The sequence below is a fragment of the Euprymna scolopes genome, chromosome 30 (genome assembly GCF_053919585.1).
Source record: "Euprymna scolopes isolate OS-2025 chromosome 30, ASM5391958v1, whole genome shotgun sequence".
Taxonomy (NCBI): domain Eukaryota; kingdom Metazoa; phylum Mollusca; class Cephalopoda; order Sepiida; family Sepiolidae; genus Euprymna; species Euprymna scolopes.
In genome coordinates, this window is record NC_136511.1 from 5,384,383 (window position 1) to 5,456,471 (window position 72,089).

Sequence of the window (72,089 nt, forward strand, 5' to 3'; positions counted from 1 at the left end):
GAGGGACAAATGGTCTATACCGCAATCCTGGCCGTGGCGAGAATGGTGATTTGGACGTCGAGACTGCAAGATGGCCGGGGGTTGCTGCCTTTTTCTGATCAAGATCTGATCGCTTTCTTTAAACACCAACTACGGGTAAAGATGAGATGCGACAGAAGAAGGCTGCATCGCGTGGCTTTTGAAAGAAGATGGATACAGCTAGCAAGTCTGTGTGTACGAAGAGGGGCCAAATTTGAATACGTGTTCCCCGCCTATGTTTGGAGTGCTCAGTTTTAGGGTTTCTGTTGGATCTCCGCCCCTTTCCAATTCTACTTCCTTCAGCCTCTTGGCCAGCCAAATAAATCCTATTTCCCTTATTAGAAAGCCTCCAAGACCCCCAACCTCCAAAAACAACAATTTTTTCTTTTGCCCCCTCCCCCTCCTCTTGAAATTCAACCCAGCTTGGAGGAAATCAAACCAAACACTAACACTCCCCCCCGCCCTCACCATCAAATTTTTCTTTTCTCCCCTATTTAGGACACAACCCCTACCCCCTCCATTTAGAGGCTACCCACGAAACCCTGGTTCCTTTACAAACCAGAATGAAACGAGTGGTATAGCATTTCAGATAGGGTTGGGAGGGCTTTACTAACCGGGGTCTCCTTTTTTTTTTCTTCTTTTTTTTCCCATGTCCCTCGACACAAATGAAATTTTATTAATATTGTTATCTATTTTGTATTTTTTTATATTTAAAAAAAAAATTTTTTTTTTAATTTTTAAATTGGGTTTTAGTAGGAAGACCCCTCCCTCCCACCACCACACATAAATACAAATTTAAAAGGGTAACCATGATTAAAGATGCTGGCTGAGAGAAAAATCATTTAAAATTTCCAATAGAGATGAGATGGATCAACCAACCTCACTATCCCCTCTTCTTTTTGAGTTGGCCTTGTGCCTAAGTTTTTTGTTCATTTTCCCTATTGTATTTTTTTTCCTGTGAATAAAAATTTAATATCTGAAAGTGTAGTATCTGTTCCGGCAGATACAGCAAGCGAAGACCATATGTGGGGGCAACCCCACATATAAGACCTTGGTCAATGTAGGGGCAACCCTTCATACCAATTGTCACTATCCAGCTCCCTTACTGCCCGGGGAGTTGGTCCCCATTTCCCCTTCACTCCTCACATTAAAAATCGGCCTTGTGTCTTATTTGCTCGGGGTGGGGGAGCAAATAAATACCATCTGTTCCGACAGATGCTGCATTTTCAGACCATTGCCCGACCATTGCCCTTGCGGCAATAGTTATCAGTTATTGGTCCATGTAGGGGCAACCCTATATACCATGACAGCAGTACCAGCTCCCCCTTTCCTCCCCTTGGGGGAGCTGGTCTCCCCTTTCCTTCCCCCTTCCAATCCACATTAAAAACGGCCTTGTGTCACATTTTGCTTACGTGGAGAAGCAAATAAATACCCACCTTCTTTGCAGCAGCCTTTGCAATGTCCTCTGTGTATTTTTAATGTAATTAAGTATTCACCATTTTTAAACTGAACGTAATTGTGGATGAATTTTTTTTTTTAAATAGATCTAGCACATCGTTAATTGTGCACAAAGGGAGAACCTAACTTTCAAACACACCAGAAACTAGATATAATTTTCAAATACAATTTATGTTTATTTTTTTTTCACTCCTTTATAATAAAAATATAAAACTATGTAAAACTTTTTATCAATTAATTTTTTTTATTCTTTCATCGCATATCTTTTCAAATAATTGCTTATTTAAGTTAATGTTATATATTTTGTTAAACTATTTAGATATTTTTAAAATATATTTTTATGCACAGAAACATGAAAAAACTATAAATGTGTCACATTTTTTATACAGTTTTAGCAGTTTAAAAAAGGGAAATGTCCCAACGGAAAATAGTTTAACAGTTTTATAATGTGAATATTTCACATATTTAAAAAAAAACATTAAATTCAAACAACATAAGTACGAATCCAGTAGATGATTTAAATACTTGTATATTTAAATAAAGTACATTTAAAAAGAAAAAACAACGTAATTATATTTGAAAAAAAAAAAATGGTTGAAAAAAAATATTAACAAAAAGTCGAAGTATTGTATCCGCTAAAAATAGTTATTTGTAAAGATAATCAATGAAAAAAATATTAATTGATAAAAAAAAAGTTTACGCACGAAAATTAAGCTCTCCTTTATGTACATCTACTGGGTGATTTTTCGTGATTATATATATATATATATATATATATATATATATATATATATATACATTCAGAAAGTGTGAGAGAATATATATACTGATTTTCCACAGCCGAACCAATGTCACAGCCCACAAGAGCCAAGAAACTCGAGTCTTTGACTTCCAGTTTGTTGGCTTTCTTGGCTCTTGTGGGCTGCGACATTGGTTCGGCTGTGGAAAATCATTATATATATATATATATATATATATATATATATATATATATATATATATAGGCATGGCCAAACTATTTGCCAAGAACTTTGCAACTAATTCCATCCTCTGCGACAAAGGCCATCATCCCCGTATTTCCACCTATAACAGACAACATGCTATGCAACATACAAATATCTGTGCGTGAGATCGCCAAGCTAATCAAGAACCTTGATTCCAGTAAAGCAACTGGCCCTGACGGCATTCCAATTATAGTGTTGAAAAAGCTTCAACCAGAATTTGCCCCCATACTTACAAAACTGTTTAAGCGTTGCCTTAAGGAAAAGTGCTTCTCATCACCCTGGAAAACCTCATCTGTATGCCCTGTATTTAAGAATTCAGGTGATAAGTCATCTCCCTCTCAGTACAGACCAATAAGTCTCCTGTGTGTCATAATTAAGTTGCTGGAATCCATATTAAATAAAGAAGTAGTCAACCACCTCAGTAGAAATAACCTTCTTAGTGACATGCAATATGGTTTCGGTTCTGCCAGATCTACAGCAGATGTGCTAACGGTTATATCTCATAGGACTAGTGAATCTCTCGACAAAGGCTTCCTTTCTAGGGCAATTGCTCTTGACATATCAAAGGTCTTCGATAAGATATGGCATAAGGGCCTGCTTCACAAGATTTCCAGCTACAGTATAACTGGAAATGTTTTCTCGATCATTAAGTCATTTCTCTCTGATAGGCTCATAAGAGTAGTGGTTGATGGGCAGAAATCAGAGGCCCACAGTATTAATGCTGGAGTCCTTCAGGGATCCATCCTGAGCCCAACTCTCTTCCTGATCTACATCAATGATCTCCCAAATCACCTACTTAAATCATTCATTGATATCTATGCTGATGACACGACCATCTATGGCAACACATCAAATGCTGTAAATGACAAAGTTCTCTCTGATTCTATCTCCTTTGATCTTGAGCGCGTGATAAAGTGGGAAAAGAGGTGGTTGATTACTTTTAATACATCTAAAACCAAGCTCCTATCTTTACATCATTAACGCTCTGATCCCCACCTGGCATTAATTGAAATGGATGGCTCTCGTCTAGGGGAGGCTCCATGTTTTGATAAGCTTCTGGAATTGACCTTTACTCCTGACCTGAAATGGAACACGTACATCAAGTCTGTTGCCAAGGTCGCTGGAAAAATGGTAGGATCCTTCTACCGCTCCAGGAGATATCTCACTGCTGATGCAATTCTCTATCTATATAACAGCCAAGTACGTCAAAGGATGGAGTACTGCTGCCATATCTGGGCAGGAGCTGCTAAAAACAGCCTACCCTGCCTTGACAGAGTACAAAATAGACTTCGTCGCTTGGTGGGGGATGCCCTTTTCTCTTCCCTGCAACCTTTCTCCCACAGAAGAGACGTTGCGAGCCTGTCTTTGTTTTATCGTTATTTCCATGGCAAGTGCTCGTCTGAGCTCCAATCTCTGGTCCCACCTCACCAATCTTTCACGAAAAACACCCGTCTAGCTGAATCCACTGTGAAAAATTTTCTCCTTTTTTTATCTGTGCCTAAATCAAAACGTAGATTCCATGAACAAAGCTTCTTTCTTAGAAGTGCATGCCTGTGGAACTCTCTTCCGCTTGCCTTTTTCCCACCTGACTACAACTTGGATGTGTTCAAATCCAACATAAACACATTTCCGATGAACCGCCCCCTTAAGTAAGACACTTTATCAAATCTCCAATACTAACGATTACTACGATATTATCCCATTGATTACTGCAAACGCAATAACCCTTATCCCTAAGTGGCTTCTGGGCCTTGATAAGTAGTGACTTCCATGTAAAAGAGCAAAAACAAATATATATATATATATATATATATATATATATATATATATATATATATATATATATATATATATATTAATTTCTACGTGACATATAAATACACGTAATGTTTTCACCCGAACTGCTTTAGTTTAAAAGATCAATCTGCACCAAATTATTCAGTATTTTTTATTTTATTTTTATTTTTCATAGGGGAAAGATATTTTTTGGATAAGCGCTAAGGACTGCATAACAAAGGGGAAGAAACTCTTGTATGACCACATGCTTCAAAGACATGAAAGCAAGAAAGTCAGTTTAAGAATCGAGAGTTACTTGCCCTTGCCACGTAGATTGTTTATTTATGGTGTTCAGATTGTCAGATTTCTCTCTACACGTTTTTGGTGTCCGGCCATTTTTACAGGTGAGATTAGTTTCTGGCCTGCACTGACCTATCAGCTACTAACACAACAACCATTTAATCGACGTGACCATTTGTTTTAAAAAAATGGAAAACTATACACAATTACGCACGAGTATTGTTAAAAGGCACCGGCTTGCTTTTTTTTTTCTGCTGGGTTGGCACTTTTTAAAAATAGACGAAATCCTCAACTAACCCGGAAAAAAAAAGAATTAAAATACAAAAAAATGTGGCAGACCTGAACGAGAATCCCTACCCCCTATAATTTTAACCGGCATTCTGCAGTTAGTATTTTTTTTTTTTTTTTTTACGACATAACGAAGCGTAGGGTACACCTGAAATGGGTTTTTTTAGCTATTAAATTGTTAAGTGGAAGCACAGAATAGTTACAAAACACCCTCCCCTTCCCTGGCTTTTGAAATAATAACATTATTTCAGCACGGTAGCAAAAGTGGACGAGTACGAGTACCCAGGAAAAAGGGGGGGGGTAATAATCCCTTTCCGTGTTTACAAAATGGGGGGATCGATTTACTATAACGTTGTAATTAAAAAGTGAGCACCCTTTCAAATGTCGAAATAACTTTTTTTTTTTTAGATAATCTGGTTTGAGTCCGAATCCACTGAAAAAAAAAAAAATGCAAAACAACGAACAGAAACAAAAGAGAGGGAGTGACAGTGACGCTCCTTTAGGTACACCCAGCATAGTATAAACACCCCCTCCCAATGTTAAGAACGGCTTTCGGAATAAACACTCCCAACCTCGAATACTATACTACAAGCTAAAGCATACTATAAAAATTATAAGGAGGCGGGGGTTCTCTTTCAGGTCCGCTAAAAATGTATATTGAAGCGAAGCGAAGCGGCGAAGCGAAAGCGCTTCTTGACTCACCAAATGACAACCAAATTTTAGCGACTATTTCTGTCGGATTTCCTAAACGGTTACAGAGCAAATTAATTCACCGAATTTATTAGTTGTCTGATTTTTGCGGATTTCTTTTTAATAACTGATTTTATTGTTTCTTACGAAATAAAACGTATCCTCCTGCAACTTTATCACTAACCCTAAGTCCAGGTAACATAATTTTTGATGCTTAGATTTGCACTTCTTTATAAAAAAAATAAATACAGAAAACTCTTTAGGTGTATGTACTCGTCAAGGAACGAAGATATCATATTCCAAAAATCACTTAATTTGATAAAGTATTTTTTTAATAAGAAAACCAAAATTTACGATTTTTAACGATTTTAATACGTAACTGAATTTGGTAATTTTAGTCTGGATAGTTCGATTGAGTTGTCCCCCCTTATTTATTTCATCGTGGCTGAAGAAAACACTTTGTCTTATTTAGACGCAAAAAATTGATTTTCTTAGTTAAAAAAAAAAAATAAAAAAAAAACTATTTTATCAATTTATGTAACTTTTGAAATATATCTTTGTTCCGTGACGAGTACGGACATCATAAAGATTTTTGGTCAATGTCTAGATTCTTTCCAAGTCCCAAATGGTTTTGTTTTTTAGGCTGTCTGAAATTTACTCTTTTGTAAATTTTTACTTATTTTTCACCTTAACAAGCAATTTTATAAAATGACGACTTTTACAGGTATTCAGGTATGCTGAAAACGAATACTAGATTAACATTTGTTGCAAACAAAGTTTTTCGTATATTAAGCAATGTAATTCCTTATGTTATCAATGGTGGCCATTTGAGTACGCGCAAGTGCACATATTTTTTATGCGTTTTCAGCATACCCGAAAACCTACAAAAGTTGTCATTTTATAAAAGTGATTAAGATGGAAAGTAAGTAAAACGTTGCCGGAATTACATTGTTTAATATCCGGAAAACTACTTGTTTGCAACAGATTTGAATGCGATATTCGTTTTCAGCATACCCGAAAACTTTTTAAAAGTTGTCCTTTTAAAGGTGATTATTAGGGGGGAAAGTAAGTAAAGGTTTACTAAATAAAGCTTTCATGCTGCCCAAAAAATTAAATTAAAAAAGTTATTACTAGGTTGCCAGAAAGTGGGTGTTCATTTTATGTTAAACTTATATAGAAAAGTGATTCTCACTTTTTGAAAAAGTAACTTCTTCATATCATTAAAACTATTTCTCTGCATCACTTTTAAATGTTATATTCGTTTTCAGTGTCCCCGAAAACCTTTAAAAGTCGTCATTTTAAAAGTGATTTTTGGAGTTGGAAAGAATCTTGACATTGACCAGATTTTTCTGTATTTTTGTTATAAAAGTGTTTCAAATAATAATTTAATTTTTAATAAACACTGGATTTGTGGTACTTATGCAAAATATAAACCGTACTATTTATTTTGATATTTTTTTAGAATAGGTCCACCTCCACAATTTTCTTTTAAGTGACAACTTTTATTGGTTTTCGACTATCCTGAATACGTAAATTGCATTGAAATTTTGCAGAAGTAAATAGTTATCGAGATATAAAAAGTTGTATTATGCATTGTATTCTTTGGCAGCCATCTTTTTTTACGCGCGTGCAGTGTCAGTCATAGATGAGTAGATCTGTTTATGGCGCGCGCACGCGCGTAAAAAACATGGCCGCCAAAGAATACAATGCATAACACAACTTTTTATATCTCGATAACTACTTATTTCTGCTAAATTCCAATGCGATTTTCGTATTCAGCATAGTCGAAAACTTTTAAAAGTAGTCATTTAAAAGAAATTTGTTGAGGTGGACCTAATCTGAAAATTTACCTTTATTTTTATTATTATTTATCTAATTGCTAGGTGAAAATACAGAATACTTACGAAACGCTTTTCACCCACCAAGTTATGGATGGCTTTCTAAATAATAACGCTAGTATCGCAGCACAGTTCATATTCTGCTTGAGTGCCAATTTTATTTATTTAATTAATATTTGCAAAAAAAATTTTCAAAATAAAAAGAAATTGGCAATTCGGAATATCAACTACTTGTTCTAAGGGGGGTAACTCTAATTTACTAAAGTAGTTGAAAAAAATAATTTTTTTCTTATAAAATTGCTAGAATGTTTTTTAAGAAAAATTACAATATCGTCATATTTTACTTTTTTGTTTGTTATTAATGTCTATAAAACTGTTATATTAAATGAAGTACTTGAAAAAATCATTTTCTTACAATTCTTAGGAAAATAGTTATCTACCTTACAACAATAAGTTGATATTCCAAATGGCCAACAAATTATTTGTAAAAATGTGAAATATATATATATACAATTTTTAGACTGCGAAACTCAGAAAGCAAATTAATATTTTAATATAATCCGCAAAGGTTAGAAAATAAATTACTTTTTTCAACTTTCAAACAAAAATGAAGACATTTTTAATCTATTTGTTTTCAAAAGTTGCAACAGTTATTTCACATAAATAACTATAATTTATAAACGATTCATCGAATTGAGCTTAAATTTTGGTACATGTCATTTGAAGGTTAGTACTTTATCAAAATCATATGGATTTGTTATTAGTGACGCCATCTATATGTCATGACCGAGACTTATTGAATAATCTGTTACCAGCAAAGATATGCATGCTCTGAGCATTCATTTTTTGGGCCAGTCTATATGATAATTGGACCCTTCTGTATGTTTGTCTATTTGTCAATTATAGGTTCCGAAACTACTTGACAGAATTGCATCAAATTTTGCATAAACTATCCTAACACTACTACTACTACTACTACTACTACTAACAATAGTGATAAACACTTATAGGTCCAAACTTATTTGACCAAATTTGGCATGAAGCATTTTTAGCATGAAAGGGGTATCAATGAAGGGACAACATTCAAATAAAACCTTATTATGAGTTCAGAAATATTGGACCAAATTTAGCATGAAGCACTCTTAGTATGAAAGGGCCAGCATTCAAATTAACACTTTTGCATTCAAAATTATTAATAGGGCTATGACAACAGCATATTATTTTCCTTGTTTTGATTCTCAGGTATATATCCATTGATATGTATTTTATGTAGAGTGATGTGATCCTCGGTTGATTAACTGTGTCGGATATATACTCGAGAGTCAAAACAATGAAAAGAATATTCTGTTGTCATAGCCCTAATTATTAGACAAAAACTATGCCAAGTGAGGCTCTAATATCCCCCATCGGGAGCTAAACTAAATTGAGACAATTTTACATTTGTACGTATATTATCACCATTCACTGCTTTTTTAAAAGTTGGGATCTCCTGATTGGCCTTCGGTAGTAGTATCTTTTCTGTCTAGAGATGGTTAAAATAATAATGTTGGGTCTGCAATCACACCGGACGTCTACAGAATGAAAATATATCACAAACTTTTGCTATGATCTCATGATAAAATCTTCATCACTCTCCAATAAAGGTTAAAGGTGGCTTTCTTCCCAAAACGCAAGACACCACCCAGGCATTTTAAGTTTCAGTGTCAAGTAACCAACAACTATGGAATACAGGGGGGGAGGGGCTCGGCTCTCCGAAATATTTACATACCCACATATATGCTAAAATGGAGTGTTTCTTTTTTTTTGTTTGCTTTATGTTATTTATTTATTTTTTTACAAAGGGGTAACTACATTTCAAAGCCCGGGGGGGCAGGGCACTAGAGGGTAAGGATTAACATGTGTACAACAGTCATTAGAACAATAGCGTAATTAATCGTTAGTAATGAAAATATGGCATACTTTGATTATTTAAGAGGACGGTTCAATAAGAACTTGTTTACATTGGACTTGAAAATGACAATATTGTAGTCAACTGGAAAGCAGACCAGTAGAACAGAGTTCCACAGGCAAGCATTTCTAGGAAAAAAAGCTTTGTTCATGGAATCCACATTTAGGTTTAGGCACTGATAGAGTAGGGAATTTATTGATAGTGGTTTTGGCTAGACAAGTGTTTTTTGTGAAAGATTGGCTAAGGAGGGGCCATAGATTTGAGCTCAGCCGAACATTTGCCATGAAAATAATTGTAGAATAGAGACAAGCTCGTAACGTTTCTTCTGTGGGAAAGAGGTTGCAAAGAGAACAGGCATCACTAACTAGATTACAAAGTCAGTTTTAAACTCTGTTAAGGCATGATAGGGTGCTCCAAGCAGCTCCTACGCAGATGTGGCAACAGTAGTCCATCCTAAGACATGATGATTGCAACGTCTCTTGTCAGACGAGTGCCACTCCCTCAGACATTTAAAATTCATGAGCCCAAATGTCTGAGGGAGTATCTATACAAAGATGATGTTACAGAGTCTTAGCTTTGTACGACAGCTAAGTCTCTCTCTCGGTTCAAAATGTTGAGATCCAGCAATAAGCAAGAGCAAGATAGCCAGCAACAAATTAAACTGCAGACCAGCTTAATGCGGGTACTGGTCTCCCACTTTATGGTTTTTTAAATCAGAGATTTGCTTCTCCTAGAAAGGTTGCCTTCACCACGGCTTACAGGAGCCCTCTCCACCCCAATACACATATACACACATACAAATATACACGGTGCTAGTTGGCCATTGACCCAGAAAAGAAGTTCATTCGCCCTTATGTCAGGTCATGTCATATGCTACTGGTACCATGTAACCCAGTACTACCTGCCTCATGGTCAGGTCACCAGCGACTAAACTGGTTCCCCCACCAGACTTGTTTGGTGATGAGGGCGGCTAGTCTCCCTGAAGGATCCTAAGACATACTTGACTCTTATACACGTAGAGGATTGCATATCTATTTCCTGCTTCCTTTGTTCCAGTTCGTTTGACTCATTGATCTAGTGGTCTTCATCAGTTCGCTGTTTTGATATTTCATTGTAATACAGCTTCCTATTCCAAGAATTGTATGTTTGTGGAACTCCCTTCCTGATGATTGTTTTCTTCCACCTATAACCTCGGTCTTTTCAAGACTAAGGCCAATAGGCATCTCCTGTCTTTGTGATAATCACCTTTCGTTCTTGATAGGTCTTTACATCAAATGGCTTCAGGCCTTGTTCGGAACAATTTCTATTAAAAAAATTTTTAAGTTAGGTGAGGAGGAGTCAAATGTCAGTGGAATAATAAGAAAATGGAAGAAACACTAATTGACTATAAATTTATTTTATTCAGGAGCACCATGCAATCCCCTACCTGTATATTTTATTCACATACAATTCAATATAGGTGCCATCATACGAGTTCAAGTCGACTAGAAATCGCATCAACTGATTGAAACTCTTGCAGAATCAAAGTCATAACTTCACGTATTCGCCCTTCAAGTTCTTCTAAATTTCTTGGTTTATTTGAGTAGACTTGCTCTTTCAGTAAACTCCAGAAAAAAAGGTTACAGGGCATTGTCAGGACTTCTGGCCGGCCATTTGCGCGAGCCGCAATAACCCAGGGGATTGGGCATTCAGCCATTCACGAACAACAAGCATGGAGGTACCTTACTATGCTGAAAGATGAAATTTGGCCAATTGAGACAAATTGAGATTTGATTTTTATGAAAGATAGAGCTTCTCTACACTTTGCTATTGTTGTCCATGAATGGCTGAATGTCATGTGAAAATTCATGTGAATGAATATGAAACCAGTTGATGTGATTCCTCGTCGACTTGAAAAGCTGGTGGCGAATGAAAGCGCATATATTGAATTTTTAATAAAAGTTCATTCTTCTCATATTCATTAATTGTATAAATTATATTTCCAAAATAAATTATACGCATTTTAAAATTGGGAGTTACTTTTCAATCACTCTGTAGATGACATAAGGTTCTGGGAACAGAAATATTTTTATTATATTAGGTTGACAAGATCGAAAATAAATTTTAGTTACTGAGAGATTCGCTTCATAATACACCATCGATATTATATCCTGGGCAACTAAGAGGACTTTACAGCCAAGATATAAAGAACTAGTAAAAACAACAACTTGTCAGTGCGACTTTAACATGTAATGGAAAATAAAAGTTACACTTGAAATATAACAAGAGTTGTCTTCGTATTACTGTATGAATTGAAGTTGGAAGTTAGAAGAGTCTTTATTTCAGCGTCCACAAAACGAGATGAATTAGCAACAAGAAGAAACGATAATGAAACTGTAAAGAGGTATGTCCCCTTGATTTGTGTGCTATGCAGACCATATGTTTATTCGTCTTTTGTTGTATAAATACACTTCACTCCCACACATTCATTGATATATCATACATACTTTTTCTGTTTCATTTTCGCACAGACTTGAAAAATCCTTGAATTTTGACTTTTGCATTGAAAAGGTCTTATTTATATTATTATCTTGAAAAATCCTTGACAATATGGAAAATGTCTTGCAAATTTTTTGAAAAGACCTTGAAAATTTGTACTCTTTATGTCCAGTAAAAATTTGTCAAAATATTAAAAATAAAATCGAAATAAATACTATTCAATTATTTTTTGAGTATTAATAAAAAAAATACCATAGATATATTTTTTTAATATTGAAAATAAAATTGGAATACATTGTTCTGAAATTGCATAATATTGTGGATACAAGAGTTAGGTCCCTTTATCACGAAACTACCTTGGATAGTTTTGTGATAAAGATTCAAATCTGTCTATTTTTGTTCTCATTCATAATTGAATTTGGAAGCAGGCACAAGGGGGTGGGGGAATAGTGACAGCCACCATAAATAAAATTACCCCTCCCCTCTCTAAAAAAAATACTTGCCTTGCATGGACAGGACTCTCCAATGGCGAATCCCCTCCAAAAACAAAATTGTGATAATTTATAATTAGGCCGACCGGACCTAAAAAAAAATGGACAAGATGGCAACCATCTTGGTTGGAAATTAAGTTGTAAAAAGACTTAATATTTGGGATGAAATAAAAAGCACTTAAAACTACTTAAAAACACGAAAAAATGATGCAGGTAGGTTGCAAAGTAACTTTTAATGGCTCTGGTTGGTTGGTTGTTTTGTTTTACGGCATATCAACCCTTTTCAGGTTATTTAATGCTGAATCTGGTGATTTTGAGGAACGATTTTTTAATATAGTATATTTGTTTTTTAAGTCATATTCTATTTAACCCATAGTTGGGACCCTAACAGGTACTACCACTCTGGGTCAGAGTAGACCTGGGAGCAATGGCAATTAAAGGGTGGCTCCACACTCCCATAGGCCTGCAAGCTGGGACCTCACCATCGGATATAGTTTAAGGTCATATCCAGGACCTAATGGCTATGGTAACATTTATTTGTTGTATATTTGATTTTTTTACCATTTTTTGAATCACTATGGATTGTAAAACAAACTCCAAATTTTGTTTTGAAAACTTGCATTTTGTCTGGAGAAAACCCTGAAAAGTCCTTGAAACTGGTCATTGAAAATCTGTACGAACCTTGATTTTACTTCAGTCAAAGTTCTCAGAAATCAAGGAGCCCCTTTCCTGGGGCTAACACTTGATCTCTGTATGAAATAGATGTTCAAATAGTCTAGTACAGTTCTCCTTTACCTTTTAAGCACTGAGTTAGTAAAGAAGTTGAGATCATTCTTCCCTTCTCCTCAATTGACTATTTAGTATATCTTTCTTGTGGTCTCTTGGTCTTACTGGATTCCAGGACAAGAATTAATTTAGTCTGGTGGAGTATCCTGCCTCGTCCTGTTACTTGACATAACACCATCTTTTAGGGGGCATAATATAGATACAGCCTCCCATTTTTAAATTAAAATATTTACAATTTGTATTAATTGTGATCCATAGTCATTGGACATAAATTAAGCAAGATTCTCTGAATTTCAGTTTTTTTTCTGAAGCTCCTTGAAATTTTAGACATTTTCTTGAATCGTAATCATGTTATTGATTTTTCTCAAAATTGAATAACCATTCTAGACATAAGGTTTAATTGTGTTAATCTTGAAGTTATATCTAACGTACTTACTCTCATCCTAACCCAACAGTTTACGGGTGATCTAGTGTTTAATTAAAAGTGCATAAGAACAGTTTCTTCTCAAAATACGTCGAAATAATCAGTGTTTATAATTAATGGCAATTCCATCTAAAACTACTGACCTTTTTAAAAAGTGACGAAGCGTTTTTTTGTTTTTTATGTTGCAGTAATTGAAAAAAAACAGCTTTTTAATTTGATGATTTATATTAAAAACAAGGGTTGTTTTTTTTAATAAAAGAAAATAATGCAATTATGAATGAAAAATGAATTTGCCAAGGCTATCTGGAACTCAGCTTCTTTTTTTATGGAAGCCATTTCAGACAAGGCATGAAGCCACTTGATGTAAAGAGCTAAAAAGAATAAAAGATGATTATCTCAAAGACAGAAGATGCCGATTGATCTTGATCTTAAAAAAAGATAAGGTAGAAGGAAAACAGTCCCTCCAATGCGTCTAATACCATCCAAGGATCGCTTCGTGTATAATGAACCCAATCACCTGGCCAGACACTCTTTAATTCAGAACAGCCTATTAACCGTAATATAAATCCGATTAATGTGGCAAAACAGGACATCTAATAAAGGATTCTTCAGGAAATGATGTCAGGGATGAGGGATTGGTGCCAACTTCCTTGGGCCTTAGTAAGTCTGGAGATGTGTCAAGTGTTTGGTAGTGAAAAAAATTAAAAGTCGAATTATATGAGTTAGAATCGACATGTTAGGAAGAATTTAAGTGTTTGAGTCAAACTTTTTAATAAATGGCATCATCGTGTTATGGAGAAGATTTAATTATGATTTGAGAGTCAGACATTTTGTAGAAATAGTGACGTCATGTTATGACAAAGTGATATTTACGATACAAGTCGGACTTTTAATTATTTTTTATTTTTTTTTAATTCAGCTTGTTGGAATGCGTACTGAGGATCGCATAAAGAAGGAAAAATGAAAAGACTTTTGTACCTGCCAACTAATGATAGGAGAATTAGATTTTAACAACCATTACAGTCAAAGTGTTACATCCAATTTAACAGCATATTAACCTGAAGAAGAACATTAACATTAGACAAAAATATTTCTATAAATCATTCTCGCTTACATCTGACTACAATTGACCAGATTTTCAGAGAAAGAGTAAACCAGTACGTTTTTCTCCTGATGCACTTGCTGGCCCTGTCGGTGGGGCATTAGAATACGCTGACTGTCCCCCCTGCAGAGGGTAAAAGTCATTCAATGGGGGTCCTGGATATGACCTTAAACTATATCCGATGGTTAGGCCCCAGCTTGCGGGCTTTGGGGAGTGTGGAGCCACCCTTTAATTGCTATTGCTCCCAGGTCCACTCTGACCCGGAGTGGTAGTACTTGTTAGGGTCCCAACTATGGGTTAAATAGAAATCGACTTGAAAACAACAAAAATATTCTATTAAAAAAATTTTTCTTCAAAATCACTGGATTCGGCATTAAATAACCTGAAAAGGGTTGATATGCCATAAAACAACTAACCAACCTACTTAACCCAAGAATTCTCATCTATCCTTTTAATTAACTTTTCCATTGTGCACGCATCTCTATACTATCAAGATTTAATCTTCTGACCTCACCAAATCTTACAATGAATGTGTAATGCACGTCTTATAATTCTCGTATCTTTTCTCTCCATGTCCTCAACCCTCACTCACGAGCTTTCACTTCCATATGTCATCATACGATGGGCAAACACATTGTATTAATCCATCCAACAATGCATAAAATGATAACTCTTTGTTTACATCTATTTTAAATGCATTTCTAAGTTTCTAAGAGGATATAATTAATTCCTGCAATGTCTTTCCCACAGAAGAGACATTGCGAGTCTGTATCTGCTCTATCGTTATTTACATACAATGTGCTCGTCTGAGCTCTAATCTATGGTTCTCTTGCCGTAAAACAAAAACAACCAACCAACCAACCTGATGCACTTGCATACAAAAAATTAATTTGTTGATATGATCTATTTTTGAAAAAGAAACATGTGCCGATTCTAGTTTTCAGCAAAGACGTTGGTCAGCCTACTTTGATAATTTCTCGCTTTTCTGCAATATTCCTCTTTGCAAATGAATTTACTTTAAAGAGACACACTCAACATTCAGTCCCAAATGATTTTGGCCTTAATAGAGCTGAACGGGAAAAGATAACAAAATATCAGGACCTAAAAAATGATCTAAAAACGATATGGTCTCTGAAAGAAATAAACATTATACCCGTTGTGATAGGAGCAACTGGTTTAATAAAAAAGAACCTTCATAAATACTTAGAAGCAATCCCGGGAAGACCAAGCTGTAACGAGATACAAATAGCAGCCATAAAGGGAACAGCATCTATTCTTAAAAGAGCCCTCGGATATAAATTTAAATCATAACAGAATCAAGTGTTAGCTCCAGGAGGGAGCCCTTTGATATCTTAAAACTTTACTGAAGTTAATTAAAAAAAATAAAAAAATCAGACCCCAGAAAACCAAACTAACTGTGATACTGAGGGACAACTATTACTTACCTCCGCTGCCTATCTCCTCAATATATATACTTTCGACTGGAAATCCTAAATGTCTGGTCTCTTTTTTTTTTTTTTTTCCCCAGTCACTCTTAGCTGGTCACAGGAACTGATTACATCCGTCTCTCTTCTCAGACCATTGCTAACCAATCGCTATTCATTCTTAAGTTTGTAATCGTATTTTTGTTGGTTTATCCTGAGTAAATTTGAAATAGCATTATCATTTGTCATGCTTAAGCTTTAAAATAAGATTTTTTAATGTCTGTCCGGCTGCTGGTCAATCTACCAGTCTGTCCCATCCAAGTTGGAAATAATGTTAGAAAGTAAGCTGATCAGCCCATTTCAGGAATAATGGATTCGCCCAGAGACTATAAGTAGAGTTATATGTCAAAGAGTGATTCCTGGCAGTTATGGCTCCAGAATCATGATGTGTACTTTTTTTAACATAATTTTGTTAATACACTTTTTGCTAATTATACCATCATGTTTATCTGGATTATTACCAACCTGCAAAGAGACAACAACAATAAATAAAATAGAGTTAAATGTCCTCTTTGCTCTTTATGTTAAGTGTTAGTGCAGAACCTGTAACGTGCATCCAGGAGATAAGCGCCCGCGTGTTTGCGTGTTGTGTGGGTACGTGGGAGAGACGGATGGGGGGAAAAAGACTTACCTCGAGACCAGCTCAGCGTTACCAACCAAAAATAGAAAAGAAAGACCAAGATGGCGACCGCCGTCTTTTGTAAAGTATGATGTCTCGCAAAGTCACACGAATTCTCGGAATATGCAAATTTAGCCGGCCTAGAACGACGATAAAAGCGGGTGAGGGGAAAGACGTGGGGGAGTGACGATTGAGTTGGCTGGGGAATCGTGTGGCTGTTGCTTCTTGTGCCGTGTTGAGGATATCTTACCGTGTTAAAGAGAGAGTCGGGCGCCATCTTGAATTTTTCCTTACACTTTTTACTTACAGAACCCACCATAGTATTTGGTACCTCCCTTCTAGTTGAACAAGGCCGATAGCCATTAGTCGCATACTCTCGTGTAATGAATGAATGCGTGAATGTAGGATTGACATGAAATTCTTAAAGATAAACTAAAATGACCGAAAAATGGACTGAAATGACTTAAATAAATAAAAAGTAAATGACTACTAATGACTTTAATGAACTTAAGGATGAATTGAATGACCTTAAGAATGACTTGAATGCTTAAAAAATAACTGGAATCCTTCAAAAACAACTTGAATGATCTGGAAAATGACTTGAATGACTTTGAGACTGACTGGTTATAAGGTGGGTGATCATTTTACATTAAATTAATACAGAAAAGTGATCCCCCACTTTATATCACAAAGTTACAAACATAAGTACAGCATGTAGTAAGAACAGATACTACACTTTGAAAAGCTAAGAACAGCATCTATTAACAACAGACCTTTGATCTTAACCAAAAAGGCCAAGCACAAAAGTGTTACAGACAGACCGACCGACCAACCAACGGTGTGACTTATAGAATCGCTTGCCCGCGACTAAAAATTAGTGGAATTTTCATTTCTTAACTTGTAGATTAAAAGGATATCCATTTTCGTTTTAGTTATTTTTTGTGAGTCATTTTCGATAATGTATTGGCTTTGTTTTGTGTTATCCTAATCCGAGCTACAGCGAGGTACACAATAAGTAAATTTTTATTTTTAAGTTAAAAATATTATGGAGTAAGCTGATCTACCTATTTTAAGAATAATGGACTTAACCAGAGAATATTAAATATAGTTACATATAAATATTGGGGTAGCGATTTGTGGTAGTTATGGCTCCAGAATCATGATGCGTACTTCTGTAACATACTTTTGCTAATACACTTTTTATTAATTATACCATTGTGTCTGGATTATTACCATCCTGCAAAGCCACAACAAATAGGATTTCTGTCAAACTTAAGTCTTAAATAGTATTTTATTGGTTATGTTTGCATTTGAAATAGTATTTTTATTCATCTATCGTATTTTAATTTGAAATAGAATTTTCATTGGTCTGTCATGTTTACGTTTGAAAATAGTATTTTTGCTGTGTTAATAAGAGTCACTTTTCTTGCTGTCTGTCAAGTCTTCAGTCTGTCCTATTCAAGTTTGAAATAGCATTTTCATAGATGTATCAAGCTTAACTTGGAAATAGCATTTTCGTCAGTCTGCCATTCTTAAATTTGAAATAGCATTTTCGTCAGTCTGCCATTCTTAACTTAGAAATAGAATTTTTGTCAGTCTGCCATTCTTAACTTAGAAATAGCATTTTCGTCAGTCTGCCATTCTTAACTTAGAAATAGAATTTTTGTTGGTCTGCCATTCTTAAATTTGAAATAGCATTTTCGTTGGTCTGCCATTCTTAAATTTGAAATAGTATTTTCGTCGGTTTGCCATTGCAACAGAGTGCGTACGCGTGTATGCAAATACTGAGCGGTGTGTGAAATGACATCACGGTAAGGAAAAAGAAAAACTATAAAAAGGAGAGAGAGGGCATGTTAGAGACGTGCATGACGTTAGAGAGAACAGGTGTCAGAAGCCAAACACGTTCAGAATCACATTTTATTTGGAAAAAGTACCTGGAAAAAATGTCGTTATAACAAAAAAATGTCGTTATAAAAAAAAAAATGTCGTTATAAAAAAAAATATTGTTATAACAAAAAATATTGTTATAACAAAAAAATGTTGTTATAACAAAAAAAATGTCGTTATAACAAAAAATGTCGTTATAAAAAAAAATATTGTTATAACAAAAAATATTGTTATAACAAAAAATATTGTTATAACAAAAAAATGTTGTTATAACAAAAAAATGTTGTTATAACAAAAAAATGTCGTTATAACAAAAAAATGTCGTTATAACAAAAAAATGTTGTTATAACAAAAAAATGTTGTTATAACAAAAAAATATTGTTATAACAAAAAATATTGTTATAACAAAAAAAGGAGTTGAGTTATTACTTGTCTTCTGATCCTTGCGACGTACTCTGCTATAACGTGTTGGGTCTACATGTGTAAACATGTACTATGTTACATCATGTTTAAGTTTGAAATAGTATTTTTGTTAGTTTATCCCAGTTAAATCTGAGATAGCATGCCTATTTATCTGTAATGCTTAAGTTTAAAAAATAAGATTTGTAATGCTTAAGTTTAAAAAAAATAAGATTTGCAATGCTTAAGTTTAAAAAAATAAGATTTGTAATGCTTAAGTTTAAAAGGATAAGATTTGTAATGCTTAAGTTTAAAAAAATAAGATTTGTAATGCTTAAGTTTAAAACAGTAAGATTTGTTAATAAGAGGCACTACCCATCTGCCGGTCAATCCACTGGCCTGTCCCATTCAAGTTTAAAATAGTTTTATGGGGTAAGCTTGCCAAACCATTTCAAGAATAAATGGACTTGCCCACAGACAATAAATTTTGTTACATCTAACACATCGCTGTAGCGATTCATAGCAGTTATAGCCTCAGAATCATGACGTATACTTTTGTAATATACTTTTGCTTATACACTTTTTGTTAATCAAAATACACTATTATTACCTGCCTGTAAAGCTACAACAAATGGTTTATCAAGCTTAAGTCAGAAATACTATTTTGTTTGTCTATCATGCTTAAATTCAAAATTTGCATTTTCGTTAGTCTTTTCTTTTTTTTTTTTAACATGGAGTTTACCTCTTATCAAGGCCCAATGGCCACTCAGGGATAAGGGTTATTGTGTGTACAGTAATCAAAGGGATAGTGTAGCAATAGTATTGGAGAATTGGTAAGGTGTCATTACTTAGTGGGGAGGGCGGTTCATCAGGAACTTGTTCATGTTGGACTTGAAGACATCCAGGTTGAAGTCGGGAGGGAAACAGGCAAGCGGAACAGAGTTCCACAGGCGTGCAGTTCTAAGAAAGAAGCTTTGTTCATGGTATCTACATTTTGATTTAGGCACAGATAGGGAGTGGGGAAAACTATTGACGGTGGTTTCAGCTAGTCGGGTGTTTTTTGAGAAAGATTGGCGAGGGGGGACCAGAGAATGGAGCTCAGACGAGCACCTGCCATGGAAATAACGATAGAACAATGACAGGCTCGCTACGTCTCTTCTGTGGGAAAGAGGTTGCAGGGTAGAGAAAAGGGCATCCCCCACCGAGCCACGGAGTCTATTTTGTACTCCGTCAAGGCAGGATAGGCTTTTTTTTGCAGCCCCCGCCCAGATGTGGCAGCAGTACTCCATCTATCATGTTTAAAAGTTTGAAAAATGAATTTTTCAATGTGTCAATAAAAGACAACGTCGGTCTGCCAGTCAACCCTCTGCTCTTTTCTGTTCAAGATTGGAATAGCAATTGCCACACCCAAAATAATATCTGTTCTTGTCATAAAATAAAACCTCTGACTTTTATCGTGTTATCTATCTCGTTACTTATTTTCATTCTGAAAGCTTCAAATAACTTCCTCTCTTATTTTATTGTTGTACAAATACAGAATGTAGTTGAACCTGTTTTTCCAATTAATATAAGTAAAACCAGTATTCAAATTCCTATAATGCCTGCCAATTGCACATCCATGCAAACATCAAAGCATATGCTGCACATTAAAGGTTTCAGAACACATATATATATATATATATATATATATATTAAAAAAAAATTTTAAAAAGGCAAAATGTGTGTTAGTGTGTATGCATTTTTTGTGTATGTCCGCCAAAGGCTTGGGCGAGAGGATGCTCGGGGAGGGCCACTGTTTCTTAGAATTTTTTATATGCTACCTAGATTATATCTCCGTTTAACAAAACGAGGTCGCGTGTATCTTTTATTTAGGTGACATTTACACACTATTTTCGCAATATTTTTTTATTTTCCACGTGTTTGTTTAGCTTTTCAGTATAAAAGCGAAACTAAATCTGAACCAAAGCGTCTACCTGGCATTCATGCCGGGAGAACCAGAAAAGCAATGAGCTTTGATCAATGTGGCCAAAACCCGTCATATCAGACAATTGCTATTCATTTGGACACTCCCCTTTTTGTAGGAAGCTGGTTTTCCCCAACATTTTGGCAAATTTAAGAGTGGGATTTCATTCTCCTATAGCGTAATGTTTGACCTCATTAAATTCACGCACCTGTCACTTAACTTTTTAATCATTAAATTAAAATGCTTTTCAGTTCCTGTCCCGTCATGGCTGAGTGGTAAGATTTCAGGGGTTTTTTCCCCCTTTCTTTTCCACTTTTGCATCAAGGCTTCAGGTTCGAGGCTACCTCCCTACCAAAACTCTTTTTTTCTTTTACATCAACAAACACCTGGGCAACGCCGGGCACCCACCCTAGTCTATTATATAAAGCCAAAATGTGTGTGTGTTTGTGTGTGCATTTTTTGTATGTTCGCCAAAGACTTTTTTGGAGTGGGGGGGGCGCTCGGAGGGTGTCACTGTTTCTTAGAACTTTTTATATACTCCCCAGATTATAATATGTCCGATTTACGAAAGGCGATTTTTGCACGCTAAAAATTCTCACTATTCTGCCTTCATGCTTGTTTGTTCGTGGTTTTCGTATAAAAAAGTGAAACTAACGACAGCGACGCCAGTTTTCCGGCTTTGTGCCGGGGACATCCAGAAATTAGATTTGATCACTGTGTGGAAAAAAACCCTCATATCAGACAATTGCTATTCACCTATACACCTGGGAGCTGGTAACAACTTCGTGGTGGAGAAAATCAATATCACGAGATTAATTTCATTTTACGTCGACTCCTGACCTAATTATCACTCGGTCAACAACTTTTGATTGACGTCGCTAAATTTAAACGCTTTTCACTTCCTTTGTCACCGTAGCGCAGTGGTTAAGACCTCAGGTTTTCTGCCTTTGCATCACGGGTTCGAACCTGCCTGCCTACTAACACTTTTTTTTTCCTTCTTTTACACCTCCAAACACACTGGGCAACGCCGGGCTAGTCCTATGATAAATCTAAGTTCAGTTTATTAAAAACTATTTTTTTTTTCTTAGATTTTCAACCAAACAGTTATTTAAATAAGTCAATCTCCTTTCCCGGGCAACGCCGGGATGTGGATCAGCTAGTTTATATAAATAAAACATAGATGTATGCATGTGTGTGTCTGTTTCTGTGTGTAAATATTTAACCAATAAATTCTTAAACTACTGATTACATAACACCGAAATTTTTTTTAGCATGAGATGATTCTTCGAATGTAATTTATTTTTGCTGTGTCAGTAATGTCTCAATCTCAATTTTTGTTGATGTTTTCCAAGCCAAAGTTTTCTTTTCTTCAAGTATTAGATGAAAAAACTTTATCATAAAATCTTCAGCCAATTGCACTTTCTAAAGCTGGTTGCCTGGGCAATGTTGGGACACCAATCAGCTAGTATAAACCGCCTTTTCGTTCGTCTTTAAAAAATGTAATATTTACTTTCACAAAAAAGAAAAAAAAATGTCCTTCTCTTATAAGGGAAACATGTCAAGACATGGTCTTCTTTTTTCCATTTTTATTAACTTGTGTCCTTCCAAAAGTAAGATCTATTTTTTTAGCTCAAAAATTAAAACGTTGATGAACTACAAAGACGGCAGTGATACTATTAAAATGAGCTTTTGTGCTCCAGAATTTATTTTTCTACATACTCACCACCATTCTCAGAGTTGTTCTTTTTTCCGATTTTCTTGGATATCTTTTCAATTCGCCAAGCGGTCTTTTTTATTTCGGCTGTCATGTTGTATATTATGGCGCCCAAAAATTGTTGTGCAGCCATATTCTTCTCAAGCACTTTCTATCCATACATCCGATCATCGTCAGGAGCTAATGTTGTTGTTGTCGTTTTCTTTTTCTTTATTGAAGCTTGGTGTGTTTATACAAATCCTAATAAACAAAAATTTCCCAATAAAATTGTTAATAAGCACATAAAACTCTGTTTAAACTCAATCCAAAATAAAAACATAAACCCTAACCCTAAAAAAAAAAAAAACGACACCATCAAAATATACTATAAAAACCAACTACACATTAATTACAAAACAGCCTGTAGTAGAGTTCATGACGCAAGCAGGTGAAAGCCTCCGGGAAGTCAGTGCGACAACCCTTCTGACGACCAAAGCCAAGACTAGGATAGAGACCTGGAACATCAGAACCTTATACGAGGCAGGCTATTGTGATAATTTGCAAAGGTTATCAAAAGAAGTGGTGAGTACTGGAAATCAGCGGAGACTTGTTGTCACTCAGACTCCAGGGAACAACACAGGCTGTTCTCAAAGAGAATTCTTTGATGACGGCATGTGTGAAAACCCTTATTGAGTAGTAGTAGTAGTAGTAGTAGTAGTAGTAGTAATAATAATAATAATAATGTTTAATACCTTTTAAACGACAAATTATAGTAACATATCCCTGTTTTTACTGTATTTTTGTTTTATTTTCTCACTGACAAGGAAATCAAACCAACCGCCGCTTCTGTAAGATTTTCTAGTCTTTCGAGTTGACATGTTTGGGGAAAAATATCCTGCCAAGAGAGTATTTTCCCACCGGTATTTTTTTTTTTTTTTTGGTGCCAAATTGTCGATTTATTAAAATTCTTTATTTTGACTCAATCTCTGGCAAATATAATATTAATTCCAGTCAGTGGTTAAATGCAAATCTACCTAAAATATCCCCCGCCCCACGGCCCAAGAAAGAAGAAAGGAAGGTGGAAAAAAAAAATAAATAAATAAATAAAAAATAAAATAAAAAGTATATCAGTATATCTTTAAGTATAAACGGGCCCCTTAGTACACTACTGCCACATTGGTTCCACTTCCGCCTGTAGCAGCACAGGCACCCCGACAAGCGTGTTCAATAAATGGAAGCCTTCAACGCGTTGGATACGTGTCAGTGGTTAAATGCAAATGTACCTAAAATATCCCCCCCCGGCCCAAGAAAGAAGAAAGAAAGGGAAAAAAATCGGTAACTATATCTAACGGTATTATGACGAACCCACAATACAAATACACTTGTAAGTATGGGAGGGGAATCTATCTTCAAATATCTCTAATTTCGAATTACAACTACGGACTTACACTAAGTAAATATTAATAAGTCCTTTGAACCTTTTTCCTTAATTTTTTATTTTTATTTTTCAAATTTCAATTTTATTTATTTATTTATTTTTATTTATTTATTTATTTATTTATTTATTTATTTCATTTCATTTTTTTATTTATTTTTTCTTTATTTTTTTTCTTTATTATTTTTTTCTTTATTTTTTTTGTTCATGTCCCATATGTACGCGTGATAGTGCACGATATCTCCTGTATACATGGGAGCATTACACTATCCCTGCAGCAGAACCACAGGTAAAACAACTCTGGGCCCGATGTTGCCACAAACACCAAAATATGAAAAATGTCAATTACAAATAACCCAAACTGTGGGACCCAGAAGAAAGATCTGAGTGTCATGATCGGCAGGTGCTCCTTCGGTAGCCAGCATGGGGGATCCGGTCGTCATCCTGCGAATGTTGGCCAACTTTCTAATTTCAGAAACTCAAATAATATGGACGCTGAACAGGTAAGTATAACCTCTTATTTCAGAGAACAAAAAGATACCGAACAAAGACAGCACAGCCATGATAACCATCAAAAGGAAAAAAAAAAACGAAGAAATGGACAACAAAAGAGAATAGACTCGTAATGGAATACTATTATAGAAGTCATCCTAAATATAGATATGGAGGTTATCGGAAACGAATGAAAGAACTATGGGACCTATCCAGTGACTTCCATACGACAGAACAAAGAATTGCGGACCAAGCAAGATTAATACTCAAGAAACGTTGGCTCTCTAAACTAGAACTAACAGAAATTCAGCGAAAAATGAATGATGAAACTGAACAAGAAGCATCCTCCAACGAAATCGCACATAGAGCAACCCCACAAGTTGAAGCCCCACAAGTAAAAACACCAAAGGCCGACGACCAACAAAGAACAAAGTCCACAAACGTGGAAACCGAGAACAATGAAACAGAACTAACAGAAAATGACGCAAATGAAGTAAATAAAATAATACAGCTGATGAACGAGGAAAAAACAAAGCTCCCATCGTTAAGGAACCAAGAGCAGAAGAAACTAAAAACAGAAACAGAGAAGGTTAACAAGCTTCTCCCACATATCCCGACAAATACAATCACAGACTTAAACAACCTAATTTATGCGGGCGCCAAAATGGTAAGTATGAATCTCAAATCAGAAAAAAAACCTGGGACAAGTGGACCAACAAAACCTGGATGGGAAATAAGACTAGAAACCCAAATACACAAACATAAAAAAGAAGCCAAAAAGATCAACAGGAAGAAAGCAATGTGGAGAAAACGGAACATTGTAACTGATATGGAGAGGCTAAACAAGAAACATAAAGAACTGGACCAAAAAATAAAAGCAAAAGAAGCGAGACTGAGATGATATCGATATAAATCTGAACAATGCAAACAAAACAGAACATTTGAAACTAATGAAAGCCAATTCTACCAAAATGTGAACGGAGGAAACACAAAAACAGAACAACCAAATCCGACAAAAACAAAACTCTACTGGAGTAAAATATGGGAAGAGCGACGAGATCACAATAGAAATGCCGAATGGCTGAAAGACATAAAAGAAGAGTTAGAACAAATAGAAGAAGGAACAGTGAATGAAATCAACAAGGAAACCCTAAAGAAAACCATAGGAAAAATGGCAAACTGAAGAGCACCAGGGCACGACGGGATACATGCATACTGGTTCAAAAAATTCACAACCTTACACAAAAGGCTAGCCCAAAACCTGAGAAGATGTATACAGGAAGCAAGCATACCAGACTGGATGACAAAAGGCAGAACTAAACTGCTACAGAAGGACACGGAGAAAGGAACCGTCCCTAGCAACTATAGGCCAATCACATGCTTACCAACTATGTGGAAGATATTGACAGCGCAACTGAGGGAACAAATCTACCACTTCCTGAATAACCGTGGACTCATCCCCGAGGAGCAGAAAGGATGCCAAAAAGGAAAAAGAGGAACACATGACCTGTTATATATAGATCAAAAGATCCTAAAGGAGGTAAAAAGGAGAAAGAATTTAGCCATGGCATGGATCGATTACAAAAAAGCATATGACACGATCCCCCAAGCATGGATAATAGAATGCCTAAAAATGTATAAAATACCAAGCGGGATCACCAATGTAATAGAAAATGCAATGAAAACATGGAGACTGGAATTGACAGCTGATGGAAAACACATAACAGAAATTAACATACAAAGAGGAATCTTTCAAGGAGACTATCACCATTACTGTTCATCATAGTCATGATGCCCCTGAACAGTATTCTGAGAAAGTGGCAAGCTGGATACAAGTTCTCCAATACGCAGGAAAAAATGAACCACCTGATGTACATGGACGATCTGAAACTATTTGCAAGGACCGAAAAGGAGCTAGAGACACTAATCAACACTACCAGAATCTTCAGCCAAGATATCCAAATGGAATTTTGAATGGAGAAGTGCGCACAACTAGTTATAAGAAAGGGAAAACCGGAAACGACAGAAGGCATGGAACTACCCAACCAAACAGAAATGAGGGCACTAGGGGAACAAGACAACTATAAATACTTGAGAATTCTGGAAGCGGAAACCATCAGAGCAACAAAAATGAAAGAGAAAATTGGAAAGGAATACCTCACGAGAACAAGAAAACTCCTGGAAACGAAATTATATAGCAGAAACCTAATAAAAGGTATAAATACATGGGCAGTATCGCTAGTAAGATACTCTGGACCGTTTATAGGATGGACAAAAGAAGAACTGAGACAACTCGACCAGAAAACCAGGAAACTCATGACCATGCATAATGCACTACACCCAAAGGACTATACTGACAGACTTTACGTGAAAAGAAAAGACGGCGGAAGAGGACTGATCTGTATAGAAGACTGTGTGAAGGATACGAAAAAAAAAACTAGAAAAATACATAATGCAAAACACCGAAAGGATAATTATGGCAGCGAGAGACACCGAAAAAACAACAAAACAGAAAACAGAGAGACGAATAACAAAACGAGAAATGGGAAGAGAAACAATTCCACGGAAGATTCATAACAATGACAAAAGATGAGAATAACAAAAACACCTGGACAGGGATGCAAAAAGGAAACTGAATCTCTAATAACTGCAGTACAAGATAACTCGATAAGAACCAACCATATCAAAGCAAGGATCGATAAAACACAAGAAAACAGCAAATGCAGACTATGTGGACAGGGAGACGAAGCAATAAACCATATAGTAAGGGAATGCAGCAAACTGGCCCAAAAGGGATACAAAAACAGGCATGACCAAGTGGGGAGGGTCGTGCACTGGGAATTATGCAAACAACTGCATTTTGAGCATACAGACAAATGATACAAGCATAAACCTGCAACCCATCCAGGCAAGAAGACCAGATGTAATAATTTACAAGAAAGAAAAATCCTGTCAAATCGTAGACTTTGCTGTCTCAGCTGACCACAGGGTGAGTATGAAAGAAAAGGAGAAACGAAGCAAATACACAGAGCTAGCCAGAGAGTTAAAAGGGATTTGAATGATGAAGAAAATCAAAATAGTACCGATAATAGTAGGAGCACTAGGAACAATTCCGAAAAACTTCGAAAAAAGAATGGCAGAAATTGGAATCAGAGGAATAACTGCAAAAATACAACGCCTAACGATAAAGAAAACGGCTGAAATATTAAGGAAACCCCTAGAATGTGGGAAATAACACAAGACAATATAACAAAGAAGCGTTACAGGGAATGAAGAATGCCGAAGCTGCATATCAACAAGTTCTACACCACCATAATGCATCCCCCCACCGTCTCATCACCATTCCCCCCCCCCAATAGAAAAGTGATACCAAAGGTCCGAGAAGGGTCAAGGAAGATGGAAAGACCGAGGAGAGAGTGCTGGCCAGACCTCCGCTGGATAAGCGCAAAGAGAACTGGGATCGTGGGGAGGCTTAGTGCCACTCAAATTCCAGTATAAACCAATGGCCACTACCAGCGAGAAATCAATGGTATGATGCTGTAGCGAGGACGCAGATTTATCTGCAAGTGCTATCGAAGGAGGTGGAGAGAGCTGGGCGTCTGGGGTGACTTGTTGTCACTCAGCTTCCAGAGAACACCACAGGTCTCCAGACCGATCGTTTGCTGACTTGTGTGAAAGCTCCATGTGAACCAATAATAATAATAATAGATTTTATTCATTTTAAAATTGTATAATTTTTAGATTCAATTTCTATTTTAAATATTCATACATACACGATGCTTCATAAAATGTGACCATTTCTTTTTCTATTAAGAAGTTTCAGCTAATCATAAATAAATAAATATTTCTATCGATTTTAAAATTGGTTCGTGGAAGATGTAAACATTTTTTTTTTTAATTACAATAAGATTTTAAAATTCAAAATTAATAAAAACTCGTATACAGATGATAGGCAATAAACCTCTACACGGGGAGGAAATAATACGTGAAATGGTGATCTCTTGAGACTAAACAGATACAACACTTTGATCCTAGGCTATGAAGGTATTTATTCACCCAATCACGTACCCTCATAAATATTTGCAAATAGTAATCTATTTATCTCGTCTCCAGGTATGGGTTAGACACAAGGTCAGGTATGAGTTAGATCAGGTATCTCAGCAGTTTTCGAACGTTGGGGGGGGGGGGTTACATTGCTGACTTTTTTTAGTTACACGGGCTAAAATAAAAAATATGGGTAATAGCTAATGTACTTCCTAACTTCCGGTGTGTCTGCTACCGGAAGTGTTGATGCGGCAAATCAGTCCCTTCGCTTTTTTCTCTCACGCCTATATTGTTGTGTTGTAGGGGGGGGTATATAACCGTGTATATACTGTATATGACCGTGTGTACATCTGTTTGAATTGTGATGTGTTGAATGTATGCGTGGCACTAAAAAAATGTTCGTTGTGTTCTTATCATAACGGACTATATTATGTAACTATGTACGTTGTGTTTGCTGTGTAACGGACTATTGTCCTCAGATCTTTAATGTCTATCTTACGGCCCGTGACTCTTCTAGGTGTTGGTGCGTGCGTGTCAGAACATTTAATACACATAACATAAACATAACGACATACCTGCTCTGCTGTTTCTTCTAGGAGGTTCATCAACTGTCATTGAGGGGAGGGGCTGGAATCTGTTTAAAGGAACACTTCAAGACAGGCCCCAAGACGATATGATATTTTATGTATTTCATTCACTCCCAGGTATCAGTCATAGCAGAAGGACGATCTTTCGTTTGAGGGGGTTCTGTCTCTATTCTGAGGTCCCCTCTTCCTCATGGGGTGACCTGTTTTTAGCTCACCTATCTTCTTTGGTGTCTCCAATCCAACTGCCAACTAAGCTTGCGCAAACTGGAACACATGACATGTGACACGTCACTTCTAGTCTTCGTTTGATTTTTCGGTGCAAACTGACTGGTTATGGAGTTTGACATGTTGTCAAAACATGACTTCAAATCGCTGTTGTCCACTCATCATTGCTTGCTTGGTTCTACTCGGCTATTCTCTAACAATATCTCCCGTGTCTGTACTTTTTTTTTTATTTATTTAATAATCGTTGAACAGATTTTTGGTCTTATTTAATTAATTATTTATATTAAGGATTATTGCGATTTTTTTTTTAAATGAAAAATTATTGAAAACACTTTTTGCGCTCTTTTTATGCAGAATTATTGAAAACACGTTTAAAAATTATTAAAAGTGCAAATAAAGTCTAATTGTGTTATTTTATCTGTATAATTTTGTTAATTTTTACTGTATATTTTTCAGTAGTGTCCTTTTCTTAGATTTTAATTCAATAAATCGTTCTCCCTATAGAAATACTGAAGAACCATAAAAGTGAAGGAACTGATTTGCTTTGTCACCGCTTCCGGTAACAGACACGCCGAAAGTTAAGAAGTACGTTAACTGACTATAACAAACAAACAAAAAAAAAAAAGAAAGAAATTGGCGTATTTTTATAATGTTTTGGTTATTAGCTTTGCTTTTCTTTTCTTTTTTTTTTTTTTTTTTAATGAATCTGGTTTTCCCAAAGCTCATTCTTTTAATTATTTTCTGAACAAAAAAAAAACCACCACACTATTTTCACACATTTTCATTTTTAAAACTCTTTCCTAAATATTTTTTAGGCTTTTCATAAGAGCTCTGCGGGCCAGATTAAAGACTTCTGCAGGCCGGATTTGGCCCGCGGGCTGTAGTTTGGATACCCCTGGATTGGATGAAAGTGTTTTTGTGGAATTAACTGGATTACCACTTAACCACTGTCACTCAATATTTGTGAATTTTGTAAGGACAGAAAAAAAATGCATGAAGAATACTTTTATACATTTAAATCGAGGAAACTTGTTAAACTGCCGGGTCATTCGGTGTGGGAATCTGCATAAAAAATACTCTATCCCCCTACCCCAACTCTTATACCTACCAAAGCAAACTTTTGTTTTTAGCAACCATGCTTTTATTATGTGGTCGAATATTATAATCATTATCATTGTCATCATCATCATCAAATTAGCCTCGTTTTCATTGTCTTCAAAACTATTAAGAAAATCTAGCCTTATTCAATCTACGTGTTAAACCTTAACTAAAAACGTTTTCAACTATTATCATGTATTTTATTTTTTAAATCAATTTAAATTTATCGCAATATAATTTGATTGAAGGTGAGTTTTTTTGTTTGTTTTTGTTGTTTTTTTTTTTTAATTTCGGTTTAATTTTAACCGTGTAATTAGTCTCAACCGAGTAATTAATTTTAACTAATCTCTTAATTTTAATAACGTAATTAATTTTATTTTGGGTAATAATTTTTTATGGAAATCGCTTCAGAATAGGCATAAAGTTGAAAAATACTTCAAGGTCGAAAACTTGCCAACGATTGGGGGAATAGATTCTGACCCAGAAAACAGCGATTCTTCCCTCTTTGTCAGAAACATAGGCACTTCTGTAAGACAGTCATGAGACGAATGTGTGTATTTTAGTTTCAAGAGTGGCCGATAGAGGGCGTTTCTCATTCAAAGAACAGGGGTCGATACTAGTAATTTTTTTTAAATAGCGTGTTTTCGAATTAATATATACTATAATCAGTTGAATTTTCGAGAAAAAGAAACTTCCTAAAAATTAATTAATTTTTACAAGATTAAAAGGATTAAAATTCTATTATTTCAAAATGTTCCGTTATAACATAGATTTTTAATTAATTATTTTTAATTTTTTTTTTTTTAATATTAAATTTTAATATAAACATGGCTCTTGTCAGCTATTTTATCGCCAGATTAAAACCGATTTGAAAATATTATTGCACAAATATTAAGCATTTTGTAGCCCCCCTTCATATTTTGTTTGTCTCTTTTTACCGAACAAAATATGGAAGCAGGTAGTTACCTAAAGTAAACACTCGTAAAACCATATTTGGTATTTAATATACAAATGTTTATAATATTATTAATCATGAAACTGTGTTAATCTTAAAACCTAACAAAATTATAACAAAGATAATTATTAATTGCAGTTTGAAGAAGATAAACAAAGGTTTTAAAAAATCATTAAGTCGCTTCTGCTTTTCCATAGTTCGTATAGTTAACACAAGTCTGACGTCACGGAATCATACATATTTTTTTTCATATTCATTTGGCAATGCCTAATAAACATATATCAAAATATAATTTTAGTTTATCAATGTAGCAAAATATAATTTTAAAAACATGAAACATTTATAGGAGTTCAAGAATAATTTGTTTTTTTTTGGGGGGGGCGTGCAGAAAGATTGTATAAAAATATAGCAAAATATAATTTTAGTTTGCACGCACTTTCAGAAAAGGAAGAGTTATCGACCGCTATTCTTTGTCTGACAAGCGACATCTCTCAGCGGTTATGAAACTAAAATACACACGTTAGCCCCATGTCACTGTCATGTAGAAGTGCCAAAATACCAGCATTAGTTCTTTCTCGCCAAGACTCCAACGGTAAACAATGCTAAGTGTGCATGACTGCATGATGTTGGTTTCAACAAGACTTTAGAGCCCTCTTCAGATTTCGATTGTTTTTTTGTTTGTTTTTTTTCCTCTTACATAAACTGTTTAAACTTAAGTATGATACTAATTTTCGACACGTATAACAAAAAATGCAGGTAAAAACTAATAAAATGAAATTCAATCATCGTAATTTTTACTCTATATGGAAAAGGAAGGATCGGGGTTTAAATCACTTATAAACATTTTTTTATTTTACACTGAATAAAACGGATGAAATTTGATTTGAACGTCACAAAATAAACAAAACATTAAAAAAAATGAGAAAATAACAATGATGTCGTAAATATACGACAAACAGGTCTTATACAACATTAAAAACGTAGAAAAAAATTAATACAAATATATAGGTACGGCCAAAAAATGAAAAAAAAAAAAAGTCGTTTTTTTTTTTTATAGAAACGAATTAAAATTTATTAAAAATCCATTATTCTTGAGCAACTTTTTTTTCCAAAAAGATAAAAATTTGGATTTTATCATATGGAAAACAAAATGATAAAACTTTTTGGATCCCTTTTTGGATCAAGTAAAGAATAGATACCCTGTAGCAGACGCCGCCGCCTGGCGGTGCCAGACGCACATTTCAACTAACACCGGTGATTCGACCTTGACATTGGCACAAGCACATGGCGTCGGTTGTTTTTAAACACGTCAAATAGCAAACATGCTCGAATATTCACCAGCATTTTTTTTTTTAAATATATTTAGAAAACTTTTGAAGATTTAAAAGAAAAGTGTTAGTTGAAATGTGCGTCTGGCACCGCCAGGCGGCATCGTCTGCTACAGGGTATCTATTCTTTATTAGATCCAAAACTTTTTCTACTATCTTTAATAGAATTTTACATTTAAAATTTTCCGAAACCACACAATTCACCGCCATTTTTGTGTCGATGGATAAAACATTAAAATATTTTTTAAAAGTTTTTGAACCAATTAATTTTTTTTTTTTGTCTAAATAATATTTAGGATGATTTGTTATAAGAATATGAAAAAATATTATAAATACCTGAATTTCAAATAATTCCAAATTTTATATCACTTTATAAATTATGCGTGGCGAAATTAAAAAAATATATATTTAATGATAGTTTAAAATAAACTACGGTAGGCTTGATAGGACTAAATAAACTTCATTTAATCATGTAAATTTTAATGTATTTTTAACGTTTGATTTGACGATTAAGTGGATGGTTTAATTCCTTCTTCATAAACAAATATATATATATATATATATATATATATATATATATATATATATATATATATATATTGTCATCCACATACAGTACTGTTTCGCTGTGTCACTGCTCATCAGTGCGGCTAGACAGGCTACTACCTCAAGCCAGGATCGAAACCCAATCACCCGTACGACAGTCAAGGCTTCGAACCATTACGCTAATATATATATATATATATATATTTGTTGCCTACATAACTCCCAAAGTTAAGCAATGATGAGGCTGGCCAGTATCAGATGGGTGACCATTTTAGGAATGCTAGGCGCTGTATGTGTTGAAGACAACTCCTTGATCTAGTATCATGCTTGGTATACCATAGATAAGTTAATATCGAGTAATAATAAATTGTCAAAAGAAATTATCCTATTTTCAGCAAAATGCGCAGTTATTTATCGATTTTTTTTCTTTTTTGGTATCGATTCTTCAAATCACTTCCTATTTAATGGTATATTAGCAATATTGGGCTCACTAAAAGAAAAATATTTATTTATTTTTTAAAGATTTTAAAGTAGTGTTTTTCGTAAAAATAATGAAAATATTTCATTTTTTTTATTTTTTTTATTGCTAATCTGAAAGATAATATTCATTATTAACATATTCAACGAATTTCACACTTCAGAACACAAGAGATGAAAAATCAAACACATTCAAAATTCGGATTTTTTTCAACCTTAAAATCTAATACGTGAGCTGTTGTTTTTTTTTTGTTTGTTTGTTTTATCTACAATCCTCACTCTCCCTACAATACAATATTTTGTTCGGTTGCGGCTGATTATTTTAAGCATATTTGTATCCACAAGTAAAGAAGGGGGTTTTGTAAGCAGTATATATATATATATAAATGTGATTCTTGGTTCGTTCAAAATCGATAAAACCATATTTCTACATTACCGTAAAGTCAAGGAATGTTTTCATATTGTTAAAATAATTTAACATTGTGAATTATAAAAATATTCAATAAAATAAAAATATTTTTCGTAACTGCGAGACTTTCCGCCATTTCATTTCTGGGAGAAATGAGCCTTTCACTTGCACCACGCGTTGATGACTTTTGAATTACAACATTTTACTATCTACTTAATAGTAGCCAACGTAAATACGTGAGAAATTAATAAATGTTTAGTAACTTTTTTCTTTTATTATCCTTAAAGAGTAAAACTTTTTTTTATTCATGAAAAGAGTTAAGCCAACGTAAATAAATAAATGTTTGTACACGTGACAAATTATCAATAAATGGTTTAATTACTTTTTTTATTATTTATGAAAAGAGTTAAGCCAACATAAATAATGTTTGTAAAAGTGCGAAAGGCAACGTAAGTAAATAAATAAAAATAAAATGTTATGTGCGCATGCGTTAGCCTTGATTGAGAGGGGTGGAACTAAGGGAACGACCATGAAATAATTCTGCAGGTCGCCATGGAACTCAACACCCAAGGAGTACCAAAAATAGTTTTCATGATATGAAGAAATTACTTTTTCGAAAAGTGGGTGATCACTTTTCCATGTAAATTTAACTTAAAATGAGCACCCACTTTCTGGCCACCACAGAAAGGGGCATTTATTTTCATGTTTATTGGCGTAAAGGTTTTTTAACAAGGCAGTTTAGTACGTGAGTGCATATTTAACAGCCTTCATTTATGCTTGTGTGTAGCGTAAACAAAGGCTACGTCTGTGAAATGGAAAATAGTCCCAGAGTTCAGGGGTTATTACCATGCAAAAGAAATCAAACAAAAAAGTTTTAGCCAAGAAACACGCAGTGCAGAAAAATAAAAATAAAAAATAGCATCCATTTTTTTCTATCGAATTCATTTGCTGTTTTTATTGAAAACTATTTTTCCCCGGATTTTTGATAAAATTTTCCGCTACTAGTGCACTTATTGATCCGTGCTGAAAGCATAACGTTATTTAAAAAGCCATTCTTAACATGGGGAGGGTGTTTTGTACCTATTCTATACTTTAACCTTACAATTGAATAAAAAAAACATATCATAAAACTTTAATTAAACTTGGAAATACGATTTTAAAAAATAGCGCGGATCAATAGCAATAGCACCAATTTTCCATAAAGGGCTGTGCGTCTCATGTTCATATATAACAAAAAAATTTTTTGTAGATTTCGGTGTGCTAAAAACGAATCTGCAAACCGTTTCCGTCGCAAAAAAATAGTTTTTATGATATGAAGAAATTACTTTTTCGAAAAGTGGGTGATCACTTTTCCATGTAAATTTAACTTAAAATGAGCACCCACTTACTAGCCACCTGAGAGAGGGGCGATTTTTTCCCATGTTTATTGGCTAAACAGCTTTCGTTTATGCTCGCGCATAGCGTAAACAAAGGCTACGGCTGTGAAATGGAAAATAGTCCCAGAGTTCAGGGGTTATTACCATGCAAAATAAATCAAACAAAAAACTTTTTAGCCAAGAAGCACACAGAAAAATGCCCCTCTCTCAGGTGGCCAGAAAGTGGGTGATTATTCTAAATTAAATTTACATTGAAAAGTGATCACCCACTTTTCGAAAAAGTAATTTCTTCATATCATGAAAACTTTCTTTTTGTGACAGAAACGGTTTGCAGATTCGTTTTTAGCATACCGAAATCTACAATAAAATATTTCGTTATATACGAACGTGAAACGGGCCTTAAAGTAAAATAATACCAGATTTTTTGGGGGCAGATTTGCCGTTTAGTTGTACAAATATTCTCAAACCAGGTAATCACTAAAAGGGACTCTTAAAAGTCGTCACCTGTATCGCGCAAAAGTTTAAAACCACCGATTATATGCCAGCCTACGTCACAGTAACATATATTGAGTGAGTTCCTAATAGTATTTTGTATAGTTTTTTAGTTTAAACTCGTTTTCAAAAATTTCCCCAAACTTAACGTGTTTGATACAGTCTGCCGCCATTTTTATTTTTCAAATATACCGATAAACATTGAATGTTTTTGAACCGATTAAACATTATACATTACATAAAAACAATAAAATCTACTGTCAGAAACCCACCGATTATACCAGCCTAGGTCATGGTAACATATATTCGGTGGGTTTCTGACACTGTTTTGTATAGTTTTTAGTTTTCAACTTACTTTCCCAAACTTAACTTATTTAACAGAGTCTGCGACCATTTCTGTTTTTCGAGCCGATTAAACATTTTACATTACATAAAAACACTAATCAATTATCCAGTTAGGTAAAAATGTAACTTATCTTAGCTTTTCTTTCATTTATTTGTTTTCGGACAACTTTTTCGAATCTGTGTATAGTAACCCCCCCCCCCATCACCCAAATATTAATTACTAACTCACATTTTTCTATACAGAAAAAAAAAAAAATTAAGCGTTTCAACATTTTTGCTACGTTTGGCTTCATCCACTGATTGTTGGTCGAGCCCAAACCATGCTTGACGGAAACTCCTGAGGATCCAGATCAAATTCTGCAAGAGTACTATTTTTTTTTCATTTTCGCCTTCTTTTTCACTTTTTGGAGTGGATTGCTGTATTAAGAATATAAGAAACATGCATTTTCTCTTTTTATTAGATTTTTCATTACACCAAATTGAGCCACTGCAACGCATGGCAGGGTAGAGTTAGTATATATATATATATATACATATATATATATATATATAATTTAGGTTATGAAAAAAGAAGTACACCATTATAAAGTTCATTCTTCACTTAATAATCGGTGAAAATTTCGTATTGATTGGATAATTACTTGATTTTTGGTAGATTTTTAAAGAGAGACTCCAACAAAAATACTTACTCCCTCCTTCCGTTTTGGCCGTGCCAACAAATATACATTATATCTTTTTTCAAGTTTTTGTTCAATCATTATTTAAGTGAAATATAACAGTAAAAGTCTTACCTTTGGCTTGAAGTATTATGAAATATGAAAAAGATATATATAGATATGTATATCTAGAGGAAATTCGCAATTAAGCAGAAAAAAACTAAAACAATTAACTTCCGGTTTGATATGGAACCGGTTAACCGACAGAATTTCCTTTATTATTCATTTTGAATATCGTAATTTGTAGCCAGAACAAAGTAATATTTAAATTATTTTTATAGGGAGAAGGTCTCTGAATTCATGACGGTGACGAAAGCATAGGTCGAAACACTTTTTCCTAATAAGAAAAAAAAAGCAATATGAGCAAATAGCAACGACTCAGAAACAAACACAAACATTTTAAATAATACTTTTTATTTAGCCAGAAAGGGTTTATTTTTATGGGTGAGATATGTGTAAGTCAGCCCTTCTTGAATGCCGCTAATTCACTGAAGCCAGGGTCAAGTTTTTAGGGAACTCATATTTTGTTTCATTTTCGAATTTTGAGCGATTACTGGCGTGAATTACAAATTTTCTGTCACTAGTTTGTAAGGAGGCATATAGTTGCATGTCATTGATTTACTGATAGTTTTCGGGATCACCAGTTTGTAGGGTGACCCGTGTCGGAAATTTATCTTGTTTCCAGATAGATTCGACATGGAAGTAACTACCCTGAAAAAAAATAAAAGCATGAAATAAAAAAGGGGGGGGGAGGGTAAAGAATAAAAATAAAGGTCTTGCTTCAAAACGAAGAAGAGATTTTATTTACAATAAAATTAGTTGCAAATTTTTCCCTTTGCGGACATTAAATTCAAAGAACGAAGAATGCCAAGGTAACAATATATAATGAAAAAAAAATAACACTGGTTCTTATAATGAAGATGTCGTATATTATGATTCAAAATAATAGTTCCTAATCACACTCTTTTGGAACGTACTCACAAATTGAAAACCAGTCAGGCACGTGCCTTTTTCTTTTTCTTTTTTTCTCGATTTAAAGTCCTTTTTAAAAAATTATACTCCTTCATTACGTGCATACCGTGGCCACGTAAAATAAGGTATTTTTTAAAACATTACACTCCTTCCAAATACGTGCAGACCATAGCCACGTAGATAGTCTTGAGAAGCTCACCCCGTCGCGTGTCGGGGGTATACTTGCCGGGTTTTCTTCTTTGAAGGAGGCTTGTCAAAATTCCATTTACAGCGCCGGGCAATGAAACGACATCCAGTCTCCTTGTCATCAGAATTTCAAAAGAGGGCGAATTTCACACTAGGCTCATGACGTCATCAAGGAGCTAGCATTTCCTTTTTCTTCAAATTAAAGGGAGTTTCGTACAAACCCAAAATGTACGAAACTAAGAATCAAAAAAGATACGAAATTCAAAAAATCAAATATAAGAACCAGAGTATAAATAATAAATGTAAACAGGGGGGATGCACTATTATTGGTACAAAAAAAATTCTAACACCCGTGCTTGCATGTGTCGCCATTTTACTGAAGTCAGTCACCAGTTTGTACTATTTTATTAGATAACTGAAAAATAAAGATTAGTTTTGTCCTTTTCCTTTTTTTCTTTTCCTTTTTTTTCTTTTCTTTTTTTTCTTTTCCTTTTTTTCTTTTCTTTTTTCTTTCTTTTTTTCTTTTTCTTTTTTCTTTTTCTTTTCTTTTTTCTTTTCTTTTTTTCTTTTTTCTTTTCTTTTTTTCTTTTCCTTTTTTTCTTTTCTCTTTTTCGTTTTTCTTCCTTTTAGAATCTGTTCGCTTTTTTGTAAGATTGTTTTTAACTGAAGTGTTAATTTTTTTTTTTTTTTTAATGAAGTAACCTACGATTTTTTTTTCTTTCTTTTTCTAAAATTCATCATAAGAAATTTTATTAGAACCAAAAGTAGTTTGTGAGGAACGCCGAGGTTGCGTTCCCTAACAAGAAAAAAAAAAAAGAAAGAAAAAACATCAGCAAATAGCAACGACTCGGGAACTCTATATATCTATAAAAGTGAAAGCGTCTGTCTGTCTCTCTGTATATTTCCCTATGCAATAACTTTTCAGTCTACAGACTCGAAATTTGATATACAGGGTACTGAGATTTGGGAAAATCTTTGTAATCGGTTTTCGGCCAGAAATTTGGCTGTTAAGGGGTCAAAGTTCAACGATTTGACCTTTTGGGTCTAAACACTTGAAATTTTAGATATAGGTTCCTTTGATATGGGTCTAACTTAATAACTTGATTTGAGCCCAAAACAATAAATGTTAAGAGGTTATAATAGGGGTCAAAGTTTTAAAAAATTGACCGCTTTTTCTTCTTTTTTTTTTTTTTTTGCTCAACATACACCTCCAAACAACGCCAGGCTTAAATGCTAGTATTGTATAAATCAGCAACGATTGGAACCCAAAATTAAAGATGTTTTATCTCATTATATCAGTTCATGTTCATATGCAAAAAAAAAAAAAAAAAAAAAAAAAATGAAATCAATCCCTCAAAAATCTTCTGATAATATGGCGTTGGGGAGGGTGCAAAATATGAGAAGGTTTTAAATTATCATTTTATTGCAGTTTATATACAGTTTAGTTTGTTTGTTTTTTTTTTGTTTGTTTGTTTTTTAATAAGTGTTTAAAAAAATTAACAAAATTGATCATTTATTTCATTTTTGAGAGAATTTTAAAAATCGCGTTGTTTTGATTGTTTACATCCAAATAAGTAGAAATAACATTCGGTTCCATTTTTATTTTTTTATATTTTTTTCACCATTTTTAGCTTTTTGGAGGATTTTTTTTTTTTGTAATTTTTGAAAATTCACCGGTTTTATATAAAGAGCGTAACTTACAACTGAATTTTACTAAGTACTTTATCCACTACGCCACTAATTTGAAGAATCCAAATAACTAATCCTGATCTCAAAAATTCAGAAACAACTTGGGTTTAATTAATTGTATACAATGAATCGTTTGTAATAGTAATAAGGAGTTATATCCTCTTTGAACTTTTCAGTGACGTCACTCCAGAAATAAAAAATGGAAAGAATGTAAGGCAGAAATGTAAGACAGGTTGGTTCAGCTGGCATGTATTTCTTTCTTTCTTTCTATCTATCTATCTATCTATCTATCTATCTATCTATCATTATATAAATGTAACTTTGTCTTTGTGTGTGAGTTCGTTTTTTATAGACTCCGAAACGACAGAAAAGTTTTTCTTTAAAATTTATAGAACTTAAGTGTATAAGTCTGGGAGTGATCTTAGTTAAATTTTGTCTCAGAATACCCCCAATAATTACCGATAATCGATAATCAGAACCGTTATTTTAATTTATCTAGCATCGGTAAAGATATTTTTTTTCATGTCATTGCTTAGCAACAATGATAGAACAACGGGCTGTGAAAATTCTACTGTGGGAAAGTTGACAGCTTGTTTTTTTTTGTTGTTTTTTTTTTTTTTTTTTTGCATGACGTGGTCTGTAGGTTCAAACTCTGCATGTAAATTTCTTAATTTTTTTTATTAAGTGCAAAGAATTTTAGAAAATTTGAAAATTTACATGTTTTTTTTTGTTTTTTCTTTTTTTTTTGTTTGCATGACGTGGTCTGTAGGTTGAAACCCCACACGTGAATTTCTTAATGTTTTCATTTATTTATTTTTTTTTTTGTTAACTGGAAAGAAGTTTATATAAAATAATTTTATAAAAGAAACAGTAGGTTCTCTAGAGTGCAACGCAGAATAACATCTATTTTAAACTAAGTTACTGCATGGAGGCATGTGAAGCTTCCTCCCGGGTATTTCATGGATTTTGATGACAATAAAAAAAGTGGGAGTGTGAAATATTCGTGATCATCATTCAATCCCGGGCAACATCGGGTCTCCTTGCTCGTGTACTATAGAAATATAATTTTAGTACATGAGTTCCTTCTCGTCTCACAACACGATTGTGACAGATGAGAAGAGAGGTATGATTTGTCTTGGCAATACAACGTCTCCAGGGAAACGGTTCATGAATGGGCACGAAATGAAAAAAAGATTGCACCAGCGGAGAGTGTTCTAATCATCCAATGTATCACTCTGTGAGTGAGAGCGTGCAAATGTGAGCGTACTGGACCACATCACTCCCTGGTGCTACCAGATCAGGCTGTCTGAAGATATTGGCTTCCTGAGATGAAATGCACCTAACATTGATGCGTTTTGTTTTTCTACTTCCTTTTGCAAAACTTAATTATATTCTGCAAAACCAAAGCCAAAAACAACAATCCACCTTTTCCCCCTTTTTTTCTTCTCATTTCCCCTTTCTTTTTCTATCTCCTTCACTTCCTGACTGGTTTCCTAACTTTAAATGTACCAAACAATTATACTGTAACCCTTTTCTTTCTCCCATTACAAAACTCATTCATGTTCTGCAGGGCAGGGAAAAAAAATGATAAAATCTACTATAAAATAACCAAACCAAACGCTACAAACTGATGATTGAAGATACAAAGAGCTTGAACAATAAAAAAAAACTTTTACAAAATAACTGAATGCAACATAAATAATATTTCCAAAATAACTGGATTCAGCTTTAAATAACCCGAAAAGAGTTGATATGCCGTAAAACAAAAACAACCAAACCAAACTCCATTAATCACTCTGCAAATGAAAACATGGAGATGTAAAAGAAGATAGATCTTGATTATTTCATTAATACACATCTTTTGTTTTCAATCACTCATACCTTGAAGGTGTTTCGTTTTGTTTTGTTTTTTTACTTGGCTGAAACCACTGTCAGTAATTTTCCCCATTCTTTATCTGTGCCTAAATCAAAATGTAGATTCCATGAACAAAGCTTCTTTCTTAGAAGTGCACGCCTGTGGAACTCTCTTCCGTCTGCCTCTTTCCCACCTGACTACAACTTGGATGTCTTCAAGTCCAATATAAACAAATTCCTGATAAACCGCCCCCTTAAGTAAGACACTTTATCAGATCTCCATTACTAGCGATTACTACGATATTATCCCATTGATTACTGTACACGCAATAATCCTTATCCCCGAGTGGCCTCCAAGCCTTGATAAGTGGTGACTTCCATGTAAAAAAAAACAAAAAAAAACTTCTCTCCTGATTTGTTGACAAGTGGACTTTGAAATTACAGCTTGCACCGCCTCTTGGAAACTTGTTTTTTTCTTTTGGTAATTAAGTAGGGCTATGACAACAGCATACTCTTTTCATTGTTTTTACTCTCGAGTATGTATCCAACACAGTTAGATACAATTAATCAACCGAGAACCACATGACTCTACATAAAATACATATCAATGGATATATACCTGAGAATCAAAACAAGGAAAACAATATGCTGTTGTCATGGCCCTAGAAATAAGGAAAACGATCCAAATGCAGGTTAGTATTGAATTCCTTTTCTAAAATATAAAATCATAAATATAACAACGCTACGTAAGGAAAATATTGTTGTTGGGTCATTTAATGCTGCAATTGCACATATATTTTGCACACGGTTCGTTTCTTTTTTTTTTTTTAATCATTTGGGAGTCACCGATTATCAAGGCTCAAAGGCCACTTGAGGATAAGGGTTAATGAATATAAGATGGTAGTATAGTAATCACTAATAGTGTAAATTGGGTAGAATTTGATTATTTATGGGGACGGCTCAACAAGAACTTGTTTACATTGGATTTGAAGGCTACCATGTTGTATTCAACCAGGAAGCAGGCCAGCGGAACAGGTGTTTTTTGTTTGTGTTCATATTGCGTTCCATTAGTATGAGAGAGAGTTTATGTGAGAACTTGTATGCACATGAGTTTAATAGATCAGTCTCTTTTTTGGAACTGTCCGTCCATGGAACACAATATTGTGGGGCTGATTCCTAGCTAGCTACAACATGGTCGTTGTTAAATCTAATGTAAATAAGTTCCTGTTGAGTCATCCTCTCAAATAATTAAGCCCTACCCAAGTTCCACCATTACTGATCATTATAGCATTTCTCACCATCTACCTAACACTTATCCTATGGTGGCCCCCAAATAAAAGAAAAGAAAAAAAAGCAATGTGAGCTGTGTATGTGTCTTGTATCGTTGTGTGTGTGTGTGTGTGTGTGTGTGTGTGTGTGTGTGTGTGTGTGTGTGTGTGTGTGTTTCATTCCACTGAACTATGAAACTATTATTTTTTTATCTCTTTAGGTCAACTTGAATTTCGGATTGACGTGATTGTTACCGAGTCCAGATGCCGATTCCACATCTCCATCATCTTGTGCAGGCTTTCCCATTGTTGGCCCTCATTTTCTTCGTCATGGCCGTTGGCTGTGCCATTCTTTACAAACTCAATTTATTGCACAAATTGGAGGAAAAACTGAAGTAAACTAGGAACCAAAATGTCTACAAAAGGTCAGTAAAACAAACACACAAAAACATTAAAAAAAAAACACACAAACTTTTGTAATAATTTGATTCAATTCTATGACACAAAATTATTGCAGGTCATATTAATTTCAGAGGATATTGAATAAGTACTAAAGATTAAACCGTGACTGCCAAAGGGACTGAAACAGTTCTTCAGAGGACAAATGGAATCCATGCGCTTTGCAAGATGATTGGTTAGTGTGTGACCAAATTACCTAGCAGGGAGAGTTCTCTACAAGAGAAAATAAGTCTTTATTTATGACTGCTACAATGCAAATAATTAGTTAATCTAATATATAAACGGCTATATGTCTGTCTGTCTGTCTCAATATTTTAAAACTCTATCTTTTTTTTCGATACTAAAAGTTGTAAAGCAGTACTAGAGGCCTCATATGATTGGATTTTTTATGGGCCCTTCTTTTATGGGTCTTTAGCCGGTTAAAACAGTTTTTAGGGGTCAAAAGGGGTCAAAAAAAAATTTTTTAATCGTCATAAATTTTGTACATTCATCTTAGTTTATTTTTTATTTTTAATCAGTTTATATGCGTATCACGTTGGTACAGTGGTAACGTCACCAGCTTTGGATGCTACAGTTTTACTTTTGGTTTCGATTCTAGCTCATGGCACCCAAATACTTTTTTTTTTTTTTTTTTTTTACTTTTTAAATAACGACTCTATAATAATATATACGAAATTTAGACAAATTAAAATATCATATTTAAATGTATTTTATGCCTGGACAAAGCCGGGCACCCCTCCACCCTGCTAGTGAATAATAGACAGAGAAAAATGGAGGATGATAAAATGATTCAAAGAAGCAGACTGTAATGACACAGATTGTGGTAAGTTAAGCCATTTTTAACATAAAGAGGAGGGGCTTTGTTAACTATTCTGTACTTTCACCTAACAACTTAATAAATAAATTAATAAAATGTGTGAAACTGAACTTGACACTGGAAAGTTATATACTACGGACAAAGTTTAATATCAGGGACTGAATCTGGTTGAATACTATTTACTGTGGACTTTTGTGGCGATTTTCAAATTAAATTCAATTTTTACAGTTTATTAAATTGTTAGGTGAAAGTAAAGAATAGTTACCCCCCTTCAATGTTAAAAATGGATTTCTAAATAATTAGGTCATTTTAGCATGATTTGTATTCTGCATAAGTTCCAAAATTTTTAACCCATACTTAACCCTTCGCATGTTTTCATATTTGTACAGTTTATGTACCATGCTATTAAAAAAAATTTTTTTTTAGATTAGATCTTTGAGTTAAATTCAATTTTTTGTTTCGTTTATTAAATTGTTAGCTGAAAGTACAGAATAGTTACACTCCACTCTCTCCATATTAAGAATGGCTTTCTAAGTAATCTTCTCTAGTTTACTAATTATGCTGAAATAACATTATTTAGAAAGCCATTCTAAACATAGAGAGGAGGAACTTTGTTAACTATTCTGTACTTTCACCTAACAACTTAATAAATGAATTAATAAAATTTGCGAAACTGAACTTGACACTGGAAAGTTATATACTACGGACAAGGTTTAATATCAGGAACTGAATCTGGTTGAATACTATTTACTGTGGACGTTTGTGGCGATGCCATGCGTCCTGAGCAAAATCTAAATAATAACCTTATAATTTCAACTTGGTCTGTAAACTATACAAGTAATAGATTTGATTTTCAAAACTCTATTTCCAAATGACACCAATTGGTAAGTTATTTAAATGAGTGGCTAGTTCGAGTCAAATATCGATTTGACAGATACATAGCTGTTTAGGTTTAACAGGGAAAATCCAACTGATTTTTATAGCGTACTAGCGAGGGGTACCTGGCGTTGCCCGGGTGTTTGGAGGTGTGTGTGGAAACTCCGGGGGGGGGGGGGGGTAAAAATTGTTTTGGTAAGTAAGTATGAGGATCGAACCCGAACCCTTGAGGCAAAATTGTAAATTAAAGTGTGAAAAAAAAAACGTGCAACGTTAATCGTTGCCCCACCGCGAGATGCTAACGGAAACACGTTTGAATTTATTTAATTACTTGAATTTGGCAGGTGCCGGTTTTAATGAGTTAATGAGGTCAAGTTTGACTGCGGGATAGTATTTCATTTACTGCGGGAACGCTTCCCAAGATGTTATAGGAAAAAATCTGTGCCTAAACCTAAACGTAGATTCCATGAACAAAGCTTCTTTCTTAGAACTGCACGCCTGTGGAATTGTCTTCCATTTTCCTGCTTTCCAGCTGACTACAATATGGTTGTGTTCAAGTCTAACGTAAATAAGTTCTTGATGAGCCGTTCTATATAAGTTATCAAATTTACCAAATTTTCATTACTAATGATTACTATGTTGTCCAATTTCTACTGTACACTCTTTAACCCTTATCCTTGAGTGGCCTCTTGGCCTTGATAAGTGGTGATGCCTATGTAAAAAAAAAAGACTAACCCACATGCGGCGAGCGACAAATGTTGAATATTTATCTTCCCAAAGTCGAGCAAATTAAATAGACAGGCGAGCTTCGTTGTTAACTGTGAGATATTACGATATATATGTGATATAAAAAGTTTTAAAAAGTTGTGAACCGACCGACCGCTTCTCTGAAAAAAGCCTTTTGTAGACATACAGAAAAAGCGAACATACATACAAACATACATACATTTTCGCTTTTATATTTATAGATGTAAATTGATCATTACCATGTACTCATGACTTGATTCATAGAAATGAGACGAATTTGTATAAATTAGTAGCATGTAATGAAAACCTTGGCACGAAAACAAAAACAAAGTTATTTTTTATAACACCAAAAGGATTTATTTAATTACGTACACCGTTCGATATAAGGGAAAGAAAATTGGACAGTATTCAAATGAAGAAATATAAAAAGTTCTTCAAACTGTCGAAGGTCTATCAGCAGTTATCTTTGGGCGAATATAGTTAATGCTTTAGCGTCCAGTGAATAGGGGGATGGACGTCTGTTCTTGTTGCCTTTAGGGTTTGCAGTTAAATGGGCTGGTAAACAGCAAAACAAAATAAAATAAATACTATAAGCAAAAGTTCAGTTAGAATTCGTCACTGTCGACTTTCTCTCTCAACTTCCAGCACGTGTTCTCCCAACAACCTCTGCCAACAGACATTTTATTAGAAAACTGACCCCATTCCATTTGCACACATGTGCAGGGGAAGATGAGATCTTGTGAGATTCCACGAGACTACACCTAATAAATAAATCGCTGCCATCTTTAATTTCTCTCTCTCTCTCTCTCTCTCTCTCTCTCTCTCTCTCTCTCTCTCTCTCTCTCCCATCCCATCCCATCCGAAGGTAAGTTGTATAACCACACAATACACACACACGCGGGTGCTTTCTTCTTTGCTTATTACATTCAACTCTACAGGGTTCTTTCTTCTGATCGGCTGATTCCCAGAAAGGGCTGAAGTAGTTCTTCACAGGACAGATGGAATCCATGCGCCCTACAAGCTGAGTAGTCAGTGGGTGACCAAATCACCTAACAGGGGCAGTTCTCCATAAAAGAAAATGTCTTTATTTATGACTGCTACAGATTCATAAAACAATACAAGTTAAATAATCTAATCTATGAAAGGCAAAATGGGCGCAAGCGTTTGTGTATGTGCATAAAAGACATTTTGCATTGGGGTTCTCGCATCAGTTAGATTCCGCGAGAATTTTTTGCATACTTCCCAGATTGTAATATCTCGTATTCGCAAACAGACATCTTTTCTTTCCTTTTTTTTTTTTTTTTTGATCGAGTTAAACAAAATTCCCACTATGGCGTCATCTCAGGTGTTTGTTTGGCTTTTTCGTATAAAGCGAAACTGTTTGAAAAAGCGGCAAAGCGTTCTTGGCTTTCAGGATTGGTTCTCGGTCAATGTAGGGGAAACCCTTCTTACTGAGACAATTACTATTCATTTGGATACTGCCAGAATACCCCCCTTTTTGGGGAAGCTGGTTTTTCCTAACATTAAAAACGACCTTGCGTCTAATTTATTTGTGAGGAAGCAAATAAATACAGAAAGCATTTAAATCATCGTACGTTCGATTGACTATGCTTAAATTCGACGCACGCAACTTCTGCTTGTGCGATGGTGACATCGTCTAATGTGTTACATTTTGTTCACCTTCTTTCCCTCCTTCGCGTTACAGGTTCGAGCCTGCCTTTTTTTTTCTTTTTTCACCTCACCTTTTTTTTTTCTTTTTTCACCTCACCTTTTTTTTTCTTTTTTCACCTCACCTTTTTTTTTTCTTTTTTCACCTTTTTTTTTCTTTTTTCACCTCACCTTTTTTTTCTTTTTTCACCTCACCTTTTTTTTTTCTTTTTTCACCTCACCTTTTTTTTTCTTTTTTCACCTTTTTTTTTCTTTTTTCACCTCACCTTTTTTTTTTCTTTTTCCACCTCACCTTTTTTTTTCTTTTTTCACCTCACCTTTTTTTTTTCTTTTTTCACCTCACCTTTTTTTTTTCTGTTTTCACCTCACCTTTTTTTTTTCTTTTTTCACCTCACCTTTTTTTTTTCTTTTTTCACCTTTTTTTTCTTTTTTCACCTTTTTTTTTCTTTTTTCACCTCACCTTTTTTTTTCTTTTTTCACCTCACCTTTTTTTTTTCTTTTTCCACCTTTTTTTTTCTTTTTTCACCTTTTTTTTTCTTTTTTCACCTCACCTTTTTTTTTTCTTTTTTCACCTCACCTTTTTTTTTCTTTTTTCACCTCACCTTTTTTTTTCTTTTTTCACCTTTTTCTTTCTTTTTTCACCTCACCTTTTTTTTTCTTTTTTCACCTTTTTTTTTCTTTTTTCACCTCACCTTTTTTTTTCTTTTTTCACCTCACCTTTTTTTTTTCTTTTTTCACCTCACCTTTTTTTTTTCTTTTTTCACCTTTTTTTTTCTTTTTTCACCTTTTTATTTCTTTTTTCACCTCACCTTTTTTTTTTCTTTTTTCACCTCACCTTTTTTTTTTCTTTTTTCACCTCACCTTTTTTTTTTCTTTTTTCACCTCACCTTTTTTTTTCTTTTTTCACCTCACCTTTTTTTTTCTTTTTTCACCTCACCTTTTTTTTTCTTTTTTCACCTTTTTCTTTCTTTTTTCACCTCACCTTTTTTTTTTCTTTTTTCACCTTTTTTTTTCTTTTTTCACCTCACCTTTTTTTTTTTCTTTTTTCACCTCACCTTTTTTTTTTCTTTTTTCACCTCACCTTTTTTTTTTCTTTTTTCACCTCACCTTTTTTTTTTCTTTTTTCACCTCACCTTTTTTTTTCTTTTTTCACCTCACCTTTTTTTTTCTTTTTTCACCTTTTTCTTTCTTTTTTCACCTCACCTTTTTTTTTCTTTTTTCACCTTTTTTTTTCTTTTTTCACCTTTTTTTTTTCTTTTTTCACCTCACCTTTTTTTTTCTTTTTTCACCTTTTTTTTTCTTTTTTCACCTCACCTTTTTTTTTTCTTTTTTCACCTTTTTTTTTCTTTTTTCACCTTTTTTTTTCTTTTTTCACCTCACCTTTTTTTTTCTTTTTTCACCTCACCTTTTTTTTTCTTTTTTCACCTCACCTTTTTTTTTCTTTTTTCACCTTTTTTTTTCTTTTTTCACCTCACCTTTTTTTTTCTTTTTTCACCTTTTTTTGCTTTTTTCACCTTTTTTTTTCTTTTTTCACCTCACCTTTTTTTTTCTTTTTTCACCTCACCTTTTTTTTTCTTTTTTCACCTCACCTTTTTTTTTCTTTTTTCACCTTTTTTTTTCTTTTTTCACCTTTTTTTTCTTTTTTCACCTCACCTTTTTTTTTCTTTTTTCACCTTTTTTTTTCTTTTTTCACCTTTTTTTTTCTTTTTTCACCTCACCTTTTTTTTTCTTTTTTCACCTCACCTTTTTTTTTCTTTTTTCACCTCACCTTTTTTTTTCTTTTTTCACCTCACCTTTTTTTTTCTTTTTTCACCTTTTTTTTTCTTTTTTCACCTCACCTTTTTTTTTCTTTTTTCACCTTTTTTTTTCTTTTTTCACCTCACCTTTTTTTTTCTTTTTTCACCTCACCTTTTTTTTTCTTTTTTCACCTCACCTTTTTTTTTTTTTTTCTTTTTTCACCTGTTTTTTTCTTTTTTCACCTCACCTTTTTTTTTCTTTTTTCACCTCGCCTTTTTTTTTTCTTTTTTCACCTTTTTTTTTCTTTTTTCACCTTTTTTTTTTCTTTTTTCACCTTTTTTTCCTTCTTAATGTTACAGGTTCTAGCCTACTACCACTTTTTTTAACACCTCTCTCAACCCTGTTGTTTCTCCCCCCCCCCACCACTGGGATGCTTTTTATTCCCACACCCTTACTACACCATCGCAACACACCCGGGCAACGCCGGGTACCTCTGCTAGTCTATTATATAAAAAGCAAAATGTATGTGTCTGTGTGTTTGTATGTGTGTGTGTCTCACAAAAACTTTTGACTGAGACGACGGAACTTAACAAAACGGGTATCGATTTTAACCTCGATCCTTTGGACGACAAATATAAAAAAATTGACCCAAAACATTAATACCTTTACCCTAAACTCAGCCGTTTTGTACATGGAGGGGTCGATTTTTGCGTCGCCATTTCAGCAAGTCATTGTTCCCTTTTCGATTTATTACACTTAATTCTGACATTTATGACTTCTGGTCACGCTATGGAGATATCGACTAAGACGTCAGATCTTTTTTTTTTTTTTTTCCTCCTTTGCATTACGGATTTGAGCCTGCCTGCCTACAACCACTTTCATTTTTCTTTTATTTTTAACACCTCTGCCTACTGTTGTTTTGATCCGCCCCTCCATACTATCACTTGGGGGGGAGGGGTTCTTACTACACCACCTACACACACCCAGGCAACGCCGGGCACCCCTGCTATTGTAGTTTGAACCTGCCTGCCTACTACCACTTTTTTTTAACACCTCTCTTCACCTAAACTGCCTACTGTCGTTTTGATTCCTCTCCCTGATACTACCACTTTTTCATCCCCCCCCCACCTCTGGAGCTCCTTACTACACCTCCACACACATGGGCAATGCCGGGTACCCCTGCTAGACTATTATATAAAGTAAAATTGTCTGCATGCTTGTTTGTATGTCTCGCAAAACAAACACTGACAAAATTGGTACTGTTAGAAAGATCGATCTCTTGGGTGACAAATATCGAAAAATTGGCCAAAAACATTAATTCTTTGACCGTCAACTGGGCCGTTTTTTACAAGGTGGGGTCACTTTTTGCAAAGTCATCACGCCTCGCAATCTCGACGTTCATATAAAACACGTTATTTCGAAGGCCCGTGACATCACAAGCCATGTAGGCGAGGCAGCTATCACGTTTCCTTTTTTCACTCCCTTTTCCTCTTTCGCATTACAGGTTCAACCTTGGCAACTGCGGCTACTAAAAAAAATTTTTTTTTTTTTTTGCGCTCACACTTTTTTTTTTTTTTTTTTTTTTGCGCTGCTATTTTCATTGTTTTAGGAGGTTGGTTGCTCAGTAAACTTACTATACCACCTTTCCACACCCGGGCAACGCCAAGTACCCATGCTAGTTAATAAATAATAGACAGAGAAGAACAGAAGATGGTAAAAGGATTCAAGAAAGCAGCACATCACCCACTAAGCAGACCTAGTATATGGGAAATTGTGATATAGTGATAAGTATGTCTAAAAATAAAAAATTGTTTGGAAGGTTCCATGGCATAGCGGATAAAGTACTTGATAAAATTCAGTTGTAAGTTTGAAGGTTGTCATCATTGGTGCAAACAACACATAAAATACAATTGCGAATTACTTAGAACTTCTATCCGCGGATTAAATAGAGGGTTCCATTCAAAATTCTATGCAGATTCCCAAGTTTGATAGAAAGATTCCCGAGTTTGACAAGATACACCTGAATAAGGTCAAAGGTTACATTGGTTGAAACGTCGTGAGAATATCAGTGGTCTCCAAACTATGGCCCGCAGGCCAGATCCAATCTGCCAAAGTATTTTATCTGGCCTTTGAAGGCTTAGGTTGAAATTTTTTCACTTTGCAGTGTAGATATTATAGTTTGTAGATGATCTGTTGGTTTTTAGGAGGTTTAAATAGATTTTTTAATTTAAAGTTAAGGGATAAAAGTCTAGGATTAGCGTTTATATCACAATATAAATTGGAAATACTCTCCCACAGCACAAACTGCATAAGACAAGGGTCTCCAAACTACCACTTCCAGGCCAGATCCGGCCTGCCAAAATCTTTAATCTGGCCTACGAAGCTCTTATGGAAAATAAAAATATTCAGGAAAAAAAAATTTTTAATTTAAAAATGTGTGTGTGTGTGTGTTTGTTTGTTTGTTTGTTTGTGTGTGTGTGTGTGTGTGTGTGTGTGTGTGTGTGTGTGTGTGTGTGTGTGTGTGTGTGTGTGGAAAATAATTTTTAAAAATGAGATTCTGGAGACTCAGTTTCACTAAAAAGCAAAGCTAAGGAGCAAAACGTCCAGATCATTTTTTTTATTATTATTTTGGCCTGCATAGCTCTGAAAATCAGCAATATGGTTCTCTGTTTAAAAACTTTGAGAGACCCCTGGTCTAGATAAGAACAGTAGTCTGCGGAATCCAAAAAAGGTTTTAATAAAATGTTTCGAAACCAATATGCAAATATCAGGAAGTTTCATTCTGAATAATTAACATTTACAAATATTTTTTCTCTTCAATTTTAGATCCTGAATCACGGTGAACCTTCAACCTTATCATGAGATTCATCATCGTTTTCGCAAGATTCTTTCTGTAAGGAATACAGGAGATTCTTGCTGTGCTTTCAACCAAGAAAGCAATACATGGTTCCAGACATGGAAATACATTGGCTTTCAGCCTGAACTAAGTTGGGTCCTTGCCCAGAATTCCTTCCATATTAAAAACAAAAATTGATAAAAAATTTATATAATGTAAATACCCGAGACGGAAAGAAAACATCATACACCAAAAATCACATAAATTGATTAGGTATTTTTTTTTTCATAAAGAAAACCAGTTTTAAGCGAATTTGAGTATTCCAATATCCTCCCCTCCCCATGTTAAGGAGCTGGAGTAGTAAGCTTTCTCAAATCTTAATTTGGAGTTATCTCATTGATTCCTCTAAATTGTTTTCAAGATGGCGTCACGAGATCATCGCTCATAGTTTAGCTATAAAATTTGATTTTCTTTATAAAAATTAAACTACTTGACGTATTTACATGATTTTTGGTGTACGATGTTTTCTTTCCGTCATGGGTACGTACATCATGCAGATTTTTCTTTCTTTATTTATTTATTTTTTTAATATAGGTGGAATTCTGGACAAGCACCCTAAAAATGTCTATAGAAATGATGGACGTTCTTCCAAAATTGAAATGATAAAGTGAAGAAATTTGGTCAGAGATTTAAAAAAAAAAATAAAAAATAAAAAAAAAAAAATGAATTTTGGGTTTTAAGAATTGCAAACTGGGAAGAATTCCATTACTGCAAAATTTAATAAATTTTATTTTAAAATCTTCACGAAAGAAATCAAAATAATGTTTGTCATCCGGTTCAAATGTTTTTATTTCATGTTTCAACCATTTTTTTTAAATTTTATATTGATATGGAATCTGGAAAAAAATAGTTTTGTGCAATACTTGGCATGAATTATGGAAAATATTGAAAATGCTAATGGAACTCGAGAGTTTTGGAAAAGATTTACAAGAGCGTTTTTTATGACAGAGCAAGCAGTGGTTACAATAAAATATTGGGTGGAGTAGATAGCGATCGCTTTCTTTTATTTCAATTCATATTTAAAATTAATCCTTTTAAATATATACACATACATACATACATACATACATACATACATACATACATACATACGCATAGATTAGGTTGTTGCATAAGTTCCCGCCGTTTTTTTTTTTTTTTTTTTTGAAAGAAAATCAAAGAAATTTAACAGCAAAAGTAAGTTCATGTCGGACCCAAGCTCCAAGTTTGTGTGAATCCCATCGACTGAAGGTGGCGTGAAATTGTCACAAAATCACTCTCTATCTTTTCACCCAATTCTCTGCATGTCTGATGGCCATCTTCCTTCAAAAGAACCCTGAGTTGGTCTTCATCTATCTTGATTGGCCTTCTGGAACGAGGAGCGTCATTGAGGTCAATATTACTGTGTTTGAATCTGGTAAACCAATCTCGAACAGTTCTCTCAGCTATAGCGTTTTCTCCATATACGGTACAAATATCCTTGGTCACTTCACTCGCTTTTTGACCTCGATTAAAGGCGAAAAGAAGGAGGTGTCAAAAATGTGATTTTGTATCCACTTGACAATCCATTTGACGGTTTTGAAAAACGAGAAAAAAATTATATGCACAAAAAACGATGACGATTATCTTGTAGAACAGAATACGTTCTTTCTAATGATATATAATACTTTGCCAAATATCAAAAACATGTTTAAGAAAAGATTTTTATGAAACGGCAATAACTTATGCAACAATCTGATATAAATACATACAAGTCTTGGATATGACCTTAAACTATATCCAGCGGTGAGACCCCAGCTTGTGGGCTTTTGGGAGTGTGGAGCCACCCTTTAATTGCCATTGCTCCCAGGTCCACTCTGACCCGGAGTGGTAGTACCTGTTAGGGTCCCAGCTATGGGTTAAATAGAAACGGACTTGAAAACAACAAATATATTCTATTAAAAATTTTTCTTCAATCTATGTATTCGGCATTAAATAACATGAAAAGGGTTGATATGCCGTAAAACAAAAACAACCAACCAACCACAAATACATACACATAAATGCATTCATGCATATATATTGCTAATAAAATGCCAAGTGGAACTAAATGTGGAAGAAGGATTCAAAGCTAATAAATGGTACAGGAGAATTTCGAAATAAAGTTTTGCTCTCTTTTTGTTAAATTAGCATAAAATTAGCATAAAATTAGCATAAAATCGAAGATAGGTTCCTCTCTAATACTCATCATCATAACATCATATGAATCCGGAGATTCTCGTGTTAGCATTGGTTTCCCCGATATTTTCCAAGTCAGAATTCTTTCTAAAAAGACATCAGGCGCTTACGAGATGAACTACGTGAAAGTTGCTAACATTCTAGATGAAAGCGATTTATTTTTGGAATGTCACTATGCCTAAACCTAAACTTAGCTTCCATGAACAAAGCTTCTTTCTAAGAACTGCACACCCGTGGAACTCTCTTCCATTTGCCTGCTTTCCAGCTGACTACAATATGGTCATCTTCAAGTCCAACGTAAACAAGTTCTTGATGAACCATTTCCCTTAAGTAATCCAATTTACCAAATCTACACTTCTAACGATTAATATGATACTGTCCCTTTGACTACTGTACATTTTTTTACCTTTATCCTCGGGTGGCCTCTGGGCCTTGATAAGTGGTGATTCCTTTGTAAAAAAAATAAAAAAATGTAATGGATGAATAAACAAAATGGTTTAAAAATATCTAAATAAATAAAATACAAAGCAAAGTAACTAGTAAGTTTCGATTTAAAAATAATGGTTTCATACAAAACAGACAGATAAATGCACTTATCTTGAAGTCTTTTATTAATGGCCAACCCAGCAAAAAGCCAGCTGATATGAAACGAGGAAGCAAATGAGATCAAAATCTGATTCAATTTATAAAAAAAAAAAAAAAAAAACTAACTAATTTTGTATTTATTTGATTGTTAAAATATTTTCTATTATCAAGGTTACGTGGCATTGCTCATGAGAGTAATAAGTAATCTATTTTCATCAAAAACAATTAGTTTCCTACTGTTATCACACGCGAGGTAAATAATAGTGGCGCAGTCATCTATGTATGAACCTATATCAATATTTGCGAATATATTAATCAGTGTATAAAGTTTGATTCAAGCAGAATCTAAAATCCTATTGTTATATCAAAATATATCGTCATTAATGTCTTTATTCACTAAAAAAAAGTTGCTTGATGTGGTTCAAGAGAGTAATAATTTACTTTTATTAAAAAAAATTATTTCCTACTACTGTCAAAGGTGAAGTCAATTTTACTATAAAAACTGAAACAACTTATCCAGGTAAAACACAAAAAAGAGTAAACAAAAAATAAAATAATAGATGAGATAAGTTTAATTAAAAAAATAAAATCTAATTCTTCCTCTCTTTCTCTTAGTTTGTTTTCTACTGTTGTCACACACAAGTTAAATAATAACCAAGCAATTATCTATATATAATCCAATATCAATATTTTAAAATATATTTATCAGAGTGTATAAAGTTTGAAATTGGATGGGTCTAAAATCCCATCGTTATGTCCAAATATATCGTCATTTATGCCTTTATCTATTGATTATTATTATTATTATTATTATTATTATTATTATTATTATTAATAATAATCACTAACAAAGCTACTCAACGTTGTCCAGGGGAGTAGTAAATAATTAATTTTTATCAATAAAAATTGATTTCTTCCCGTTGGCACATGTAATATTCATCTCACTGTAAAAACCGAAACAATTGAGTCATATAAAAAATAGCAAAAAAATATCTCCAAAAATTTTTTGTAAAATTTTAATTGCATAACTTTTGCATAAAATAATAATCCTCTCTCTCTCTCTCTCTCTCTCTCTCTCTCTCTCTCTCTCTCTCTCTCTCTCTCCTGAATAAGGCGTATATTAGTTCCTATTTTAGCCACAAAAATCTTCCAACAAGAGAATATTTCGGGGAATGAAATTCTTTCCATGTTTTATTATCAATTATTATTAAGATTAAGTTTCCTTTTCTTTGCTTATAAAGATTAATTTTACGTCAATAATTATTCGTTTTTTATTAGTTTCAGTTATTAAGATTAAGCCTTTCTTATTTAAAAAACAAATTTACACAAATGATTGTTCCTTCCATTTTTTTATTAGTATTAGTTATTATTAAAGCTTTCCTTATTTGCTCATAAAAGCAAATTCACATACAATATTATTCTTTTCATTTCTTAATTAGTATCAGTTATTAAGATTGAGCCTTCCTTATTTGCTAATAAAAATATATTTACTTAAATGATTATTTTCTTTCTTTATTAATATTTGTTATCTGGGATGAACATAACTTTTGTAAAGTCTCAAGTGGATCACAATCACAGCATCGAGACTTGTATCCAATCCAACAAAACATTACTAATTCAAAGTACCTGACAATTTCTTGGATGGTCAAACTCCAAACCAGATAATCCTCACCTTCCCTTCCCTCCTCTCTTTGTCTCTCTTTCTCTTTTACTCTCTTTTGAATCTCTGAATAAGGCAAAAGTAGGTATACAGTAATATCACATCAGTAAAATTAGTGACATAATATGCTAAAGCAAAAGTGACTTCTTTTAGGTAATGAAAATAATGCACAGTATACCTACTTTTGCACCCTGCTATATTTTCAGTTATATTAATAAGTATTTTGGTCACAAAAAAATATTACAAACAAGAAAAAGTTTTGAGGAAGTCTATTAAAAGTAAAAGAAATTATTTCCATGACTTTTTGTTATTAGTTGTTAAAATTAAGCCTCATTTTCTTTGCTGATAGATTAAATTTATGTAAATGATTATTCTTTTCTTCCTTTATTAGTATTTGTTATCTGGGATGAACATAACTTTTGCAAAGTCTCAAGTGGATCACAATCACAACATCGAGACTTGTAAAGACATTACTATTTCAAAGAGACTTGTAAAAGGCATTACTATTTCAAAGTGCCCAACAATTTCTGGGGTGGTCTAACTCTGACCCAGATAATCCTCATCCAACTCCCTCTCTCTTTCTTTCTCTCTTCTGAATTTGTGGAGACGGCATACATTTTCACATATAATGATGCGTATTTTGGTCACAAAAAATCTTACAAACAAGAGAAAATTAAAAGTGAAAGAAATTATTTCCGTGTTTTTTGTTATCAGTTATTATTAAGATTAAGCCCCTTTTTCTTTGCTTTTAAAGCGTAAAATTTATGTAAATGATTATTCTTTTCTTTCTTTATTAATATTAAAAACAAGAAAACATTTTGGAGAAGTCTATTAAAAATGAAAGAAATTATTTCCATGATTTTTTTGTTATCAGTTATTATTAAGATTAAGCCTTTCCTTTGCTTTTAAAAAATTTAATTTACATAAATAATTATTCTTTTCATTCTTTAGTTTTCTTGAATGCTTATTACGTTTTCAACCGGTTCACAACTGGATCCAAAATATTACTATTTCAAAATGGCCAATAGTTTCTTGTGTACTCTAACCCTAAGCCATATATTTTCTCATTACTGGCCTGTAATCTGCCTCCCATAAAACATACAACATTGTGTATGTTCACAGAAATTAATTGTAAGTAGGTTTTGTCTTTCGATATTAAAGCTGTCACATATAGGGTGGCCCAAAAAGAATGCCATCCTTGGAATCGTTAATAAAATCACAATCCTTTCTGCAATCCAATCATCTATAATATAAAGGGCAATTGTACGTGTATGTGTGTATATATATATTTATTTATGTATGTCCAACTAAAACGCAACAAAACAAACACCCACAAAGTTGGTATAGAAAAGTTATTGTTTGGCCCTAAACTGGTGCAGATTTCATCAGGCGGGAGAAGGGGTTTGTTTTCCAGTCACTATCTAAAGGGAAGTAATTTTTATGTTTTTGAAGGAGTTAATTCATTTATGTTGACTAATACTCGAGAAATCTACATAAGTTGTATGTCTGTATGTGTATGTCCGGAAAGAGAAATGGGCTGAGCAAAGGAAAAAGAAGTAGGAAGAGGGGAAAGATAGAGGTAAAAGTTTTAATAGAAACGTTATATTTTTGCCCTAGGCAACGCCAGGTAGTCTTGCTAGTATATATATATATATATATATATATATATATATATATATATATATAAATTCCAGTAAATATCTGACTTGACCATCAATTTTCAGCCATGAATGTCCAACAGTTTTTATTCTATGACTATTCAGATCCACATTCAATTTGACACTATTCTGATTCTGGCTAGAGATTGCTTTTATAGATATTATCTTTGATAAAAATCGAGGAGGTTGTGGTTCAGTGAATGTGGAGCTTATTCAGGATCATATTTCCTACTAATGAGATAATCACTAAAGTGTCCCCCACATATAAATGAATGGTGATAAAACATTCATTTGGCATTTATGACTGAAACTTCTCAGACAAGTTGAATATAGATTATCTGTATATAGTCTATGCCAAATAGTGGGTATATATATATATATATATATATATATATATATATATATATATATATATATATGCACACACACACATACATACATATATATATATATATGCACACACACACATACATACATATATATATATATATATATATATATACACACATACATATATATATATATACATACATATATATACACACACATACATACATATATACATACATATATATACACACATACATACATATATATACACATACACACACACACACACATAAGTTAAGTGTTTTTCTCACTTTGACATTTATATCAAAATCCTACTTCTTCTATTTCAAAATTATTAAAATGAACTTAATATACTCAGTCATAAATATGCGAGCAACTACATAAGGGTTAACTAAGTTACACATTTTCTTGAAAAACGAGCATTAATTGCTTATTTATTTTTATGGTTTCTTATTAGACGATTGGTTTCATTTCATTATTATGCTGAATTCTATTTATGCATAGTTTCTACATTCTGTATAATTGCATAGAATTGAAGATTAAAACGTTTCAGCACACAAAAATATTTATGTATTAATATATATCTATAAAAGTGACCATGTCGGCGTGTTGTGTGTGAAATGTCTGTACCAGTCTCATCTCTGAATCATTGGTCTACAGGATAAAAATTTAATTTATAGGGTTTTTGGACCTGTAATACACTTTTGATTGTGTTTTTAGCCGGCAAAAATTGGTTCTAAAGGATCAAAATTGAAAACAAAACAGTTGACCTTGATAGGGGTAGTCGACTAAACATGTTTGCATGCACAAACCTACATTCAAAGGTTAAATAACGTTATTTTTTTTTAACAATTCATATACCTATGGCCGTGGCTCAGAGGCTAAAGAATGAGGCTGGAGAGTTGTATGTTTCAGTTTCGATTCTAGCTTACGGCACCTAAGTCATTTTATTTTACTTTTGATATCACTATCATATATTATGAAAAATATAATAATCGATAGAGAATTGACTCTATAAAAAACATGCTCTGACAAACTCCAAGCCTTTGTACCCCCTCGACAAAAATACCACCGACAAACCTAACAAGCAGCAAAGTCCCACCCCTACACAGTAGAGATCCCTAGATGTAGGAAGAACTTCTATTCTAATAGCTTCTTCCCCAGAACTGCTAGGCTTTGGAATTCTTTTCCGGTTTCCTGCTTCCTCAACCTTACTGACATGCAAAAGTTCAAGTGTAATGTGAACAGACATCTTGCTGCTCAACTCCCTACATAGTACCCCTGCAACTTAGGTCACTGATAGTAGCTCCCTACATCAAAGTGGCAATATGCCTTGCTTGGGGCGAAAATGTACTAAATAATAATAATAATAATAATAATAATAATAATAATAAAAATCCATTAAACCAAACCGAATCCCATATTTTACAGACTCTGGCCTGTATATTTTCAAAATACGAAAAAGAAATCTATTATATACATCTCACCTGTATGTATGTGTGTATGTATGTATGTATGTATGTATGTATGTATGTATGTATTTTAATTCATTTCATATCTATTTATATATGAAATCTGCATGAATTAAAATATCATATTCAAGTGTATCAGCGGCCTGCTACTATATATATATATATATATATATATATATATATATATATATATATATAATCATTTTTTACTATATATTTATTATATATATATAATCATTTTTTACTATATATTTATTATATATATATAATTATTTTTTACTATAATAATTATTAAATACCTACAGACACTAGTGTTTCATCCTTTCGGGAATCTTCAGTGCAGGGTGTCACGATTAATACCAGTCGAACGATTTGAACCCCGCATCACGAGACATCTCTGGCTCGGTTTAGCGAAGACCTAATCCATTCGGCTACCATTAACCGCATGAAATAACGTCGAATTTAAACATTTTAATTTTAAATGTTCATTTACGTCAGTCAGAGAGTGATCTAATCGTTATACGATGATCTATGCATAAGAGCTAAGTTGACCAACTTTTAATTCAACTGAAAGAAAGTGCTCAACGATAAGAAACGAATTTCTTAAAGGGGCTGTCATATATATATGCTACTATATATATATATATATATATATATATATATATATATATATATATATATATAAAGAACAATCAAGGCAGTGGGAACGAAATGTTTACTCGATACAAGCAAGTGCAAACTTCAATCTAATATGAATATTACTATTTATATATTAATATATTAATCCCAACCAAATAAAAAAAGCTCAATCCAAACATAATAGAGAGTAGATCTTGTCATAAGAGAAAATAGAAGAACTTAAAACTGTAAATTAAAATTTACAAGTAAATTTATCAGTCGAAAGAATACTCCAAAAACCGTTTTCAAAAAAATCCTTATTCCGCAGAGTTTCAAAGAATGCTCCTCTTGCTATTATTCTCTTCAAAGGGAAGAAAAAAAAATTAGCCAATTATTATTATAGCCGAGCTAAAATTTGTTTGTTATGGCATTAAATGAAACAGCACTTTATAATAATAGTTAGTCATACATAGCAAAAAATATTGTTTATGTAAGTTAAAAACATGTGAAAATAGAAAGGAAATAGGGAAAAATACAAAAACAAACCAGCAGTAAAAGTGTGTATGTGACTGAAAATCAACTTTGCGACCTTGGGGCCTTTTCAACAACTGCAAAAGCAATTTTATATTCATTTAAGCTACATTGAACTTCTTTTCCAATCGGATCATTTCTCGCTCTGAAATTACTTCTCCATTTGGATTATTTTTCACTGTACAACTCACTTGCATATTTTTAACTGACATGAACAATATTTTTTGCCAGGTATGACTAACTATTATTATAAAGTGTTGTTTCATTTAATACCATAACCAGCAAATTTTAGATCGGCTATAATAATAATTTGCCAATTTCTTTTTTTTCTTCTGAAGAGAAGAATAGCAAGAAGAGCATTCTTTGAAACTCTGTGAAATAAGGATTTTTTAAAAACTCTTTTTGGAGTATTCTATCAAACAATAAATTTACTTATAAATTTTAATTTACAGTCCTAATTTCTTTTCTTTCCTCTATAATATATATATATATATATATATATATATATATATATATATATATATATATATATATAATAAGCTCTACTCTCTATTGTGTATTGAGATTTTTTAATTTGGTTGGGATTACATATAAATACGGTTATTTATATTAGTTTGAAGTTTACCATTGCGTATATAAGGTAAACACTACATCCCTTTGTTTTCATTAAATATATATATATATATATATATATATATATATATATATATATATATATATATATATATTAGTTGTATTTCAGAAAAGATTGTGAATTTTATTTCCGTTTTTTTTTTTTTTTTTTTTTTTTTTTAGGAGGAGATCACCCAGTACTTTGTAGTAATATACTATCTGGATTTGTACAGAATAATTACCAAATACGCAAGTTTATTTAGGTAAGATTGACAGGGTTTGTCTTTGGTTTTACCTGTAACTCCTAGATACTTTCCTAAATCACATGATTGATAAAACTAACCAACCATCATATAGGTTTATCTACCTTCGATCATACAAAATAATCCATTACACTTGCAAATCATATCTGCATATTTTTGTAAAACTATATTGAAGTGTAGTAATATTTAAAAAGCGGATCGTTAACTATGGAAGGACAGACCTGACAAAATATACACATTTGTCTGTTTTATCATTTTTCATTTCAGTTTTTATTATATTCTGTACAGAAAAAAAGCATTTAAAAAATTTTTACATGTTAACATACAAAAGTAAAACTGTACTCAATTTTATCTGATTTTAAAATAAATGCTTAATTTATTTTCAAAATTCTGTTTATTTTGTGCTTTTTTTATGCATTTTGTTTGTGTGTTTTTGTTTTTAATCATTCAGTACTCTTCAAAAATAATACAATGTTGGCACCATGAAGGGATTCTTTGATATCACCAAGGTGGAAATTATCGGTGTTTTAAGACAGTGGTTTATACCCACAATCTAATATTTATAAATCCAATGAACCAAACCGAATCCCATATTTTACAGATTCTGGACTGTATATTTTCAAAATATGAAAAAGAAATATGCTTCTATATATATAAAAGGCAAAATGTGTGTGACCATTTCGTGTATGTCTCGCAAAGGCTTCTTTTGCACGCACTCCCGGGGTCGTTACTATCGCTTAAAACTGTTTATATACCCCCTATATCATAATATCTAGGATTTGGGAATGCGGGTCATCTCTAGATTTATTTACGTTGACTTTTATGAGATTCGCGCTATTTCGCTCTGTCCCCTGTTTGTCCTGCATTTTTTTTTAGTATAAATAGAGTGAAATTAAATTCAAACGTTGTGTTCTCGGCTATCGCGCTGCTTTCCCCCCTTCCCACCATCATCTGGGGGAAGTGAAAACTAAAAATAACGATCCTGCAGTGACCTCATTTAGCGTCTTCCTGTCAATCAAACCTCTTTTAATAGCTTTATAACCCTTAACTTAACACGCTAACCAATTACTCTCACTCATGGTCGAGATGGTTAAGTAGTTGGCTTTGGTTTCTGCGTCAAGGCTTCCGGGTTCAATTCCTCTTCCCGGCCAAAACTTTTTTTTTTTCTTTTACACCTTTAAACACCCGGGCAACGTTTTTTTTTTTATTATTACTTCGCTTATTCTTCAGGTATATTCCTGCCATTTTTTCCCCGTTTTGGTTTTCTTTTGCTTTTTACATGATCTTTTTTATAATATTTAAGCAGGGTTATTAATTACCCCCCCCATACACACACCTACAAACACCCGGGCAACGCCGGGTACCCCCCCCCGCTAGTCTATTATATAAATCTCACCTGTCTGTTTAAATGTATGTATGTATGTATGTATGTTTGTATGTCTACCTAAAACTTTCGACAGAGGCGACAGATTTTTACGAAATCAGTATCGTTTTGAAGTTCGCCCCTTCGCACGACAAATATCGAAAAATTAGCTAAAAACATTAATTCTTTCACCCTCAACTGGACACTTTTCTACAAGGAGGGGTCGCTTTTTTGCCGATATTTTCAAAAGTCATCCCCTCTTTTCGATTGACTAGCCTTAATTAAAACCTTCGCCACTTCCGGTTTGACGATGGGCGCAACGGCAAAGACGTCACTTTTTTTTTCACATTCTTTTCCTCCTTTTGTGGTACTGATTCGAGCCCGCCTGCCAACTACCACTTTTTTTTTTTTTTTTTTCTCAACACACACCTCCAAACACCCGGGCAACGCCGGACACCCAGGCTAGTTAATCTATAAAAGATTTATATACAAAATAGAATCTATTAAATATTTGAAAATAGTAAAAAGAGGAAGGGAGAGAGAGCGAGCGAGTGAGGGAGGGGGGAGGAGAGAGAGAGAGAAAGAGAGAGAGAGAGAGAGAATTGGGTTTACTTTTGTCAATCTCCTAACTCTCACTTCCCTTATTTTGTCCTTTAGTCCTCACATTCCAGGAGTGATGTTTATGACAAAGGAGGAAGAACTGCTGTTTTCTGGCTCAGAATCAATCCATCCAGCATTAATCATTTGTTAGTTTTAAATTCTGAAGTAATATAAACTCAAACACAAAAACCTCTCACCAAAATAGAGTCGTCCTTTAATAAGCCAAAGACGTTGATCTGCTGTAAAACAAATCAATTCAGTGCTCGTGTAGCTAGATTAGAGGTGGGTGGGTGTAAATAATGTTAAAAACGGTATTTTCCATGGAAGGTTAAAATTAAGACAGTAGAAAATTCCATTTGAAGTGAAGTTTTTATTTTATGGCTGTAAGCAGATCCTCATTTAGCATGACACTGCCCTGATTTTGGCTGTGATGTTCCTGGACTGTTCCACAATAATCTAGATATTGCTTTGATATTGTCGGACTGACTTCCTCATCTTGGTTGTTATAGTCACAACGTTTCGGCCGTTTTGCCCTCCGGCCTTCATCAGGTGTTTTGTATCGAACTGGGGAACCGTTTGTTAGAAGTCTCAAACCCAACCCTTTATTATTATTACGGGGGCACCGTGTTCGGACTCCAGCTAGGCTCTGGGATATAGTTGCTGATTCTCTCACTATGTCCCAGAGCCTAGCTGGAGTCCGTACACGGTACCCCAGTAATAATAATAAAGGGTTGGGTTTGAGACTCCTATCAAACGGTTCCCCAGTTCGATACAAAACACCTGATGAAGGTCGGAGGGCAAAAACGACCGAAACGTTGTGACTATAACAACCAAGATGAGGAAGTCAGTCCGACAATCTCAATCAATGAAAACACCTCATCTCAAAAATACAGACAATTACTATTGCTTTGATAGCTATTATGTTTGAGATAACTCCTCAGATAAAAATCGGGAAGGTTATGGCCCAGTGAATGTGAAGCTTATTCGGCATCACATTTCCTACTAATGAGATGATTATTAAAATGTCCCCCATCTATAATTGAATAGCGAAATCGCATGCATTTGACATTTATGACTGAAACTTTGCAAACAAATAATTACATTGAGGGCATTGCCAAGGATGCTGCAAAAGAAGGTGGGCTTTCTCTAAAGTTACTTGCACATGAGAGTATCCTGTATTTCTGCAAAGCCACCATTCGTCCATGCGTGGAGTATTGTTGCCACATCTGGGCTGGCACATCTACCACTAGTCTCTCACTCTTAGACAAGGTTAAAAACACGTCACCAACCTAATAGGTCTCACATTATCAACCAAACCCCAACCTCTGTCCCATCGACGAAATGTTGCATCTCTATGCTTGTTTTACAACTATTTTAATGAAATGTGTTCCAATGAACTTCAAGCACTTGTATCCCTATGTGGTAAATACTCGCAACTAACTTTACAAGTATCAAAATCCCACCCGTACACTGTTGAGATTCCCAGATGCCTTTTACTGAAATAGTTTCTTCCCTTGAACTGCTAGACTTTGGAATTCCCTCCCAGGTCCTTGTTTCTCTGACTTTACTGACATGCAGAAGTTCAACAGACATCTTGCTGCCAAACTCTCTACATATTATCCCTACAAATTAAGTCCCAAATAGTAGCCCCTACATCAAAGTGGCACTGTGCCTTGTTTGAGATGAAAAAAACAAAAACAAAAACAAAACAAAAAAAAACAAGTTTAGCACAGTCTATCTATCTATAAATAGATAGTTTATATATATATATATATATATATATATATATATATATATATATATATATATATATATATACGAGCAAACAGTTAATAAAATATGTTTAAAAAAAAACACTTTGAAATGAGTTAAAAACATATTTAATCTGAAAAGGAAACACTAGATAAGTGGATAATCCTTAATCCGCAGAGTTTCGGAGAAATACCTTCCTTCTCATCAGAGGGTAAGAATTAGCAAAATGCGGGATCGGATTTTGCATGCAAAAGTATTTGATGAAACAACAAGTAAGTCAAAGATCTTACTTGATAACAAAAAAAGTGAAGCAGAGGGAATATGGTGAAGAAAAAAGTGATTACACATGAATGGATAGTCTGGTAGAAGATAAATAATCCAGTGACAGTAAAATTCAAATATATAACTTCAAGAAAGTTAATTGAATTTCCATTTATTTTATTTTATTTTATATATATATATAATGTCGGTTTGTTTGTCGGTCTGTCTGTCTGTCTGTCTGTCTGTCTATCTCCATATTTTCACATTCTATCTCCTCCAAACTAAAAGTCACAGAGCGGCGCTAGGGGCCTCAAATGATTGGATTTTTATGGACCGTTATTTTGTGGATCTTTAGCCAGTTATAATAGTTTTTACGGGTCAAAAATGGATCAAAATCGAAAAAATCGTTAAACATTTTGTACATTCATCTTAGTTTATTTTTAATTTTTTATCAGTTTGTATGTGTGTCATGTTGGCACAGTGGTAACGTCACCAGTTTTGAATGCTACAGTTTCGGTTTCAATTCTAGCTGATAGCACCTAAATACTATTTTTTTACTTTTGAAATCACGACTCTACAATAATATATACAAAATATGGACTAAAATATCATATATGATCGTATAACATGTTAAAAACATATTTAATCTGAAAAGGAAACACTAGATAAGTGGATAGTCCTTAATCCGCAGAGTTTTATTTTATATATATATATATATATATATATATATATATATATATATATATATATATATAGTTTTTCTAGCTTTATTATAGTTAACTTGCAGAAAGATAATTTGAGTATTACAAAAAAAAAAAAAAAAACTCCCTAATTAAATATTTGGAAATTTAAAAAGAATCAGAATCAGAAATTTAGAATCAGAATCGGTAATTGTGTCGGAATCAGACAAAATATTGGAATCGTCCCATCACTAGTTATGAGTACATGTTAGGATATGAGGTCAGTGAGGTCACAGACAAGAAATCTGAAATGCAAAGAACGGCTGTTTTTGTCGATAAAAAAGATGACAGCAAATTTGTCAAAATCAAAAGAAATCCTCCGCACTATATTTGACAGACAGAATCTCTTATGAACATCTGTAGATGCACTTGAAACGCACTTCAACTTGAGGTAATATGTACAGGAATAAAACGCATACAGAAGGCATGATGTCGTTGAACAAATATGTTGTTAGCATTTTTATTTTTATTTTTTTATGTTATTGCATCTTCAAGGGGAGACCTAACTTTGGCTGCTGCGTCTCCACTACAACTATCTTTACAACTAGATGTCACTATACAATGAGCCATCTACTGCACGTCTATTATAAAGACGAACAGCTATTTCTGTCAATAAAAGGATGGCAAAAAATTTGTGAAGATTGAAGAAATTCTCTACACTGCATGTGACAGACAGAATCGCTTCTAGACATCTACAAGGAGAGATACAGAAACTTCATGGTCACCTTTACAAGTATTATTTAAGTCCCTTCCGTGGTGGCAGATGTGACACAAGGGTCGGAAAGTAGTATTTAAAAACCAGCGCACTTGAAGAGGAGCAATCTGGTCTGCTAAAACTGCATAAGCAGCCTATTGGCATTCCTCGGTAGGTGCGCATCTGGCGATTGGCAACAAATTAACTCTTTCTCAAAGAGAGAAGGAAAACCCAGAGAGGGTGGACCTTCTAGAACAGCACAGGACTGCTTTATTCCACAATCACCAGGGAGAATGCCGTTTCAGAAATGACTTAGATTAGATTTTGATGACAAAGTAGATGTCACTATCCACGAGAAATGTGGTATCAGTGTTGGAAAGTGAGACGGAAGAGTCAGCTTCACCGAGAAGGGGCACTCTGACTTGCAAAATGTGCCCGGGCAACCCAGTCAGCATTCCCCAGTAAGGGCGCCTCAACTGATTAGTAATAAGCTAATCTCTTCTCAGAGAGAGAAGACAAAACCTGGAAGGGTCTAATCTCTGCTGATTTTGGTGCCGAGGTAGACGTCACTATCCAATTGTACTGAGACGAGGGTTGGGAGGCAAGGGATAATGATGATGATGATGATGCTGATGATTGTGATGCAAAAAAAAAATGCGGATGCATTTGTAAGACGTGTCCATGCAATCGGTGCAGTTAACGATGAAAATCCTATTTCAAACTTAAGCATAATAGATCGACCGATGTTTCTAAAGATTTTTGGATGCATCTGAAGAGTTACTTTTGCAAACATATGGTTTGGATTATTTTGATTATTCAGATTACTGTTCTCACCTTTAAAGTTATTCTCACAACGTTTCAGCCGATGTAACCTCCAACCGTCTTAAAGTGTATTTTGTCAAACTTGGATGGACTACTAAGTAAAACTCAGTCCTAAACAACACTCTTCTGGCCGCTTTTGCAATCGTCGTCATTGTGTTTAGGAAGATAACTATTTAACAAAGAAATTTGTTCAATTTTTCATACGAGAATTTATGACGCTAATTTTAATTTTTTTTTTTTTTTTTTTCAACGATATTGAAATTTTTAAGCAAAATATTCACCTACTACCATGGGTGCCCGGCGTTGCCCGGGTATTTGGAGTTGTGTGTTGAGCAAAAAAAAAAAAAAAAAGTGGTAGTAGGAAGGCAGGCTCGAACCCATATCGCAAAGGAGAAAAAGAACGGGAAAAAACGTGACGTCTTTGCTGTTACAACCACCACCAAACCGGAAGTGACATAGGTTTAAATTAAGGCTAGACAATCGAAAAGAGGGGATGACTTTCGAAAATATCGGTGAAAAAAGCGACCCCTTCCTGTAGAAAAGTGCCCAGTTGAGGGTGAAGAAATTAATGTTTTTAGCCAATTTTTCGGTATTTGTCGTCTGAAAAGTCGAGCTTCAAAACGATACTGATCTTGTGAAAATCCGTCGCCTCTGTCGAAAGTTTTAGGCAGACATGCAAACATACATACATACATTTATATATTGGTAGCTCAAATTTTTGACCCAAACAGATTAAAAAGCTTGCCTTATCTCTGAATACCCTTTATGTAAAATTTTAAAAGTTTAGACCAGAAATTGTCTGAGTAATTTGGTAGAGACCGCAGAGGTCAAATTTTTTTTAACTTTGACCCCTATTATGACTCCTTAACATTTATTGTTTGGGGCTCAAATCAAGTTATTAAGTTAGATGCATGTCCAAGAAACCTATATATAAAATTTCAAGTGTTTAGACCCAAAATTGTCGGAGGAGTTTGGTAGATTTCTCAAAGGTCAAATCGTTGAACTTTGACCCCTTAACAGACAAATTTCTGGCCTAAAACGGATTACAAAGATTTTCCCAAATCTCAGTACATGTATATCAAATTTCGAGTCTGTAGACTGAAAATTGACAGAGATATTGTGTAGGGAAATGTACACAGATCGACACACAGACAGACACTTTCACTTTTATAGATATACTAGCATTTCAGCCCGGCGTTGCCCGGGTGTGTGGAGGTGTATGCTGAGCAAAAAAAAAAAAAAAGAACGGTCAATTTCTTTAAGTTTGACCCCTATTATGACCACTTAACCTTTATTATTTTGTGCTCAAATCAAGTTATGAAGTTAGATGCATGTCCAAGGAACCTATATCTAAAATTTCAAGTGTTTAGACCCTAAATTGTCGAAGGAGTTTGGTAGAGTTCTCAAAGGTCAAATCGTTGAACTTTGACCCTTTAACAGCCACATTTCTGGCAGAAAACCGATTACATCGATTTTCCCAAATCTCAGTACCCTGTATATTAAATTTCGAGTCTGTAGACTTTAATTGACAGAGTTATTGCATAGGGAAATGTACACAGACAGACAGACACACAGACACGTTCACTTTCATAGATATATATAGATAGATAGATAGATTGCTAGGTGAAACACACACAGGCACTTTCAATTTTATAGATATATTAGCATTTCAGCCCGGTGTTGTCCGGGTGTTTGGAGGTGTATGCTGAGCAAAAAAAAAAAACAAAAAAAAAACGGTCAATTTTTTTTTTTAATTTGACCCCTTAAAATTTATTATTTTGAGCTCAAATCAAGTTATTAAGTTAGATCCATGTCCAAGGAAACTATATCTAAAATTTCAAGTGCTTAGATCCAAAGTTGTCGGAGGAGTTTAATAGAGTTCTCAAAGGTTAAATCGTTGAACTTTGATCCCTTAACAGACAAATTTCTGACCAAAATCGATCACATAGATTTTCCTAAATCTCAGTACCCTGTATATCAAATTTCGAGTCTGTAGACTAAAAATTGACAGAGTTATTGCGTAGGACACACAGATACACAGACAGACACACAGACACGCAACACTTTCACTTTTATAGATATATAGATAGATATTGTAATAGGAACTGTTATTTTTTTTTCAACTCCTTTTTTATTAAAAAACAACGCAAAATGTAATTGAACAAAACAATTTAGCGTGCTTAATTTTTAATGAAAATCTGAACGAATCTCTTAATAAAATGAGAGTTTCATCCTTCAGCTTAATGACGACTATTGCAAAAGAGCCCTCTTCTGAAGATTGAAGGTTCAATCCTCAATGCAGGCAATACAACTGCAATACAAAGTTGCAATACAACTGCAATATTTCAGAATTTTACCAAGTCATGGTTGACAGAATGAGAGCATGCTAATCACCAAAAATAAAAATCAGCAAAAGGGATAACATTTTAATTGAAGAATATAATAGGAGTTGTCTACCTTGCAACTCAAATTTTCACAAGAAGCATGTTGGAAGTCAGTGATGCACGCGTTGATGGAATTTGAATACAAGATTAATTGAAAATAAAAAATCAAAACCGATCAGATAAAGATAAATTTAAATAACGTCAAAGTATTTCCAAATTAAAATAAACAATTAAATAAAAACGAAGGAATAAAAGGCACTTGTGCATTTTAACATCTCCGGCAAATTTAGAAACCATTGTTCACATGGGGTGGGCTTTGTTAATTCTTCCCTTGCCACGAACGGAACTCTCCTAAAATGAAAATAATTAGTTATGATTAATTTCTCGGGGATGTTAAAATGCACAAGTGCCAAATTTAAAATATCATTATCTAAAAATGAATTAGTCTATTAATAAACATGTCTATTAAAGTAAGTTAAAACAATACAAATAAAATATAAAAATTATAAGAGTAGCACTAGCAGTGTCAGAAGTCGCCATTAAAAATGTGTGATAAAAACTTGAATAATTAGACTTACATTCTTTCGAAGCATATAACTACTTGAAAAATGGAATTTAAACCCTAATTTTTTGTTTAATAAAAGGAACAAAGACCAAATTTTAAAATAATAACATGTTTAATAGCAAAATATACAATATTTGTTTTTTTTAAATCGGTTTTCTTTAAAAAAATTTCAAGAAAATCAACGAATTTTAACTTACTCCGAATATAATAACTATATATAAATTCCAAAAAAATCACTACTAATACTAATGAATGGGTACTTCCATTCTTCATTGTTAAAAATTTATCCATATCTATATTTTATATTCCATGTACTTTTTAAATAAAATAATTTTTTAAGCAAGGATTAAAAAATACTGTGATATCAGACAAACGTCTCCCTTTCTTCCAGTTGAGAACTTCGGTGGCCTAAAACCGCCAGAATTAATCTCCCTTTCTATTTCTGACATGCGTTTGCTTTCAACAAACGTTAGTCAATATGAGCCACCGTACTTGAAAAATGATCACATTCACTCATAAGTTTACTTTTATAAACAAACCCTTCGACAAATTTCCTTTTTTTTTTTAATTCTATTAAAGAAATACATGAGATTTTGATTTAAAATATTTTATTAGTTCTTTA

General features: G+C 33.8%; 1 long non-coding RNA gene across 1 annotated transcript; it reads left to right on the plus strand.

Moving 5' to 3' along the window:
* Positions 1-4,510: 4,510 nt before the first annotated feature.
* Positions 4,511-53,479, plus strand: LOC145254641 (uncharacterized). The gene is made up of 3 exons (XR_013863784.1): positions 4,511-4,660; positions 43,362-43,565; positions 52,271-53,479. It is a non-coding gene; the product is annotated as an uncharacterized LOC145254641 (long non-coding RNA).
* The last annotated feature ends 18,610 nt before the right edge of the window (positions 53,480-72,089 follow it).